The 72,089-nt window shown below is 39.2% G+C and overlaps 1 protein-coding gene and 2 long non-coding RNA genes across 3 annotated transcripts; 1 reads left to right on the top strand and 2 right to left on the bottom strand.

The window, feature by feature from the left end:
* The first annotated feature begins 13,074 nt into the window (after positions 1 to 13,074).
* pde6b (phosphodiesterase 6B) lies at positions 13,075 to 62,579 on the top strand. The gene is made up of 22 exons (XM_003223349.4): positions 13,075 to 13,542; positions 21,633 to 21,785; positions 23,327 to 23,416; positions 24,751 to 24,891; positions 26,809 to 26,883; positions 26,967 to 27,031; positions 29,996 to 30,062; positions 30,848 to 30,895; positions 31,147 to 31,296; positions 32,361 to 32,504; positions 33,647 to 33,712; positions 37,669 to 37,815; positions 39,104 to 39,211; positions 40,568 to 40,677; positions 40,942 to 41,029; positions 43,037 to 43,137; positions 43,630 to 43,737; positions 46,594 to 46,657; positions 47,990 to 48,064; positions 49,749 to 49,832; positions 60,203 to 60,359; positions 60,965 to 62,579. The coding sequence occupies exons 1-22, from the start codon at positions 13,075 to 13,077 to the stop codon at positions 61,024 to 61,026; spliced, it is 2,571 nt and encodes an 856-aa protein (XP_003223397.2). The 3' UTR covers positions 61,027 to 62,579.
* On the bottom strand, positions 55,486 to 57,674 carry LOC134296478 (uncharacterized). Its single transcript, XR_010003226.1, has 2 exons — positions 55,777 to 57,674; positions 55,486 to 55,666 (listed from the first exon to the last, which is right to left on the bottom strand). It is a non-coding gene; the product is annotated as an uncharacterized LOC134296478 (long non-coding RNA).
* A 2,191-nt stretch (positions 62,580 to 64,770) lies between the features above and the next one.
* LOC134296481 (uncharacterized) lies at positions 64,771 to 70,400 on the bottom strand. The gene is made up of 2 exons (XR_010003260.1): positions 70,132 to 70,400; positions 64,771 to 69,952 (listed from the first exon to the last, which is right to left on the bottom strand). It is a non-coding gene; the product is annotated as an uncharacterized LOC134296481 (long non-coding RNA).
* Between the last annotated feature and the right edge of the window lie 1,689 nt (positions 70,401 to 72,089).

The raw sequence follows: 72,089 nt of genomic DNA, 5'->3' as shown, positions 1-72,089 counted from the left end.
CAAGTGACATACTTGAGTAGCTGAGGAGCAATCCTATATAAGAAACACAGAAAATGTCCAGAAAAAAATCCCACCAGTTTTTCCACTATAAAGCATTTTACTCCAAAAGATGAATTACCACTTGTCTTGTTTTAAGAAATTAAATGTGCTACAATGTGTGTGCAGGCTTAGATCTCTCCCTTCAAATTGCTCTTCGTTATAATGGCTGTTCCTAAACTCTAGAACTTTATTCCTTTGCTGTCTTTCCTTCAGCAGACTTTTAAGAATCAACTGTTTTTAAGAAAGGGTTTTGCAAAACATGCTGTGCCACTTTTTAACAACTTCTCATTTATAATAATAATAATAATAATAACAACAACAACAACAACAACAACAACAACAACTTTTTAAAAAAGTTATATATACCAGGAATATGTTTCTTAAAAAAGATTGTCTTCAGTGAATTTCTTAGGGCGCTTCCAGACCAAATCGTGGGTTTTAGTCAGGGGTAAAAAATCCCGGGAAGTCCACATACAGACCTGTTGGTCCCGGGATTTCTGCCTCCGTCATCGACACTGCTTTGTCCTGGGATTTTGCATCTCCCAAGATGGCTGCTGTGGGATGTCTGCTGGAAATTTCAGCGATTTTATAAAAGAAACTTAAAATGCAAATATGCGAATCATTGTATAAGGTCTGTTCCTGGGTTATAGAGGCTGTATGGCCATCTGTGCAGACAAGTTTGGCCATGTACTGGTGCCTGGGAACTATGGGGTGCTGTTCCTGAGTTACGATGTCTGTTTCTCATTGCTTTTATCATAAAAACATGGGGAAAGTTGATTACATGGCAAAATCTTTGTGTGTCACAAATTTCATTAAACATGTGAAGGATGAAGTTTCTCTTGCCAGGATAAGGTTTTTTCCCTCTAGTCAATTGTTGCCATCTTTTTAGGATACAACCAATCAGGAACTGACATGTATAACTCGGGAACAAACCAACATAAAATTCTCGTATTTTCTGAGTGTAGGGACATACAGAGATTCGAATATCCACATTTTCCAGCCAGAACCGGGATATTCCCACACCTGAAAATCTCGTGTGTTTTGCCATTTGTTGTGATTCCTCCTATGTTTTCAGGGGATGGCATTTGGCCACCTTCCATGATGTGGGAGCTCCTGTGATAAAGGCACTATCTGGCACAGACCCTTAGTGTCTCAAAGCCACCTTTTATGAAAATTCGGGACTTTTTTTGTAATTCGGGACTTTTTTTAAACAGAAAAAGTATTTGTGCAGAAACAAAGATTTTTTTTGTCCCAAAACCAGATTGCCCCAGTATTAGAGCAGTGGTTCTCAACATGTGGATCCTCAGGTGTTTTGGCCTACAAATTCCAGAAATCCCAGCCAGATTACCAGCTGTTAGGATTTCTGTTGTCTGCCTTTGAGTAACTTCCAGTTTATGGTGACCTTAAAGCGAACTTATCAGGGAGTTCCCTTGTCAAGATTTATTCCAAGGAGATTTGCCATTGCTGTCCTCTGAGGATGAGTGAGTATGACTAACCCAAGGTCACCCAATGGTTTCCACAGCTGAGCAGGGATTTGCACCCTGGTCTCCTAGAAACCTAGTCCAGCAACACAGCACTGACATTATTACTTTCTAAAGGAACCATGGGCAATCTGTGCACAAGATCGTTGCCAGTCTGTGCGTTAGAGCTTCTCTTTCAGCCAAACACTGAAGAGCTGCAAATCCAAATTTAACTATCAAAAGGGAATGTGTGTGTCGTTGAGATAAAACATGAATTAATACTATTATTAACACATTATTAACACATTTACATATTCTGCACAAATAATTTAATATAGATCTAAAGTATTGTCAGTGTATTACAGAGCAATCATGCTTTCCAGTATCTTTTGCACCCAGGGATGGACAACTGGTGAGACAGAAGTAATGTTCTCTCACTTCTAGATAGCATTTTGGCCAGTTTTCAGTCGTCGTCGTAGTCGTCGTCATCAACCTCCTCCTCCTCCTCCTCCTCCTCCTCCTCCTCCTCCTCCTCCTCCTCCTCCTCCTCCTCCTCCTCCTCCTCCTCTTCTTCTTCTTCTTCTTCTTCTTCTTCTTCTTCTTCTTCTTCTTCTTCTTCTTCTTCTTCTTCTTGGTTTGCAAGATTTAAAGGGGTGGAAATAAAATACCACATTCACAGTCAATAGGTGAATGAATTTGGATGGTTTGAGGCAGGAATTATGCCTCGATTTTCTTTTTTAAATTCCAGATCCATTTCAATGAGTCTGAAAGCTATGGGGACATCGGAATTATGCTTTGGGGCCCAGGGTTTGTATGTGGCCAATAGGCATAGTTTGAACATGCCTGCTTTAAGTCAATACTCCCTTTGCTATAATTCAAAAAGGGAAAGCCTATGGTGTTTGAACAGAGACCCATGAGCCACTAAAGGTGTCTGAAGTATCGCTTTATAATCTCAAGATACCACAATGTATAGATCCACACATGTTCAGATACTACTGACCGCTTATGAAGTTTAGGGACTTTCAAAATAATGTTTCTGAACTATGTATAGAGGTTGTAAAAATATTATGGGTTCATTAACTGGAATAGTTGACATAAACCTCTATAATTACATTTGTATAATGCTGAGGAATAACCAGAAGATGCGGACAATTGAATGGTGCAATTGTATGGATTTTCCAACCTCGTTCATGGACATATCTCTGCAAAGAATGCCTTCTATATGCATTACAAGGGGATTTCCATCCCTACCGTGAACTTTGAATTGCAGCCATTGTGTCATGATGCCATCTAAAGGTTTGGTCAAGAATTGAAACACACAATAAAAAACAAATCCAGTGGTAGTTATGTTGGCCATATTGCACAATAGTAATAAATAAATTTTGGAAGTCATTGTGTTTGCATTTTAGAAATCATAGGAAGCTATGACTTCCCAACAATACATATTCCTAAGTGAAAAGGGTGGCTGGCAAGAAGGATCATGTTAAAGCTGACTGTACATTTCAGATCTTACAGTAAGAAACAGATGTGCAGACTGGATTTTAGTCTACATGGTTTATTAAATGACGAGGGCACATCTTAAAGTTGTGGAGCCTGAATTAAATTGTTAGTTCCAACTACAGCAGACCTATTGTGTAAATGTGAACTTGGTTAGGCTAACACTTTGATTTGCCAGCTTTATTCACAGGTTCTACTAGGTTTTAGGAAATTTTACAATTTTATAATTCTTACAATTTTATTAGTGGGATTTTATGTGCGTTGTTGTTATTACACTTATGTCATTGTGTATATAGCATATATATTCAAGTATAAGCCAAGTTTTTCAGCCTTTTTTTAGGGTCGGAAAAGTCCCCCTCGGCTTATACTCGGGTGAGGGTCCTGGTTGGCTTATATTTGGCTCAGCTTATACTCGAGTATATATGGTACATTATTATTTTTCTCTATTATTATTGGTATTATTACATTTATTATTTTATTCTATTTATTATTATGGATACATTTATTATTTTATGCTATTTTTATTGTTACCATTACATTTAACTATTTCTTATTATTAGTAATAACATTTATTATTTCACTCTGATATTATTACTGTTATTACATTTATTATTTTACAGTATTTATTATTATAATTATATTTATTATTTTACTCTATTATTATTAAAAGGCTACATAAGCCCATTTACATTGAAGAAGATGAGAAAAATCAGAGTTGGGCAGTCTTATCTTAAATTACAGTTTTATGTAAATATTCAAAAACATTTAACCTACTGATGAAATTTTATTGGTATCTATTTTTATTTCTGAAATTTATTACTCTCGGCTTATACTTGAGTCAATGTTTTCCCAGTTTTTTCATGGCAAAATTAGGTGCCTTGGCTTATATTCGGGTCAGCTTATACTCGAGTATATACGGTACTTATGTATAGTTGTTTATATGTATATTTTTCAGGAAGTGTAAGCCGCCCCGAGTCCCTGTTGGGGAGATGGTGGCGGGATATAAATAAAGTTTTATTATTATTATTATTATTATTATTTTTGTAAAAAAATTTCCTTATTTTTTTATTTTTTATTATTATTTTTTCCCCTGCCGCACTTTTCCCTTTTCATCACAAACTTATCTTTCTTTGTATCTATATCTTTTCTTGCCATACCCTTTTTATTCTATTTCCCCTTCCCCTCACAATTGAAATTAAGCAATTATGTTTTTGTTTATGTTTTTGTAAATCCTGCTGAAAATGAAGAAAAATTACTTATTAAAAAAACAATTTATTTTTATATCCCGCCATCTCCCCAAAGGGATTCAGGGCAGCTTATAAGTGGGATCAGGCCCAGCACAACAAAGTTTATGAACTAAAAACACATTTAAAAACATAATACACTCATACCAATCTGATTAAACACTCATACCAATCTGATTCCTGTAGGTTTATCCTACAGCCTCCTTATATAAATGTAAAAAAACAGAATATAAAAGCAACTATTAAAATGAATCAAAACAAATATCAATAACCAGATTAGGCAAGCTCAGAAATTGGAGAGAGCTGGGCATGGGCTGGTGCAAAGAGTCCTTCCTTTCATCTATCCATCCATCCTTCCTCTCTTCCTTCCCTCCCATTCTTGACTTCCTTCCTCTTTTTGTTTGTTCCTTCTTTCCTTCTTTGGGATCAGGGCCCCGGAAAAGGCTAGCTCTTTGGGAAGGGAGAAAGAGAGATGGCAACCTCTTCTCCCCGATTAAGTGTTGCTTTCTCTTCAGTTGGCTCTGGTCTTGAGCATCCCATCCCAGTGATGTCTTGTCTCTTTCTCTCTCTCGCCCCTCACAACTTTTTCTTTATTTCTTTGCAAATAAGTGACTATGAAACAATATGATTGACAAATGTAAAGGCCCTGTATTATGTGTTGTTTGGTTTTCATTGTAATTGTTATTTATATGGCATCAAATTGCTGCCTGTTGTAAGGCCACCTTGCAGAAAGTGGGATGTAAATATGGTAAATAAATCAACAAACAAATATGACTCCCCTTTGTCACAGTCAAAGCCCTCCCAAGAGGTGACCATGCTGCCTCTGCTGAGAAACTTCCAGAGAAGGAGACTCCACCAGACTCTGAGGCAGCATATACAGTAGAGTGTCCTGCTCACTTCAAAGGATCAGTCTGAACGCAGATTAGAGATAACTGCTCTCAAATCCAATCTTTATTGAAGAATACATGACTTTGGAAAAGTCAGGAATGACTCAATGTTTACATACAACTATTTTTATAACTTTTGATGCTACGTAACACCACACGTAAATATCATCATTAAGTCCCACCCCCAATATCACATTACTACCATTTTCACACACTAGACCAATTATAATTGTTTATACTTTCGGCCCCAAGTTCCCAGGCATATTCTATCTTCTTCTGCCAGGTGCTCCTGGGATTGTTTATGTTATGACTCCCAGTTACAGGGCTGAATTACCAAAGCCCTGTAACTGGGTTCCATGACATGGTGCCCTCCTTTTCTTTGTCCTCCTCTTCGGTTCTTCTTCCATCACAAGTCTGAAACAAAACAATAATTCTATGTGTCCATTTTGTCCAAAGTACCCATATATTTTTTCAGTAAGCTACGATGGAATACAGGGTGTATTTTCCCTAAACTTTTTGGCAATGCCAACTGGAAAGTCACCTCGTTGATAACACCCTGTATTCTAAATGGTCCAATATATTTAGGGCCCAATTTTTTCGAAGGTAGCCCCAGTTTGATGTTTTGGGTACTTAGCCACACTAAATCTCCTTTCTCCAATTTATCACCTTCCACCCTCTTTCTGTCTGCGAATACTTTATACTTTTTATGTGCTTCTTTTAAGGATGCAGTCACTTGACTCCAGCATTCCATCATTTGCGCTTTCCATTTCCCTGCCTCTGTTCCCTCATTCTCTGTCCATCTTGGCAGCTGGGGCAGAGGCTGTATTTCATACCCGTAAACTACTTCAAAGGGGGTTTTATTTGTTGCTGAATGTATAGTCGAATTAAAAGCTAGTTCTGCAAAAGCCAACCACCGAGACCAGTCATTTTGTCTCATGTTAGAGTACATTCGAAGGAACTGCCCAAGTGTCTGCTGAGTACGTTCTACCGCCCCATTTGTCATGGGGTGAAAAGCAGAACTTAAACTCCTTTCTGCTCCTAGCATTTCCAGGAATTTTTCCCAAAATTTTGCTGTGAATTGTACTCCTCTGTCACTGACCACTCTACTGGGACATCCATGCAGTTTGTAAATGTGGTTTATGTACAATTCAGCTAGTTTCTCGGCTGATGGTAGTTTCGTCAGTGCTATAAAGTGGGCCTGTTTAGAAAACAGGTCCAATACTGTCCAAATATAACGATGTCCTTTGCTAACCGGTAGTTCCCCCACAAAGTCCATAGCTACACATTCCCAAGGTCTGGTAGGTTCTGCTACTGTTTGTAATAATCCCATTGGCTTCCCTCCTCTCGATTTATTTCTGGCACAATCATCACATTGAACAACATGATTTTTTATGTCCTTCCTCATCCCTGGCCACCAGCAATGTTTTGCTATTGCTTTTGTTGTTTTTGTAATTCCTGTATGACCAGCGCTCTGGTTATTGTGAAAACGATGCAAAATCTTGATCCTTAATGTTGCTGGGATATACAGTTTCTTGTTCACAAACCAAAATCCCCCCTTCTGCTCCCCCTGTTCTGCATTGGATGCGATCCACTGGTCTCCTTCATAAGACTGTTTCAGCTCGTTTCCCCAATTATCTTTTCCGTCGAGTTCAACCATAGCAGTGTTCTCCTTTTGGGTTTGTGCTCTTGTTCTGACAGCTAAGCCCCATTGTTTATCAGAGAATATTGTTCCCTCTTTTGCTGTGGGTATTCCTTCGTGTTGAGGCATGCGTGAAAGAGCATCTGCCAAGACATTCTGCTTCCCTTGAAAAAACTTTAATTGGAAATCGAACCTGCTGAAGTATTGTGCCCATCTAATCTGTTTGGGGGACAATTTTCGAGGGGACTTTAAATACTGGAGGTTCTTATGGTCAGACCAAATTTCAAATGGGATTCCGCTTCCTTCGAGAAAGTGTCGCCAGCATTCTAAGGCTTTTAATATGGCTAGTGCCTCTTTTTCCCATATCGGCCAACATTTTTCAGTTTCGCTGAACTTCCGGGACAAATATCCACAGGGTTTTAAGTTCCCATTTTGATCCTTTTGCAATAGTACTGCCCCATACGCACAGTCTGAGGCATCGCAATGGATTATGAAAGGGCTCCTGATATCGGGGTGTTTTAGAATGGGTCCTTCTGTGAAGCATTCTTTTAGGGTTTCAAATGCCTTTTGGCATTCTGGCGTCCAACTTAGTTTGGCGCCAGGAGCTTTTACTTTTGCTGTCTCTCCTTTCCCTTTCGTTTTTAAAAGTTCAGTAAGGGGTGCGGTTATTTGCGCGAAGCCTTTTATGAAGGATCTATAAAAATTTGCAAACCCCAGAAACGATTGCAATTGCCTCCTTGTTTGAGGCACTCCCCATTCTTTTACATCTGATACTTTAGCTGGATCCATAGCTAACCCTTCTGGAGATATCCGATACCCCAGAAAGTCAATTTGAGTTTTATTAAATTCACATTTGGACAGTTTTGCGTACAGCTTTGCTTCCCTTAGTCTCTGCAAAACTTCCCGGACCAATTTCACGTGCTTTTCCTTATCGTCAGTCACAATCAAGATATCATCAAGAAATATGAATACCCCTCTGTACAACAATGGGTGCAGTATTTCATTTATAAGCTGCATAAAGCACCCGCCTCCATTTTTTAATCCGAAAGGTAAAATTTTATATTCAAAATGGCCGAATGCGCAGGAAAATGCAGTTTTCCAAGTATCCTCCGGTTTGATCCTTAATTTATGATATGCTTCAATTAAATCAAGTTTAGTAAATATGCTCCCTTTTTTCAATACGGTAATTAAATCCTTTACTAAGGGCATAGGGTATTTATTGTCCTTAGTAATTGCATTTAAATTTCGATAATCAATGCACAATCTTAGGGAGTTGTCTTTCTTTTTCCTGAATAACACTGGGGCCCCGAGAGGAGAATTGGATGGCTTAATGAAGCCCCGCGCCAGGTTTTTATCAATGTATTTCCTCAATTCCTCCTTCTCCTGCACAGACATGGGATACACTTTTGGTTTTGGTAAGTTTGCTCCGGGGGTTATTTCAATTTCTACTTCTATATTCCTTTTGGGAGGTAATTTACTTGCCTCTTTCTGATTGAACACATCCACAAAGTCTCTGTATTCAGGTGGCAATAGCTGTGGGTCTATTTCACCTTCTTCATCTCCCTCGTCCTCCTCTTCTGCAATCTTGCTTATCTCCCATTGCGTCTGCTGTTCTTTAAATGCTAGGCTCTTTCCTCTCCAATCTACTTCGGGATTTGCCTGTTCAAGCCATGGTATCCCTAGTATTACGTGGTATGTGGCAATAGGGGCTATCACAAAGGATATTCTTCCTTCCCATTTGCCTATTTTACATGGGACCTCCCGTATTTCCTTTGTAGATACTTCCCCAGTAGCAACTGATCCGTCTAGCTGCGAAAACGCAATTGGGGAGTCAAGCGCCATCTGCTGGCATTTCAACGCTCCTGCTAACTCTGGAGTTATAATATTCCTGGAACAACCACAATCCACAAATGCCTTGCAGGTGGCCCGATTCTCTAGCCCCGAGAGGCAGATTGGCACTACTATCATGCGTTTGTCCCGACTCACCAATTTTTCTGAAGATTCTGGGGCTTGCACCTCCTCCTCCGCACGCCTCCCGGTTGCTGGCTTGGGCTTTGGGGGTTTTGGCGGCTCCCCCTTCCGTGCCCAGCATTCTGCTGCTCGATGGCCCGTCTTCCCACATACAAAGCATCCCGGTTTAGGTTTGTTGTCGTCTCCTCTGGAGGGAATCCCCGGCCTCCCTCCGGGTCTTTCCTGCTTCCTCGTTTCTCCTCGACCTCTCGCCACCGGTCTTTGCTGGCCGCCGCTGCTCCTGAAGCGCTTTACTTGGGCCAGGGTGGATTCAACGCGCCCCGCTAGTTGAATCCATCCCTGGAGCGTTTCGGGGTCATCTCTGTGCGCTGCCCAGCTGAAAATCTCGGGGCGTAGTCCCTCTTTAAATAATTCCACTTTGGTCACTTCAGACCACTCTGGTACCCTTTCCGCGAGGTGGAGGAATTCCTCTGCGTACTCGGGCACCGTTTTGTCCCTCTGCTTTATTCCTTTCAGCTGGTCTCGAGCCCTCAATTGCTCTAGCCGGTCTCTGAACCGGTTTTCCAGTGCGGCGAGGAAGCGGGGCACTGACCTCAGGCATGGGTCGCGTCTGGCATGTAGTTGCACATACCAGCTGGCTGCTCCTCGCTTTAGTGTGTTGCCGATGGCTCGAACCTTGCTTGCTTCGGAGGGGAATGTGTGTGCATTGTCTTCCATGTATCCTCTGATGCTAATTAGAAAAAAGTTCAGCTCAGCTGATTCCCCTCCGTATTCTAGTTTGAGGTCTTCCCTCCTTGGCATCCATTCTGCGGCCCGTTGATGCTGTCTGGGAGGCATGGGGAAGGGTTGCATCGGGTTTCCTCGGACGGCCCCTTGGAACACGCCGCGCCCCACTCCGGTGGTCATTCTGCGCGGCTCTCGAAATTCTGCCGCCGCTGTCGGCCCTTCCACCCATCCGCATACTGGCCTCGCTGTAGCCCCCGCATCTCGCCTTTCCTCGTCGTACGGCACATCCTCCTCCTCTCGCTTATTCAACATAAACAGGCCGGCAGAACATTGGATAAGCGAAAATGTTGAATAATGAGAGATTATGGAGCACCGTTACCTTCCTGCCAGAGCAGTACCTATTGATCTACTCACATTTGCATATTTTCAAACTGCTGGGTTGTCAGAAGCTGGGGCTAACAGTGGGAGCTCACCCCACTCCCTGGATTTGAGCTGCTGACTTTTTGGTCAGGGCTTCAGGAAGAACATTAAGACATGGCTTTGTGCGCAAGCATTTAATGAATAAGTACTATATTGACATGGTCTGAACTTAGGTTTATGTGCAATGGTTTCTTGGAAGAATGGTAATAAGTAACTATATGTTTTAAGCTTGACTATTGTATTTTATGGATTAGTGTTAATGATTTTAGATGTGTTGCTGTTTTTATTGATTTGTTTGGCACTGAATTTTGCCAGTTGTTGTAAGCCGCCCTTGGGTGAGAAGGGCGGGGTAGAAATGTTGTAAATAGATAATAAAATAAATAAAGTTCAGTAGCTCAGTGGTTCAATCTGCTGCGCCATTGGAAGCTACATGATTACAAATGTATCTTCCAAGAATTAATACCAGGCACCTTCTAGGGTAGCTTAATGGTGGTATTCCTGTAGGTTTATCCTACAGCCTCCTTATATAAATGTAAATATGTATCATTGAAATAATTACACACATATTCCCTTTTGGTCGCATCCCCTTCCTTTCCCATTTATCCTGTATTCATTTTTCACTTAAGAACTGCAGTTAATTATGTTACTTGCGGCATGTTCTCTCCAATCACTCTTCTGTGCATTAATGCTTTTTAAACAATCTGATGTGGTGAATTGGAAAATAGAGGCTGGAACTACATTTGTAAACACTGAGTACAGTTAGTTCTTTCTTCCTAAAAATCCTTCAAGTACTAGAAACTAATGGCTTGGGGACCAGCAGAAGTCAAAAGACCATCACTTTGAGTAGTGCTACTCTACGTATAATTTTTTTAATCATGTCAGAAGTGACTTGAGAACAAGTTGTTTTGGTGTGAGAGAATTGGCTGTCTACAGAGATGTTGCCCAGGGAATGGCCGGATGTGTTAGCTGGGAGGCTACTCTAATGTTCCTGCAAGCTGGAACTGACAAACAGGAGCTCACCGTGTCTCGCGGATTTGAACCATCAACCTTCAGGTCAGCAACCCAACCTTCAGGTCAGCAGTTCAGCCCGCACATGGGTTTAACCCATTGCGCCACCACGGCTCCTTTACATATAATTGATACCAGTTCTTTCATGGCAAAAATGGAAAGTGTCTGAATCCCTGTTTAGCCGTGAAAATGCACTGGGTGACTCAAGGCAAATCACACACCTTCAGTGGAAGGCAGAAACAGAGCTTTCCAAAGAAGCCTTGTGACAGGTTTAGTGTAAATCAGAAATGATTTGAAGGCGCATAACAATGCATGGAAATCACAGCCACGTAAGTCCTAAGAAGGTGCATTTTGTTCTAGTGGGGCTCTGTAGCTACTTATCACAGTCCATCAAACGCCTAAGTCTGTGGTTCTCATCCTGGGGTCCCCAAATGTTTTTGGCTTTCAACTCCCAAAAATCCTAACAGCTGGCAAACTGGCTGGGATTTCTGGGAGTTGTAGACCAAAACATCTGAGGACTCTAGGTTGCAAACCACTGATCTAGGACAAATCTAATCCAGGATGCTTTAGGCAAAAAATCCAAATAGTATCTCCCAAGGTGAACTAAACTAAATAACAGATTATTAGCTTCCTTTATTTCATTCTTCCTGAAAACAAAATATATGAAAATGAGATGTCAACTTTAAAAGAGCAATACAAGAGGCTCGATCTATTTGGAGAGAGAGTGTTCAGCACCTTGAATTGATCTTCTATTTTTTTACTGTTTCCTATTATTGTTACTGTTTGAATTTTTCACATTCTATATCTCAGAGCAGGAATAAAGTGATATATAGTCAGTTAGCTAAGGATTAGAACTGAGCAGTATATGTTTAATTAGGCTTCAGGCAGCTTATGCCACTCTTAAAACCATTATCAAAAAGAAGGTTCAAACTCCGGCAGGCACCTACCGAAGTTTTTTTTTAATAGTTTTTATTGAATTTAAATTTTTTCATACAATAATTGCTTTTATCACATAGCAGATATTTAATTTATCATACAATACTTGCATCATTCTTTTATATCTACTGTTGATTTATATCTACTACATTGTTAACATTTGTCTATCTATATTTCTTCACCACTGTGTATCCCCCCCTCCCACACCGAGCCATTTCTTCCTGAGGCAGTAGCCCTCCATCCCTTTTTTTGGAGTCCTTTCTCAATAAATTTCCCCCATACATCCTCAAAATCATTTTTTTCCATATCCCTCTTTTAACTTTTAATTTGCATGTTAGCTTATCATTTATTGCCAATTTCCATACTTCCTTATACCATTCTTCAATTTGAACATCTATTACTTTTCTCCAGTTCCTTGCTATAAGCAGTCTTGCTATTGTCAATAAATTTGTTATTGCTTCTTTTTCTTTTTTATCCATCTTATTGTTATTATATATTGATAATAATGCAATACCAGGGTTTCTTTCCAATTTGATGTTCATTATATCCTCTATCTCTTTAAATATTTTGTACCAAAATTTCCTTACATATTTACAATGCCACCACATATGTATATATGTTCCCACTTCCTGACAGCCTCTCCAGCAATTTTTGGATGTTTTTTTATTAATATTTGACATTTTTAATGGCGTTAAATACCATTTCCAAATTATCTTATAATAATTTTCTTTAACTCTTATTGATAATTTTTTCAAGTGCCTTTGTTTCCACAATTGCATCCATTCCATTTCATTCATTTTCATCTCTAACTCCTCCTCCCATATTTCCTTAAGAGTGGTATTTTTTATCTCTCTTTCTTTTATTCCACCCAATATTCTATAGATTCTACCAGTTACACCTTTCATTTTTTTTATAATCATCTATATCCCTTAGCACCTACCGAAGTTTGAAAATCAACAATATTACAGAATCTGTGTATTGAAGCTAAAGGATGCTCCAAGATACAAAATTATAAGAGTGTGGCTTACATTAGAGAAGCAGGAGGTGGGAATTATTTACAGCTTTGGAACAGGTCATCTAATCTGTTTGCCTGAGAAGATTTGCCCGCCGCATATTCTGCCCGAACATTAGCTCCATGATGAGTCATTACTTCACGAATCCTTGTCTCTACACTCAGACAATCATATTGGGACCCAATTTTGTTCAAGCAAGTAACATTCAGCTTCCAAAAACCAAAGGCGATTGGCATGAGTGTTAACAAAGATGAAGTCGAAACATTCCTGGATAACAACCTGGATTTTGCCAAGCAGTATTTTGAGAGGAAACTGGGAGACAAAACCCTGTGTGCCACAGCAAGCTTCCATCAATGCTCAGAAGATGGTGTGGACTTTGGAGGGCTGGGCCAGAATGAGACCGAAACCCTATTTGAGCTGATACAAGACATGCAAGAAAGCATCAACATGGAGAAAGTGGTCTTCAAGACCCTGAAAAGGATCAGTGTTCTCATACAAGCGGATTGCTGCAGCCTCTTCATGTACAGGCAGCGTAATGGCACCCCTGAGCTGGCAACTCGGCTGTTCAATATCCGTAAGGACAGCACAATGGAAGAATCCCTGGTAGCCCCGGACTGTGAAATTGTTTTCCCTTTGGATATGGGGATAGTGGGTTATGTAGCCCAGAATAAGAAGACTGTGAACATCCAAAATGTTGACGAGGTAAGGTGATCTAATTTCTTGCCCTACTGCTGGTAAATGCTGAAAAATGAGATTGTAGTATTATGTATATTTCAAACAGGTAATACATTCATTTCACAGTGTTGAAAGTACCAATGTTCCCCTGCTATTAGCTGCTGCATTGCTGCAATGCAAATACAAAGAGGAAGTAGAGCGCCAACGTGGTGCAGTGGTTTGAGTGTTGGACTAAACTCTGGAGACCAGGATTGAAAAACCCGCTAAGCCATGGAAACCCATTGGATGACTCTATGGATCACACACACTCTGAATCCCAGAAACCCCTTATGATCACCATAGAAGGCACACAATAGCAGTCACAATGATCAGGATTTTTTGTGTGTGTCAGGAGCGACTTGAGAAACTTCAAGCCATTCTCGATGTGAGAGAATCGGCTGTCTGCAAGGACGTTGCCCAGGGGACGCCCAGATCTTTTACCATGCTGTGGGACGCTTCTCTCATATCCCCGCATGGGAAGTTGGAGCTGACAGACAGGAACTCACCTCACTCCCCAGATTCAAATCACCAACTGTTCAGTCAGCAGTCCTGCTGGCACAAGGGTTTAACCCATTGTGCCACTGGGGGCTCCATCAAGAAGATGGAAGATTAATTAAAACTGATTAGGACATGGAGGTAATATTGACATTTCTATTGTGAGCTATGGAGGCAATCCACTTCTTGATTTATGTTTTACAATTTGAATTGAGAAATAGTTTGCTTCTTCAACAGTGCATCTGCATTGTTAACTTCAAAAAGAACCCAGTCTATGTAGTTAAGTTAGTAAATTGTAGCAATTGAGGACAGATAGAGCAATCAAGTTCTATATCAGATGTGTTTGACCAGATGATAGTAAAAAGAAACTATGTGGAGGTCAGCAAAGAGCCAGAAAGCAAGAATATAAATTAACCAATTTCTTACTACAGTATAACCCTCGTATCCTCTGAACCAATATATGTGGAACCCCTGGTGACACAATGGGTTAAACTCTTGTGCCAGCAGGACTGCTGACTGAAAGGTTGGGGGTTTGAATTCAGGGAGTGGGGTGAGCTCCCTCTGTCAGCTCCAGCTCCCCATATGGGGACATGAGAGAAGCCTCCCACAGGATGGTAAAACATCAAACATCCGGGCGTCCCCTGGGCAATGTCCTTGCAGACGGCCAATTCTCTCACACCAGAAGTGATTTGCAGTTTCTCAAGTTGCTCCTAACACGAGAAAAATGTATCATATTGCAGAAGGACAGATAGGGTTCACAAGATAACTGCTGCACTCATATTTTGGGTTCTATGCCTTAAGGAGGCCAGTGCAAAATTTGCTTAGAATCTCCTATAAAAGCTGCACTCTCCGCTAAGTACAGCCATCATTTGTCTTATTGAAAATAATAGGGATCACTATTATCTGTGGTTTCATGTATCCATGTGAAGCCCGGAACCATATCTCCTGAAGATAATGTTTTTCTAGGGGGGCATTTTTACATATGTATAAATTGATGGAAGCTACTTGAAGCCTTGATCAATGGCAACATAAAGATACATCTTAAAAAGAATCTTCACTCCAAGAAACACCTCTCTGATCTGAAATGTGGTACAATAACACTAAGGTCCTTCTCGGGTTTTAAACTCCAGATTGCCTTTTAAAGCAAGTGCACTGCCATCAGAGTATTATTCTGAAATCCATACAATCCATGAATTCCATCTGGGATTACTTTAGTGTTAAGTACTCTTTCAATAACTAGGTCATATCTTCATCACAGGTTGATAAACAGGATAAACAAAGTTTATCCCATATATATGATAAGTAAATCCATTTTAAAAACTGTGGTAGTTTTGTCCCCTTTCTCCTAAGCAGCATAGTGTTCTGAATAGCTTTTGCTGTAAAAATTTTAAAGTGGATGAGAGATCAGTAAAGAGTTATTTGGTCTATAAGAGGGGTCTTTTTACAGGTATATTGACAGAGGTGTTATTAAAGAGGCACAGTCAGAAGTACCCAGGAAAGCACCCAGTGTGGGTCCCAGAAGCTTAATAATCATGATAGAAGAGAAAAAAAGTGTGTGTTAATAGTTAAAAATTGTACGGGGTCTTGAGAGATCAAGAGTCTGGTCTTCAATGAGCCTTGGAGCTGGGTTGCTGAGAGTTTTCCGGGCTGTATGCCCATGTTCCAGGAGCATTCTCTCCTGACATTTCACCCACATCTCTGGAAGGCATCCTCAGAGGTTGTGAGGTCTGTTGGAAACCAGGCAAATGGGGTGTATATATCAGTGGAATAATGTCCAGGGTGGGAGAAAGAACTCTTGTCTATTTGAGGCAAGTGTGAATGTTGCAACTGGCCAGCTTGATGAGCATTGAATGGCCTTGCAATTTCAAAGCCTGGCTGCTATCTGCCTGGGGGAATCCTTTGTTGGGAGGTGTTAGCTGGCCCTGATTCTTTCCTGTCTGGAATCCCCCTGTTTTCTGAGTGTTGTTCTTTATAGACTGGTAGCCAGATTGTGAACAAAATGAACAACCTGGCTACAAAATTTGGCTACAAAATGAAAATGAACAAAATCTGGCTACCAGTATTTTAAAAACTCTTTTAAAATTATTCTGATTTTAGAGTTTTTTTTAATACTGGTAGCCAGATTTTGTTCATTTTCATGGTTTTCTCCTTTCTGTTGAAATTGTCCACATGGTTGTGGATTTCAATGACTTCTCTGTGTAGTCTGACGTGGTGTACCTTCGTGACCGCATCTCCTACTATAAACCTGCCCGAGCCCTTCGTTCATCTGGGGAGGCCCTCCTGTCTCCACTGCCTTTATCACAGGCCCGCCTTGTGGGAACAAGGGAGAGGGCCTTTTCTGCTGTGGCCCCCCGTTTGTGGAACTCACTGCCCATTGAGATCAGGCTAGCCCCCACTCTTTTAGCCTTTAGGAAAGTTTTAAAAACATGGCTCTTCCGGTGTGCTTTCGGAGAGTAATTGTATATACCTCCTGTGTTTCTCTCCCCAACATGTATTCTGTAGACCCTGTTCCCCATGGTTTTATTCTTATCTCTTCTTACCCCGAGTTTTTAACCTTGTGTCCATGCGGCCCGCCCTTGTTATGTTATGCTACGTTCTGCTTTTTTGTTCTGTATTGTGTAGTGTTATTGTTGCATTGTTTAATTGCATTCTGATATGTTGTTTTTATATTTTGTCTATTGTATTGTCTTGGGCATGGCCCCATGTGAGCCGCCCCGAGTCCCCGTTGGGGAGATGGTGGCGGGGTATAAATAAAGTTTTATAAATAAAGTTTTATTATTGTTAGAGTGGTCCAGCATTTCTGTGCTCTCAAATCATATGCTGTGTCCAGATTGGTTCACCAAGTGCTCTGCTATGGCTGACTTCTCTGGTTGAATCAGTCTGCAGTGCCTTTCATGTTCCTTGATTCATGTTTGGGAAATGCTGTGTTTGGTGGTCCTTATGTAGACTTGTTCACAGCTGCATGGTATCCGGTAGACTCCTGCAGAGGTGAGAGGATCCCTCTTGTCCTTTGCTGAACGTAGCATTTGTTCGATTTTCTTATTGGGTCTCTAGATAGTTTGTAGGTTGAGTTTCTTCATCAGCTTCCCTATGAAGTTCCCTTAATATATGGTAAGAACACTTTTCCTCTGGGCGTATCTTTGTCTTTACTCTCATGGCTTGTTCTTGGCCTTGCAGTTCCTCTGATGTCTGTGGTGGAGTATCCATTGGCCTGTAGAACCCAGTTTAGGTGGTTCAGTTCACCTTGGAGGAGATGGGGGTTTGCAGATTCTTTTTGCATGGTCTTTCACTTTCTCTGTGAAGAACCTCACAGAGCTCTTGGGAGGATAAAATTTGGAGGAGGATTCACTTATGTACCAACCTGAGGTTATAGGCAGAAAACTTCAAATGTAATGTGACTCATAAATAAAAAAAATGAACAGAAGTGTAAACCTGAATTGCAAATGGGTCTAGTAAGCTTAGAAGCAGAGAGATAAAATTCAGATTATGATAAACACTCCAGTGTGTAATTAACAGGTTTAAAATAAAGCCAAGACAGTACTATATTTGTACCTACACAACGGATTACAGCAAGTCCATTATTAGTGGGCTTTACAATTGAAAGTGACTACTAGGCTTGTCCGATCGATGGAAAAAATGTTTCAATTCTCGTTTCTAAAGTAGGGGGTGCCGGCTCTTCGATATAGAAATTATTTCTGAATGTTTCACCCAAAATGTTTGGATATTTCCAAAAATTCGTAATGTTTCTAAAATGTTTCTAAAATGGCGGACGCGCATGCGCAATCGCCAAAAAACAGGAAACCGGGGGGGGGGGACTTTTCTGGGGGTCTCCCGCCCTCATTTCTTGAGCTATTCTCATCAAATTTGGTACAGTGGGAGAACACATTCCACACTTTTTGCTCAACAAATTGCAGAATGTTTCCTGTCTCCTATGATTTTTGGCAAATTTTCATAACTTTTTATAATACACTATTTTTCAATATTTGAAGAAACCTGTTCCTGGTTTGAAAGTCTTATTTCCTGTTCAATTGGGTTCTTATCACTGTGAAAGTCCCTCTTCTACTTGTGTAGACTTTGGATTAGAAATGCAGCACACGCCAAGCAATGCCTTGGCAGGAGTGTCACTGTCCTTTGGAAACTATAAATTGCTGTGGACCCTCTATTGCAGGGGTCCCCAAACTTTTTAAGTGGAGGGCCGATTCATGGTCCCTCAGATTGTTGAGGGGCTGAATTATCATTTGGGGAAAAAAATGAACAAATTCCTATGATCACTGCACATGTCTTATTTGTAGTGCAAAAAGAAAAAAACCCAGCAACAATTATTTATTTATGTATTACATTTATACCCCACCCTCTCTCACCCCAAAGGGGACTCAGAGTGGCTTACAAATTATATGTACATACAATATATTATATAATCAGCATAGCACAATATTAGCATTATATATTACTATATTGTACTATACCATTATACTGTAATATTATTAGTAATATTACATTTAATATATAACATACTAGCTGTGCCCAGCCACGCGTTGCTGTGGCGAAGTATGGTGGCATGGGAAATAAAGTATTGAGGAATTGGTGGTAGTTAAGGTAAAGGGTAAAGGTTTTACCTTACATTAAGTCCATTATAAATGGGTTATATAGCTGTGTGGAAGGGTCTTGAGTCTACACTGCCATATAATCCAGTTCAAATCAGATAATCTGTATTTTATAGGCAGTGTGGAAGAGGCCTAAGTGAGGCCTAACTCTGCCTGTCCCCTAGGCTGAGTGGGTTGCTAGGAGACCAAGTGGGCGGAGCTTAGCCTTCTAACTGGCAGCAATTGGATAAAAACAATTATTCCTCTCCCTCTAATTAGGACTTTGTTTTTCTTTTCTCTTTGTTGTATGAATGTAGAGGCATGGATGAGGGGTTTTGCTGCCAAGTTTAGTGTTTCTGGGATGTGTGGTTTTGTTGTTTTGTCCTAGGCCGAAATTTCATTACCCTTTTATATATATAGATAATAATTAATATTATTATATTATACAATATTATTATATTGTATTATTATAATTAGCCGCCCTGAGTCCCCTATTGGGTGAGAAGGGCGGGGTAGAAATACTGTAATAAATAAATAAATAAATAAATAAATAAATAAATATTGTATTGTATTACATTAAAATATTTATTATCAATATTATATGTATACACAATATTTATTTTTATTACATTATATTATATTATTACCATATTCATTTACAATATTTCATTTACAATATTGGTAAATGAAAAAACAATACAATATTTAAAAATAAAAATAATTTTAACCAACATACTGTAATGATTTCTGTCAGGATTTCAGTGGGAAGTGTGGGCCTGCTTCTGGCCAATGAGATCATCAAGTAGGATTGTTGTTGTGCCTTCAAGTCATTTCAGACTTTGGGTGAGCCTAAGTCTAAAACTGAGGGCGGGGGCCAGGTCAATGGCCTTGGAGGGCCGCATCCGGCCCCCGGGCCTTAGTTTGGGGACCCCTGCTCTATTGAATCAAATCAATGTCTGACTTTGTGATTGCAGAAATAAAACTCAGCCCAAGGCTTGGGAATAGAAATGGAGTGTGAGGGAAGCAATGCCTTGGCAGGAGTGCCCATGTCCTTTGGAAACTATAAATTGCTGTGGACCCTCTATTGAATCAAATCAATGTCTGACTTTGTGATTGCAGAAATAAAACTCAGCCCAAGGCTTGGGAATAGAAACGGAGCGGGAGGGAAGCAATGCACTTGCAGGAACGCAGACGTCCTTTGGAAACTATTATTTTCAAGTCCCCCCCCCTTTCAGGATTGCAAAGAAGGGCTGATGTGGTGATTACTAAATTCCAAAAAAGAAAACAGAAAGGCAAAAGGTCTCCCTCAGGAGTAGATGGAAAGCACCCCAAGCTCAGCACTAGCAGGGACGCAGACGTCCTTTGGGAAAAAAAAGTTCCCTAAAGCCAGCCACAGCAAGGACTCTGCCCCAAGCCCCCAGCCAATTTCCCCCCCAAAAAACACAATATTGAACCAGCAACAACAGAAACACTCTTCCCCCAGTCACTTAGCCCTCTCTTCCCCCAAGCAAGCAAGCAGCTTCCCAGCGCGCGCGAAACACCCTCTCTCCTCGGTATCCCAACCCAGAATGGCTTGGCTCAGTTGGGGAGGGGATTTTTATAGAGATCCTCCACGTGGACGCAGAGGACGCTAGCCCCCACCTTTTTCAGCCATCGTGGAAGTCTCTGATTGGCCAGGGAGCGGTAGCCATGTTAGGCTGCGCTAGGCTCCCATTCATGTTAGGTTGCAGAAACAAAAAAAAAATTAATTTTTTTTTTAAAAAAAAATTTAAAAAATTTTGGAAGGAAAAAATTTAACGAAAATTTTAAGAAACAATTAGAGAATGGGCCAACGATGGTTCGAATTACATTGCCAGTTGCGCCCAGGGAAAACATTTCAATACTCGTTTCAAAAAACGAGAACAATCCGAAATAATTACGAAACGAGAAACATAACGAATATTTGGACAACCCTAGTGACTACACAATCAGCCCTCCACATTTACTGGGGTGGGGCAGAGGATACCCACAAAAGCGAAAACACAGAATTTTTAAAATGGGTTTTTTTTTACCTAACAGAATACCTTCCTACAAATTCTAGTTCCCCCAGCACCACTTTATGGTTGACCGTGGATGGAAGTTGACCACATAGACACACTGGGGAAACTACTGAGACAATATTAATCATATTCATAAAAGTTAAGCATGTAAATGTGGAAGGCCAACTGTAATTATTCCCTTGCGGTCAAAGTCAGCCTTCACAATGAAATGTTCCACTACATATAACGGTTGTGTAACTAAGTAAACAACCATCCAGCCACCTTTGATCCGAGCCAGTATCTCTCAGCAGGAATAACTATCTATCTTGCCAGCCAGTATCACACTTTGCCAGTTCATTTTAACACTGCTCTCAAAACTTGGCCAAAAACTCCCACTATCCTGGTGACAGATGAGGGCATTGTGGACTTTGTTTCTCCTGATGAAGAACCACAGCATTGTCTCCCTGTGAAGAGAATGAAGTGGCATGATAGTATGGTTTATAATAATATTTTAAAAGCATATCTTTGAACATAGCACAGGTGAAAACCAGGACTAAGCAACATCAGTATGTGGTTGAGATGGCAAAAGTTATAAATGAGGAAGAACACACAAGCTAGGAAAAATCACAGCAATTTGCTTTTGACTGTGATTTCCCATCCCCTCTTTTCACTTAACTAATTGATTGTAAACTATTTTTGTAGTTTGCATTTACTTTAAATAACCTGAGAACAAAGGAGGAAAGTAAGAAGAATAGAGAGAAACTGGGACATTTTAAAAAACAGCCGAACAATTGGAATGACAGGCAATTCACTGGGACTATCCCCACCAAACTGGGACAGTCAGAGGATTATCAAGTTAAGCAATTTCTGTGTTGAGGGAAGAAAGAAAAAGGCTAGACTAATTGTTGCTATTTATTCAACAAGGAGATCTGGTTTAAAGTTGCAATCCAGTTAAATCTGAATGTGTCTCTTTTTATACCAGTGTGACTATTTTAGCACTTTTGTTGATGAACTCACTGGCTACACTACAAGGAACGTCCTTGCCACACCAATCATGAACGGCAAAGAGGTGGTTGCTGTAATCATGGCAGTGAATAAGAGTGGAGCTCAATTTTTCAGCAGTGCAGATGAAAATGTAAGTACAGGTGGGATCGTTGAAGGAAGAATTTCAGCAGTGGTGCTGGTGGATTACATATCAATGCGGAGGTGAATCCATGCCAGGATTTAATCTAGTCTTTAAAGAAACTCTCCAAGGTGCTGAATCCTATTCCTAAATGGAAGTTCCTTGAAGATTTGGCAAAACCTTTGGATTCACTGTCATTTTGACATGGGCCACCAGCTGCCATTGGACCTCAGGCCACATCCACACAGCCACATAATTTTTTATCATGTCAGAATCGAATTGGGTCACTTCTGGTGTGAGAGAATTGGCCATCTACAAAGATATTGCCCAGGGGAAGCCCGGATGTGCTACCATCCTGCTGAGAGGTTTCTCTCATGTCCCTGCATGGGAAGCTAGGGCTGACAAATGGCAGCTCACTCCATCTTGCAGATTCGAACTGCCAACCTTCAGGTCAGCAGCTCAGCCAGCACAAGGATTTAACTTATTGCTCCACCGCAGCCCTAGCCACATAATATGGCACAGGAAACTACACTCCAAACTGATTCATTTTAACATGATTGTGCAGATTTATTCTAGGTTTAAAACTACTTGTAAAGGCCTGTATTTTCCTGGACGATCTGCACCTTTGGAGGTATGGAAGCTCTAGTGACTGCCTCCTGGGATCACCATTTCCAGTCCCAGGAAGCATCCCCACAGCCATCCTGCATTATCTGGGCTCAGCCAGCTTCCCTCCCGGCCCCCCTCCATAAAACTGCAGAAATTGCTAGGAAATGAAGCAACAGAATTGGAGAGAGAGAATATCTCCCTCTGCTCTGCAAAGTTCCATCACATCATTTCCCAGAAACAAGAGCTCAGTAAGGCTTTAGCATTGGTAAGAAGACTGTTTCTGTTATTTGGGAGCAAAATGGAGGGTATTTTGAATTGGCACAGGTACCCTGTTTCCCCTAAAATAAGACATCCCCAAAAAATAAGACCTAGTAGAGGTTTTGCTGAATTGCAAAATATAAGGCCTCCCCCGAAAGTAAGACCTAGCAAAGTTTTTGTTTGGAAGCATGCCCAGCGCCCGCCAAACAAAACACCATAGCATGCAGGATTGGTAAATGTACATACCAATTGTACATGGAAATAATGGTAGTAACAAGAAATTCTTGACAGAAGTCACAATTTGTCTGGTTTGGTTATGTTGGTTTGTGATGACAACTACTGTACAGTATAGAATAAATGCCCATTTTTTGTCCAACAATAAATGTGAATTCTTCTTCATGGAAAAATAAGACATCCCCTGAAAATAAGACCTAGTGCATCTTTGGGAGTAAAAAAATAATATAACACTGTCTTATTTTTGGGGAAATACGGTAGGTATCTGGCTATCCCCAACCATGAAGGAATGATTTCCCCTAACAGTCTGACCACAAAATACAAAGGGAATTGGTGTTTTAAATGCAAATTCCTGTCGCATTTGGGGCAGTGTAGAAGAACTCTCAGTTTGTATACTCTGCCTCTTATGTTATGTGAATATTGTTGAACTGAACAGAGCTTTCTTATATCCTCAGCTTTTCCTGAAGTATCTTAATTTTGCTGCTTTGAATCTGAAAATTTATCATCTGAGCTACCTTCACAATTGTGAAACGCGAAGAGGTCAGGTGAGGAAACTGTTTCTGGAAACAAATTGTTTTCTTTCTGGTTTTGTTCTTGTTCAGTGCCGGCATCTAATTGGATATATAGTCACCTATTTTGGTAGTAGCTTTTCAAAATTATAATGAAGATAGACGTCACGAGTGATGGATAACTCAAATAGTTTGAAAGCAACTTCACTGCTTATAGAACAGATGCAGTGGCTTTTGTCATGAAGTAAGCTACAAAAACCTTCAGGTTTTCAGCAGAATCATTCTGGATAAGGACCAATGATGGGCATCTCCTGGCTAATACCATTGTCACATCTTTCCCCAATGAGGATAATAAAAAAACACATATATTGTGCTCACAGAGAGAGAGAAGGAGGTTTACAGTGTTGACATGCATGAACAAGAGGAAAGTGATACATCTCTATCTATCTATCTACTAGCTGTGCCCGTCCACGCGTTGCTGTGGCATAGTCTGCTGGTTTTGGGGAAAAAAAGGAATGAGGAAGTGGTGGTATTTAATATATGTTATATGCTTGTATATATGTACAGTATGCATAAGATTGTGTGTGAACTGCAACTCACATCATGCCTAGTTAACACCTGCAAACTCCATCAGTACTTAAAGTCTGTTTAGTTGAGCAAGTCTGGTCTAGATGCAGCACTGCTGGGGTTGATATATCTATATCTATATCTAAATATCTCATTCACATGGAGAATCTGCTGTGATCATTGAACAGATGCAAGAACATTACATCTCTTCTCTCATTCTTAATTCAAAATCCACTTTAGATAAGAAACACTGTGTCTCTTGTGTCTGTCAAGCTGTCTCACACATATACACCCATATATCCACACCACAATACTATGTTCTAACACAGTATCTATCAGCATCAGAAAAGTCAGTAAGGGTCAAAATGGATCACACTTTACCCAGAATCTTCCAGATGGCACACACGTACATAGATATGTCACCCGCTTCTACTCTAATCCCTTTCTTTTCATTTGTCCACTGCATCCTGCCATCCTCTGTCATTAATGCATTGCACAGATTATTCAAGTTTCATCATAGGAACACCATGTTCTAGATTACCTTTTACCTACCTATTTTTCCGCAGCTCCATTTTTTGTTCTTTTCCCCATTGACTTATTTTGTTCAAGTCAAAAGGTGGCAAGTATATCCCCATCCCCACTCTCTCTTGAAGCTTGATCTACACTGTCATATAATTCGGTTTCAGAATGCAGTTAAACTGCATTGAACTGGATTATATGAGTTTCTGACAGTGACAGTGGAGATCCATCCTGAATCTGCTAGAGTGCCTGGGCAATTTACATTTTGCTTTTCTATCCTACAGGTTTTGCTGTGGTCAGCGAATAAAGTATTTGAAGAATTAACTGATATTGAGAGGCAATTCCACAAAGCATTTTACACAGTCAGAGCATATTTGAACTGTGACAGGTATTCTGTAGGCCTTCTGGATATGAGCAAACAAAAGGTGAGTTCCTACTTATATTAAGCCTTTCAATGGCTTCAAAGGAAAACTTGTGAAAGGAAATGTTTTGCATGCAAATAGTCCCAGGTTCAATCCTGACCATCTCTTTAGCTGAGAACAATTTCTGCCTGACATCCTAGATGTAATTCATAGCCTGCCTTTATCCCAACTGGAGCTCAAGACAGCTCACATGTCAGTTCACTTGTGAAATAATAATAATAATAATAATAATAATAATAATAATAATAATAATACTGCATGTCGTGGATCCGACGTGTGATCCAATACAACAAACATAGTGATCTTGTTTGCTGTGTACTAATTTTGTTGTGTATCAAATAATAATAATAATAATAATAATAATAATAATAATAATAATAAGGGGCCCCTGGTGGTGGCGCAGTGTGTTAAAGCACTGAGCTGCTGAACTTGCAGACCGAAAGTTCCCAGGTTCAAATCCGGGGAGTGGAATGAGCATCCACTGTTAGCCTCAGCTCCTGCCAACCTAGCAGTTCGAAAACATGTAAACGTGAGTAGATCAATAGGTACCGCTCCGGCGGGAAGGTAATGGCGCTCCATGCAGTCATGCCGGCCACATGACCTTGGAGGTGTCTACGGACAACACCGGCTCTTCAGCTTAGAAATGGAGATGAGCACCAACCCCCAGAGTCGGTCACGACTGGACTTAACGTCAGAGGAAAACCTTTACCTTTTTAAAAATCAAATAATAATCATACACTTTATTTATATTCCGCTCTATCTCCCTGGAGGGACACAGAGCAGATTACAGAAGACACATGAGGCAAATATTCAGTGCTTTTACACAAAGACATACAATACACAGACAGAGGTAAATGTCTTCCCCTTTTTCATCTCCTGTGTCTGGAGGCAATGCTCAACTTCCAGCCATGGGGAGGTTCTCTTGTTCCATTTTTCCATGCCTCGGAGCTTTTTATCTGTAGATATCTCCAATCTGTTGCTGGCACATTTTCCATATCTGCATGGAGCATCCTTTTACCTTCCTGCCGAGACAGTACCCATTGATCTACTCGCATTGCTAGCTTTCAAACTGCTAGGTTGCCAAAAGCTAGGGCTGACAGTCGGGAGCTTACCCCAACTCACGGCTTTGAACTGACAACCCTCTGGTCAACAGATTTTCTGCAGCTAGCAGTTTAACCTTCTGCGCTACTGCAGCCCCTATACAGAATCCATGAACACGAGTATCAAACTTTCTCAAAGATCTTAGACATAGATGTGGAACAAGACCCAAGATCCACTTAGTAATGCAGCATTGCCTGATCTGTCCCTCAAGTAAAAAAAATCCCTTAATTTAAGAACCGCACAAAGCCAGGAAGTCATGGCTTTGACATCTTCTCTGTTTTTTACTCTGTTGTTTCTCACAAATTCTCTGTGATCACTGTAATGTGGATCCCTCCTCCCTGACTCCAAGTCTCCAACTTCTGCTAACTTCAATTGTGTTCCCAGGGGAAAGATCTCTCCCTTCCAGCTCCTTATCTGGTGTTGCTAAGGAACGATGAGGGAAAGGTCCTCCCTATCATCTGATGCCACAGGACCTTCCTGTCTGTTCTACTCTGTAGTTGTTTCACTTCACCTAGCACAGACCCATTCTCCCAAGCAGAATCCTGATCTAAAATCCCCTCATTTCCCTCACTAGAAAACCCATCAGTCATCACAACCTCTGATAACACAACCCCCTCGTCTTCATCCTCTGGCTGAACTACAACACTGTGATCTCTTCCATTGAGCAATGGCTCCTCGCCTGCTAAATGTTACAGTTCCAATTATATCTTTCTTTTATTAACAAACTTAAATACCTGTGTGATGAGAGTTACATCCCACAAGACTCACGCCTTGCATAGCTCTATTGGTTCATGTTATGAAATCTCCTTTCCTTTCCAGGAGTTTTTTGACTTGTGGCCAGTACTCATGGGTGAAGTTCCACCATATTCCGGTCCTCGAACTCCAGATGGAAGAGTAAGTCATTAGATAGACAAGAAAAATGCACTTTCCTCAATTATTCACTTATCATTAATGCTCTGTTTCTGGTCTTTTCATAGGAGATTGCATTTTATAAAGTCATTGATTATATCTTACATGGAAAGGAAGACATTAAAGTTATCCCGTAAGTGGTAATCGCATGTCTAATATTTTTGTACACAGAAATCAGCTATAGCAGAATCCTGTCTTCTAACATACAGTACTAAAAAGATAGGATTTCATCAGACAGTTGGGGAGAAAGCAAGGGGAGGTGGAGGAAATCCTCTTACCTCATTCCCTCCCATCTCTCAACGTTTTTTGGGATGGCCATCCATTCTATGTCATTTCACCATCTTACCCTATCTTTCCTCTACTTTACCTCATCTTTCTCTATTAGGAGTCAATTGACACCTGACTCCTGATAGATGTCTTTGGGCTCCATTTCCATACGCCTGGGAAACGGAGCACATGGAGTCCCACAGAAATTGTCCTTATGGCATTGTCAAAGGACCGGGCTATGGCGCAGGCTGGAAAGCAAGCCAGCTGCAACAAATCAACAAATCAATCTGACCAAGAGGTCATGAGTTCGAGGCCAGCCCGGTGCCTGAGTCTTGTCTCTGTCTCTGTTCTATGTCATGGCATTGAATGTTTGTCTTTATGTGTGCAATGTGATCCGCCCTGAGTCCCCTTCGAGGTGAGAAGGGCAGAATATAAATGCTGTAAATAATAAATAAATAAATAAATAAATAAATAAAGGCTTTCACGGCTGGAATCACTGAAGTGTAGTATGGTTTCCAGGCTGTATGGCCATGTCCTAGCAGCATTTTCTCCTGACATTTCACCTGCATCAGATCCTTTGAAGATGCCAGCTACAGATGCAGGCAAAACATTAGGGAAACAATGCTGCTAGAACACGGCTATACAACCCGGAAACCCTGCAACACCCCTGTTCTTACATTGTCTCATGGCCTCCGTGAGACTCCGAGGTGCTATGTTTTCACAGTGCATTGAAGCAGAGCTGAAGACCGTCTGATGAATAGTGTTTTAAGTACTGGGCTGAATTATTATTTCTGTTCCAGTCATTTACTATCCCTCAGTCTTATCTATCTCACAAAGTTGGTGCAAGGGCAACCATGTATAATGCTTGGTACTCTTGGAAGAAAAGCAGAATAAACAAGTACAAAAAGAATAGGAAAGATGGGCAACTAGTACCTAATTTTGAAGGTACAGTAGAGTCTCACTTATCCAACATTCGCTTATCCAACGTTCTGGATTATCCAACGCATTTTTGTAGTCAATGTTTTCTATATATTGTGATATTTTGGTGCTAAATTCATAAATACAGAAATTACTATATAGCATTACTGTGGATTGAACTACTTTTTCTGTCAAATGTGTTGTATAACATAATGTTTTGATGCTTAATTTGTAAAATCATAACCTAATTTGATGTTTAATAGGCTTTTCCTTAATCTCTCCTTATTATCCAACATATTCGCTTATCCAACGTTCTGCCGGCCCATTTACTGTACAATCTTGCCTCTTTCAAAAATCCATCATCAGATTATAGAAGTGGTTGTCAACCTGTGGGTGCTAGGTGTTTTGGCCTCCAACTCTCAGAAATCCCAGCCAGTTTACCAGCTGTTAGGAGTTCTTTGAGTTGAAGGCCAAAACATCTGTGGACCTACAGGTTGAGAACCACTGGGTTATAGCATGGTTTCCTTAAATTGGGTCCATAATGAACTTGTTCTTAAATCATAAAACTCCAATAAAAATAAGACAAACAACAACAACAACAAAAACAACAACAACAACAACAACACTTTATTTGTATTCTGCCCTTCTTCCAAAGGGGACTCAGAATGGATTACAACATATACACAGACACAGGCAAACATTCAATGCCTAATTACAAAGACACACAATGAGACACAAATACACATCCAAAGGCAAAGGCTTGTCCTTTCATTTCCAGCTCTGGATACATATATAATGTTATTGTATATTTATCTGTATCTGGCTTTGTCCCCCAATTTAGGCTTACAATTTAAAAGATCAATAGACAATAAATACAGCATGTACATTTTTTGAAACAATAGGAAAAGAAAAACTGTATTAAAAAAGAGCCATCATGGTGTGCGGCCTGAGTGCTTATTTGAGCTCCTCCACATCTCTTAGGGGATATTGGCAGAATTGAGGGACGATGAGGGAATATTGGAGGAATTGAGAGTCAAAAAAGCATTTTTCAAGGGTAGAAAACCCACAAAGGGCAAATGAAGTCCTCTAATGAGCTTTTCAAAAAATTAAAGGGTCTTCCTTTGTGCCCTATTGAATTTTTCGCCTTACCAAAAGAAATACGTAAAATGATTACAGAAACGCTGAAAATGCAACCATTGCTACACTTCCCTAGAAAGCCATCTCTTTCTTTTACTCATTGTTCAGATTAATAGCATTTGTATGTATACAGTAGAGACTCGCTAATCCAACTTTCGCTTATCCAACGTTCTGGATTATCCAACACCATTTGCCCTCCTGCCTGGATCCACAGCTGTTTCTCTAGGCAGCAAGGACTGAATTTTTTATGGATTTAACTTCCGACAATGTTGTTACTGCAAGTTCATTTTATGCAATTCTATCTTTATTTGTAGTCAATTTGTTAGTAACCAAAGTTTGTATAGTCAATGTTTTCAATACATTGCAATGTTTTGGTGCTAAATTCATAAATACAGTAATTACTACATAATGTTACCATGTATTCAACTGTTTTTTTCCTGACAATTTGTTGTAAAAAATGATGTTTTAGTGCTTAATTTGTAAAATCATAATGTAATTTGACATTTAATAGGCTTTTCCTTAATCCCGCCTTATTATCCAACTTATTCGCTTATCTAATGTTCTGCCAGCCCGTTTATGTTGGATAAGTGAGATTCTACTGTATATGTGTGTGTGTGTGTGTGTGTGTGTGTGTATGAAATAAAATAATTCAGAATTCAGCATTTATTAGTTTCATTACTAATTTAAGTACAATAAAGTAATTTAATTTAATAATTTAATTTAATTTAGTTTATTGGTTGACAAATCTAATCTGGTCATTTTCCTTTCCATTTAGTAATCCTAAACCAGAACACTGGGCCCTGGTTAGTGGACTCCCAACCTATGTAGCAGAAACTGGTTTTGTAAGTATTTATGTTTGTATATGTTCATAATAAACCGAGACAACATTAGCCAAGAGTTTATTTATTTCATGTGAAAAGCATTGCATAAATAAATGAGTTTAAAACTGATAAAATAAAGGGATCACAAGCTGCTAAATAGTTTTAGACCAAAAACGGGCAACAGCGACTGCATTGTCTGTAGCTTTAAACAGTTCTTCCTCTGTGCATGAGGCAGGGCATTGTGGGCAAGCATTCAGATGCCGAGTTATTTGTTCTGCTTCACAGTCATACAGGGTAGAGGATTATTTTAGGTAGTGCCATTTTGCCAGATTGCTTTTTAATCTGCCAACTTCGCTTCTGAGTCTATTCGGGGACTTCAAAGTTGCTCATTCTTCCTCTGGAGGAAGACCCTCATGGGGGAGGGGGCATCCAGCTGAAATTGCTGTTGATGGAGGAACATTTAGAGGAGTGGAAGTTCTCATGAAACCTTTCCTTGATTTAAGTCTACTGGGAGGAGACTGGTAGCCATACAGTGGGTTGCTTTACAGTGTTCACAGTCAAGAGTTAAAGATCCATATGGCATATTGCACATGTGCCTTAGGGAGCTTCTAGACAAGAATCTCCCCATGAAAGTTGGAGACATTTTAAAAGCATATTGTGATATGGCATGGGTATGAATGATTGGTTGTTCAAAGAGGGAGGTTTTCAAATGTACACAAAAACAAACAGCTACAATACTTTAGCTATATTGCTAACTGCCAATAACCTGTGCATGTAAACAAAACATCTCTATAATTTTTTTCCAGATTTGCAACATTATGAATGCAGCGTCAGATGAAATGTTTGCATTTCAGGTACTGTAATAGTGTGATCACAACTATTTATTAGATTCCCCTATTTGTATTCCCTGGGAAAAGGAAATTAACTCTTATGTGTTTGCATTTGTTTTGCAGACAATATCCTAAGCTATAGTGTAAATATGGTACTGAGCATACAATATCTTAATTGCAGATTTGCAACATGCAAATATAGTTAACTATTTCTATTGAAAGATCATCCATTTTCGCCTTTGATGTGTTTCAAGTCTTAATCCTGCTTCTTTAAGGAAGGTCCTGTTGATGAATCAGGTTGGGTCATCAAAAATGTTCTCTCCATGCCAATAGTCAACAAAAAAGAAGAAATTGTTGGAGTTGCTACCTTTTACAATAGGAAAGATGGGAAACCCTTTGATGAACAGGATGAAATATTAATGGAGGTAGGCATCTTTAGTGGAGCAGAGAACATAATACATGTTTCCCAAAAAATAGTTGGTTGCTAAATGCTCACAATATGCAATATGCTTATAATATGTTCACTAGTACAGCAAAGACTAATCCAACCAGTTCAACTCAAGCTCGATCTACACTGACATATAATGCAATTTCAGAATGCAGATTAACTGCATTGAACTGGATTATATGGCAGTGTAGATTTACATAATCCAGTTTGATGAAGTTAATCTGCATTCTGAAACTGCATTATATGACAGTGTAAATCCAGCCATAGTTTTTTTACTCTTAATTGCTAACAGTAAGCACAGAAATAAGTACCTCATATACTCAAATATAAGGCAAGTTTTTCAGCCCTTTTTAGGGCTGAAAAAGCCCCCCTCAGTTTATACTATAAATATATCTATATATTTGCTGCAAAATCTTTTGTAGGGTGTTTTAAACTGTAACATTTAATTATGAAGCCAAAAATTGAAATATGATAAAGAATAACAACAACAACAACAACATACTTTATTTATATTCTGTTTTATCTCAGAGCGAATTACAGTTTACTTATATAAGGCAAACATTCAATGCCTTTTTACACAGTGAACAACGACATACAATACATGGACAGAGCTAAAGGTCTTCCCCTTTCAATTTCTGGTTCTGGAGACAATGCTCAACTCCAGCCATAGGGGGGTGCTCTTGTTCCATTTTTTCCATGCCAAGGAGCCTCTAGTCCATAGACTTTCTCAGATCATTGCCAGCATGTCTGCATGGGGCACTCTTTTACTTCCCTACTAAGGTGGTACCTATTGATCTACTTGCATTACATGCTTTCAAACGGCTAGGTAGGCAGAAGCTAGAGCTGACAGCCAGGAGCTCATCCCTACTTGCAGCTTTGAATTCCTAACCCTCCGGTCAGCAGATTTCCTGCAGCTAGCAGTTTAACCATTGTGCTACCATGGGCCCTTGTCTACACTTGCATTGTCATGATTGTTCAAGATTAATAATAATATTTATCTGTTGTTTAGCTATACTAACAACTTTTGTTTTATTTCCCAAGTCTCTGACGCAGTTTCTTGGGTGGTCTGTGCTCAATACCGATACTTACGATAAGATGAACAAACTGGAATATCGAAAAGACATTGCACAGGATATGGTACTGTACCATATAAAATGTGACAAGAATGAAATTCAAGCAATCCTGGTATGGCATTCAAAGTTTTCGCTTATGTTCTTTGATTCCTTTTGTTTTTCTTGGGTGATTGAATTGCAAACATCTCATCTGTAAATGAATTAGAAAGCTTTCAACAACAGCGTGTTACTAGGGTAGATTTGGCCATTGAAAGGGGAGAAATTTGACAAAAATTGTTTGTTATAATACTGGGTGGGAATAGACTGTTATGTTTAATTTCTGTCTTGTTTCATCTGAATGCTGCAACTCAGATCATAACTTTAAAAAAAATTAATTAAAGTTTATTATTTTAAAAAAATGTAACATGAGTGAAGGACATACAAACATACCACTGAGCAAGAAAGTAACGAACAATAACATAAAAATACATATGCAAATATGTGTGCGTGTGTATTTGTGTGTATGTCTGAAGAAGAAATAAAGAAAAGAAAAAAAAAGGGGGGGGAGAATAAAAAGAATAAAAATTGAGACCTAAATTATCCCAACAAACACAACATCAATGCACAAACAATACAATCACATTAAAATTGACTTCCTTCTCTTGTGTGGTGGTTTGAAAACTAATCTTTTTATACACATTGTACCCTTGTTTACCTTATTTGCTTACTTTCTCATTTACATAGTCTGGGGCGGTCCATTATTCATTCATTCTTCTCTAAACCATTTTCATATTATTATCTTGCATTTTTCATTTTTTAAAATAATTTTAATTGATTCCCAATTTGTTTGTTTTCTTGATTTTCCTTGAGTGTTTGATAATAAATATGTTAATTTGTCCATGTTCATTATTTCAAAAATTTTATTATACCATAATTTGATGTCCGGCCTATTTTTTTCCCCTCCATTTTTTGGCATAAGTCAGTCTCGCAGCTGTTATTAAGTAATTGTACAGGATTTATTTTATTTTATCTTTTTCTATGTCCTACATCCCTAGAAGAAGAAATTTGGAAACTTTCAACAACAGCGTGTTACTAGGGTAGATTTGGCCATTAGATAAGTGAAACATTTTGGAGCAACATGAAAGGGGAGAAATTTGACAAAATTTGTTTGTTATAATACTGGGTGGGAGTAGACTGTTATGTTTAATTTCTGTCTTGTTTCATCTGAATGCTGCAACTCAGATCATAACTTTTGACTTGCACTTGTCTTCACAGCCCACACGAGAAAAACTTGGAAAAGAAGTGTCTGAATGTGATGAGGAAGAGTTGGCGGCAATTCTGGTGAGTCTCCATAAGGCTTAGCATGGAATAAGGATATAAAGAATATTTGTAAATGTCCTCATCTTCTATGACACAGCACAGCTTTACATGTCTAGTCTGAAGAAAATTGTAATAGAACCATACAGCTGGAAGGGATCCCATGGCCCATCTACTCCAATCCCCTGCCGTACAGCTAAGGGTGCATCTACACTGTAAAATGAGTGCAGTTTGACACCATTTTAACTGTCATGGCTCAATGCTATGTAATCAAAGGAACTGTAGTTTTAAAAGGTCTTCAGCCATCTGCCAAGCAGTACTTCACTAAACTACAACTCCCTGGATTCCATAGCATTGAGCCAAAGCAATTAAAGTGGTGTTAAACAGTGTAGATGCATCCGAAATCAATCCTGAGAGATATCAATCTAATTTCTGTTCTAGGACTTCCAAAGAAGAGGAATTTCCCAACCTTTGGGACTATTATGAATAACTTTTCAATAACTTTAAAGCATAGGTTCTTTTTATTGCAATTTTCCAGTAAAAGAATATCAGAACTTTTACAATTTTACACAAAGAACAACATTAGACATACAGACATACAGATTCTATGTAACGACATTGAATCCACAAACAACCTAAAGTTACATTGGCTAACAAACAAAGGGGAATTACATTTTTACTCAACATTCACACACATATACACATTGATTCATCCTCATTCAGCCAAATATTACCAATCCTTTCTCCCTCCTTGGAAAAGCACCTGCTTAGGCCAGACCCTGCTTCAGCCTGCCAATGCACAGTTCCAAAACTTCCAAAATGCATCCTCTTTCCTTAAGAACAATGCCAAGGATCAGATCTCTGTTTTCCTTACAGCAGAAACTGACTCCCTGCAAACGTATCATGACTCCAAAATTGCACTCCTTTGTCTTCCCTTGAGAAAAGGAGCAAGCGACCAGATTGCATTCCATTGTAGATCTGCCATTCCCAAATGTACACCGTCTCTCTCCTTCCCAAGGAGCAGAGTGGCGGGTGAGCCAGACTGGAATATTAGAAGGTCTCTTATATAGCAATATTTCTATATTTATGATGTTGTTCCAAAGTTGTAAATAAATGATAGATGTTTTTGCAGACTGAAATATCCTGGCTTCATCTCAGTTCCTGGCAGATGTTGACTCTCCTTAATTTGTGTTGTAAACATAAGGAGCCTTGTGTTGACTTCCTTCTTAACATGAGGAACCTTGTAAACATTTCCTTAACTTAAAGAGCCATTGTCTCTGATAAACACATTGTTTTCCCTCAAAGGTTCAACAGATAATAATTATCACAGTTGTCATCAACAACTTTCAATAATAGTCCATGAATTATTCACCTCCTTCTTGTAGTTTTCCAGGCCTCATTCCTTAGGATAGTATCTCTAGACTATATAGACCCCAACTATACATCTTTCATGCAATTCCATTCAAATCATACATCATATTTCATGACAGGACAGACTACTCAACTGTCAAACAGAGTAAAACATTTCACCTAATATCTAAGTGGAATATTTGTCTTGGAATTTGAAGTCCTTTGTCCTATTTTTGGAGAAGCAGAAAGCAAACTCCATCTTCTACATACCATCCCTTCAGATATTTTAATCTTGCTGCCATGTTACATCAGTCTTCTTACTGCCAACAGATGTGAAATTCCCAAATGATCAACAGTTTTTTTTCATCATCAGCAGCAATAGAAAGAAATGTGTGCAAAACTATTCTATTTAATATAAACCCATTGTATTTTATGCATCACAGAGAAACAGACCAAAACCAGGTGCTCAGTAATATTTTTGCGAAAAGTCCTTAAATGTGAAAAATCTTCAGAAGTTTGTAAACAGTATCATAATCTCAGCCTGGAATTTGAAATTCCTTTGAACTTTTTCACTTTTATGTGTGTGAAAATGAAATATATAGGGATATATTACCTGTTCTAGGGTCATACCTTTATTATAAATTGTTACAGGGCTCGACTGCAAAGTATATTACTCTATCATGCTTTACAGCAGAGATTATAATACAGTCAGAGTGAGCATCTTCCCAAACACAGATCTATTCAAAGACATGCACTATTTTTCAGCTTAATGCAACTGTTGTCATCAACAGCTCTAGTTAGGTTCTGCAAATTCAGGGATGTGACTCCTATATCAAACATATCCTCCTTTCGTACTGCCTTCCCCTTTAGCAAGCTTTATCATCATTTCTAATAAGTCACATCATCTCACAATATGGTCAAAGTACGTTAGTTTCATTTGAATCATTTTGGCAAGTATCTGTGAGCTTTCTGAGTGCTCAGAGGATGAGGAAAGGGATGATGGGTTGATACCTGTAATGTCTGAGGAGTCTGTGGAAGATAACAGGGGTCTGGAGAGAGATGTTTTGGAATCTCCAAGCAGTTCCCAGGCAATGGGAGAAAGTGATATTAGTTCCCATGAAAATAGGCTAGAGTGCCCTTCGGAGGAGAATCTGAGAGACAAAGGTTTTTCCAGATCAAGTTGTGTTGAAATTAGGAGGCAGAAAGTAAAACAAAGAAAAACTCATTTTTCTCAGTGGCTTAGAGAAAAGGAGAGAAAAAGCAAGTGTGTGCAAAGTGATGTCATGGGATGGATTGAGTCCTTTTAAGTGGTTTCTGGGCTCTCAGATCTTTAGTGGGAACAATGTTGTAAACAGGGGAAACAGTTCCCGGTTTCTAGTCCTAAATTCCTGGTTCCTGTAATTCAAGATTCTTGTTTTGATTTCTGTTTATAACTTCATGTTCTTGGAGGTTTTGCCTTTCTTATGTTTCCGTTTTCATGTTTATGGATATAACTTTTGAACAATATCCTAAAAAGGAGGCTTTTGCTTTGTGTTTATTCAAGATTCTGTGGATTGCTTTTTGGTGACTTGGTTCAAAAGCTGGTGAACTCTTGATCTCATTGGGAATTATCTTTTGTACTTTTGCTGCTTCTTTTTTGACTTGCAATTTTCCCTTTTATACCTATTCATTAATAAAATTTTACTTATTGGATTTTCTGAACATTGTGTGGTGTTGAGTGAAAGGGTATCCCAGGGCTACAGTGCAACAGTTTTTAGGAAGAATTCAGCCCTGATTTGCTCTAGTACCAAATTGTCTTTCGGCAGTCTTCCAACTTTCACAACCACACACAGATGTGGGACTATGGTGGCATTGACAATCGTGACTTTGGCACTCAATTATTCATCTTTACACATGAGGATGTTATTTAGTCCCTTCATAGGACATAGCACTAGGTCCCAGTTTAATGTATGTCTTCACAAAAGAATGAACTCAGCAAACCCTCAATCTCCAAAATGTTCCTCTCTTCTTTCCATATGCCCAGGATTACTTTGTCAGCCTTTAGATTCCCAATCTCTTAATCTTATTTTGTCCTTATGTACAAACCAAGATTTATAGAAATCTGTTCAATTTCAAAATAAGCCATCATCAAACAAACAAACCATGATGATGGTCTGTTTAACCAACATGAATTTGTTAAGAAATTACAGCTCTTATTTGTACACTATGACAAATAAAATTTAAGCGAAAGTGAAACTAAGGACCTCATCAGATGGCTGCTAGACTTTATTTCTATGTGCTTAGAAAATGGAGCCCCATGGGACTCTCACAGAGGCCATCACATGATGCATCACATCCCCCCACCTTTCACCACTTTCCCCCACTCTTGCCCAGTCCATCTGATGACGTCCTGTATGCCCACAAAGTCCTTCTCTTGGCTACACAAGAGAAAAGGGTTTGGGAGACTTGGGCTTGTTGCAGCTCATACACCTAACACTAAACCATAGTTTAGCATGACACATGAAGAAAATGAATTACCATATGGACCCATTGACATAAATAACATTGCAGGCACAGATCTTGAAACATGCTTGTTGATATGACGATGAATCATCTACCATATGAACATTTTGTGCCATTCTTTCCTGAAGAAGGAACAGCTCCCAGATCCTGAAGAATATGAAATCTATCACTTTCACTTTTCTGACTTGGAATGGACTGAATTTGACCTTGTGAAATGTGGCATCCAAATGTACTATGAACTTGGAGTGGTGAAAAAATTTCAGATTCCACAGGAAGTAAGTGACAACTTTAATTTGGAGGGTAATTCCTACAGTCATAAATATTGAGAAGTGCATTCCTGGAAGAGTGTGCCTTCTGTGAATGTATACAAAAATATTTTTCTACACAATCTTCTAATTTTTTCAAACTCAAAAGCAACACATCCTTTTTTTCCAAATGGTACAATGGTATTCTAGAGTGCTAACTGGATGAATTTATTATGTTTATGACAAATTGACATTTAAGGTAAAAGTTTGTTGGATAGAATGAAATGTTGTTTCACTACATTTGCCCGTTCTTGTTTTTCCCTGACTTTGAACAAAAAAGGAAACAGTTGCTTGATGTTTTGAAAACTGACAAAGTGCTTTGAATCTCGTGTCATCAACAATGTAATTCAGAATCCTGAGGAGCAACCAAAAAGTAGGAAGCAGTTCTTCCAAAAAGACAAACAAAAAACAAAAACAAAACCCCAAATGATTTGAATAAAGAACAGTTGAAAATGTGAAATTTGTTGGCTGTTCAGTACGGCTTCTCATTGACTAATTGACACTTCAACAATTAACAACTTAATTGTGGAATTAAGATCAATGTTGAAATAAATTGCCCCTTTATCTTAAAAATCATTTGAAAATCATAACCTTTTGTTAAAGTATGATCTTCCAGAGAAGAGTCAAAAACCCATTTGAGTAAAATCTTCTCTTCAGTGGTGTATATCCACATGTACTTATGCAAAGCAATTTGGTTTTTCAATTGTCAGACTGATAACCTAGTTGTCTCTGATATGTTAGGCACAGAGATTATGCTAATGCACAAAATATAGCAATTCTTCAGAGTTATTTTCAGTGCCCAAAAACATCTACTCTCCCATAGAATATCTTATTTCTATATCATGCTCTCAAGAGACAAAAATAAAGTAGACTTTTGTAAAAAATAACATATCTGGTTTACTCACAGCCTTCATGTATTCAGCATACAGGTACATAACTTGTCAATCCAGCTACAGATAGTTTGAAGTAGTTTCTCTGTGAAGATAACACAGAGCATCTTTCTTATGATCTTAACCGTCCAAAGTCTAAAGCATCTCTCTGTGTTCTTAAATGGAGTCTGAGCAGTCCCAGATCTAATCATGTGGTCTGCAGCCCCTTCCACAACCTCAAGAAACATAGCGTGAAGGGAAAGCTGCATACCAAAACATACATATACAATACAGTAAGCAAACAGAATAATATATAAAACAAATTATTAATGAAGTTTTGAAGAAGGTTGCTATTTTCAACAATGCTCACTTCTATTCTGTTTTCACAGGTGCTGGTGAGATTCATTTTTTCAGTCAGCAAGGGGTATAGAAAAATCACTTATCACAACTGGCGCCATGGCTTCAACGTTGCACAGACCATGTTCACACTTCTTATGGTACGTCTTTACCAATAAAAAAAATAAATGTTTCCCAATAAGTGTCCCTCGGATGAAAGTAAATGTTCCTTGCAATCCATCTGCCTTCCCTCCTCCATTACGATTACTTCAGGCCCCTTCTACACTGCCATATAAAATCAAGATTATTTGCTTTAAACTGGATTACATTATATGGCAGTTTTCTTACCCAGATCTCACCCTTCCATGCATTTAACTGTTTTCATTAATGACCAGAGTACATTATCTGGAAGAAGAAAAAATCATTTTACTTTGGCTTACAAAAGGGATCTTTTATTTTAGTTTACAAATGGGACATATGTCTCTGTATTATAAAAACTTTTATTCACTGTTCCACTGCTTAAGTGTTTAGGATTTTCGACTTCTGTCACCAAACTGCAAGAAACTCTCTGTTTATATGTAATCTGCTCCAGATGCATCCTCCAACTCTGGAACATTTCCCCAGCTTTGCCTGAAGTGAGGCAAAATCAGCTCACCCAGAAAAGTCTGTGATATTTACTGGAAGTAGTATTTTTGCTATTCATTTCACCTTATTTTTAATATTCACTGTAACACATCATGGAATATGAACAGTATTGCAAACACAGAGCACGAATGTGTTGTTTTAAAACATCGTAGCATTATCTAGTACTTGTAAAATATTATCTAGTATTTGTATAAAAATAGTAACAATTAGCTAACACTGAGGTTACCACTGGAAACCCTAGCTGGGTTCAAATTTGATTACTTGGAATTGTATTGCTCCTTGTTTACTATTCTGCTCTATCACCACGAGGGGACTCAGAGAGGATTACAGATACAAATATGGCAAATATTCAATGCCGTTATACAATCAACAAAGACAGACAGTACATAAACAGAGGCAAGGCTTCACTCTTTTCATCTCTGGCATCTGGAAGCTGTGCTCGACTCAGCCATGGGGAAGTGCTGTTGTTTCATTTTTTCCATGCCGAGGAGTTTGTCGTCCATGGGCGCCTTCCTGGTCCAATTACCGGCATGTTTTTCAGGGGCACCATTTACCTCCCTGCCAAAGCAGTACAAAATTATCTACTCACTTTGTTGTTTTAGAACTCCTAGGTAGGCAGAAGCTGGGCTGATAATGGGAGCTCACCCCAACCCGTGGCTTAAACTGCCAACCTTCTTAAGATAAAATGTAATCTGTGACTCTAATAATCACTTTTTATCTCCTGTTCTTTTCTTTTTTTAGTTGGTCTAATAAAAGCATTTGCTGCTTTTGTGAATTTTGGATTTTTGTTATATTTTGCTGCATGGACAAAACCATGCTAGTCCTGAGTAAGTTTACTAACTGGGGTGTGTGGTTCTGGCTTTGTTGTATAGACAGGCAAACTGAAACAATACTACACAGATCTTGAAGCACTGGCTATGGTTACTGCAGCTCTGTGTCATGATATTGATCATCGAGGAACCAACAATCTTTATCAGATGAAGTAAGTACATCTCTATTCATAGTTATGCGGTTTTTATGTGATATGGTGAACAGGAGTGTTGCTGCTTCTTTCCTTCCAGGTGGCATTTCCTCTCTCCCACCAGCTGGTATATTGGACTCAATTGTTTATAACTTCTTTAAACAAGGGTTTCTTGATTTTTTTTCCTACTTGTGACCCTTTTTTGCATGTTTTACATACATATAATTTTTTAAAACTTGATCTTCTTCTAACTATTCCTTATTTTATTCTCCTATTTGCTAATAGATCTCAACATCCCTTAGCAAAACTTCACGGCTCATCAATTTTAGAGAGACATCACTTGGAATTTGGCAAATTCCTGCTTTCAGAAGAGGTTTGTGAATAGATGTACACTTTTATAGTCATTGGCTGTGTTTATTTTATGACAAATTATTTTTGCAATACAAGGCACTCCACTATTCATAGTTATCCATTTCAACTCATTTTATGGTGTGATCTGGAATTTCCGATGTGGTTTATTTTTAACCCATGGTGTCCCGTTGAATGCAGTTGGAGGTTGTACTAGGGGTGGAAACCCCGACTTCAAGCCGACTTTCAGACGGATTTTAGTGTCACATTGATGGGGTCTGAGTTTATTGGGAAGGGCAATGTTCTGCCCCTTTCTGTCTGCCTACTTCACTGCATGCACAATACCTTCGGATTTCGAGTATGTTGATGACACAGAGAGAAAGTGGATGGAGAAAAGAAAAACTGGGATATTTCAAAGAGAAAATATGGGCTGACAGAGGATTCATCAGGATAGCTGGAGGGTATGAAATCATGCTCTTATGGAACACATCCTGCTTTACATACAGGTAAATGTACACACTCTTGATTTCAGTCAAGACCATCACGCATTGGTGCAGGAGACTTTGGCCCCCTCTACACTGTGCTATAATCCAGATTATCAAAGCAGATAATCCAGATTATCTGCTTTGAACTGAATTATTTTAGTCTACACTGCCATATAATCCAGTTCAAAGCAGATAATCTGGATTTTATATGGTCGTGTAAAAGGCGCCTTGACTTTTTCTACATTTCAGAATTCTGTCATGTGGAGACCAAAAGCAGTACCTATTTATCTACTCACATTGCTGTTTTCGAACTGCTAGGTAAGCAGAAGCTAGGGCTAATGGTGATAGCTCACCCCGGCCCACGGCTTGAACTGCCAACCTTCCAGTCGGCAAGATCTTCTGTAGCTGGCAGTTTAACCCGCTGTGCTAGCTGCAGCCATGTATGGCAATGTCGAAACATATTCATTGGAGGGTTCAACCCTATCTCACTACAACCTTGAAAAACTTGAGTGAGTTAGTTGTAAGTTATAAATCACAGAGTCATGGGACCTGTTTCTTTGGGAAACAGGATGCTACATTAGATATGTATTTGGTCTCCTCCAGCAAGACCCTTCATGTGTTCCTAAGAACAAAATGTTGATGCTTCTTGAACATGCATTTGGTTTCAAGTCTTTGGCTTTGAACAGAAGCTTTCCCCATTCTGTATTATTTGAGAGAAAATACCTTTCTGTTATATAGTTTTTATAAGAATTCAAGCTCTTAAGAATTGCAGCTGTTCTTCATAATAACTCATTTCTTTTTAAGTCTATGAGTTAGGGTAGAATAACCTGAATGCCTTGAATGTAGTAGTTTATATTGTTACGGATTGATGATGATAAATGGAAGCTCATACTTGTGCCTGCAATCCAGAGTCACCCGCAGAACAATAAAATGCCAGTCAGGTTGGCAGAACAAGAAATACAGGAACTATACTGATTCAAAGAGATTAAAAACAGTAGCATTTACAATGGTCCCTCTGATCACTTACAGAAGTCCACAGTCATAAATGGTCCTTTCTCAGTCCACAAATCTGCTTCAGAGAAGAATACAATCCTGGTTCTTCTCCCTCTTTTCTCAGCAGCAAACAGACCTCAAAATAGCAAGGCCTCTCTGAGTACACTGCTCTCTTACCAACAGTATTCAGTCAGCACTGAAAACTTGTCCAAACTGGTTCTGCAGCAGCAGAACAGAAACAGTGTCAAATCAATCCTCAGGTCTTTGCAGACTTAGCGAATTGGCTCCATGCACTTCATTTTCCAGTTAAGACATACAGCACAGTGCCTTTACAAGCCATGGCATATATAACAAATTCTGACTCAAGGTTTTCCTAGATGAGCATTAAAATATTTTAAAAAATAGATACTTTAAGCTGTATACATATCAAGGAGCTTTAATAGGTTGAATCCCCAACTTGTTCCTTTTTTATGTAATACAAAGCATTGAGAGAATAAGGTCAAGATATCCAAGATACCAGCTTCCACTCTCATATGTGCTTTTTCTCATTTTAGTCCTTGAACATTTATCAGAATCTCAACAGGAGGCAATTTGAGCACGTGAATAATTTGATGGATATTGCCATTATAGCTACTGACTTAGCACTGTACTTCAAGTAAGTGGGAAGTGTTCAGTACATTCAGAATTATGATTTCTCTCCTTAAACTGTTCTTAGGTGTTCATGGGCAGAATGAAGCAGAACAAACCAAAAGGAAGCTGTAGCATCTGTCTCATCATTTTTTTCTCAAGGGAGTTGAGGACAAGGTTTTGCCCCTCTTCTCTTCTCCCCAAGGTTGAGTTAATGGGGTACAAACTACAAGCAGTCCATGGGTTGCAAACATCCACCTTACAAACGACTCATAAGAACGTGGGTGAGACAAAAGGAAGCAAGAGAATTTTATCACTAAGAAAGGAAATTTATTCCTGAAAGAGTTATCATGGGGAAAAGGTGTCTCCACTGAAGCTTTAGCACCAATCCTTGTTCCCAAATTTTTCAGAATCCCAGGGACAGAAAGTGTGGTGTGGAAAAAACTTTATTGCTTTGGTACAGATACACACTATGGGGTTTTAAACTCTTTCCTTTGATGTTATTCATATTTTTCCGCAGAAAAAGAACCATGTTTCAGAAAATCGTTGATGAATCCAAAACCTATGACAATGAGAAAGAGTGGGCTGAATATTTGTCTCTGGAAGCAACAAAGAAAGAGATTATCATGTAAGTGAAGTTTTAAAAACACATTTGTTTAATGAACAAATGCATGGTGATGATGGATGAACCAAAACAGAATTGTACTTGCATACTTCATGCAAATATTTATCTTGAGACAAACTGTTTGGTAATGTTTGCGGGAGAAGGAGGGGAACTAATGTAATCTTTGTAACCTACCACTACGTGCTTGCTGCCAGAGCACACTCTTAACACAACAGGGCTCAGTGGCCTGAGTTGTTTTGTCCCACCTAGGACAGAACCATTATCTCAAGTCTCATCTACACTACCAACTGCAGTTTCAGAATGCAGTTTAACTGCATTGAATTGGATGATATAACTCTACATTGCCATATAATGCAGTTCAATGCAGTTAAACCGCATTCTAAAATTGCATTATATGGCAGTCTTAATGGGGCCATGATAGTTGGGAATCAATGCAAAGGTAAACTCTATTAATTCACTGGGTCTACTATAGTTTGGACTAATCAGATTCACGACTAAAAATATTTAATTGGTTATGTTTTCGAAGGGTTTCATGGTAGGAATCACAGGGTTGTTGTATGTTTTCCGGGCTGTATGGCCATGTTCCAGAAGTATTCTCTCCTGATGTTTCACCCACATCTATGGCAGGCATCCTCAGACGTTGTGAGGATGCCTGACATAGGCAGCCTCTGAGGATGCCTGCCATAGATGTGGGCGAAACGTCAGGGGAGAGTACTTCTGGAACATGGCCATATAGCCCGAAAAACATACAACAACCCTTTAATTGGTTGTTCTCAGGAGGGACCATATTCAGAGGAGACTTTATCCAAACCATTTTTTGTTGATTGAGGACCATCAAGAACTTGAGTAGTGCAGCTAAGACCAATATGAGAATTGTGCGAGGCTCCAGATGTTGATACACTACAGTTTCCAGCATTCTTTATGTGAGCTGCGGTAGCACAATTAGTTAAACCCTTGTGCCAGCTGAACTGCTAACCTGAAGGTTGGGTTGCTGACCTGAAGGTTGTCAGTTCGAATCTGTGAGACAGGGTGAGCTCCCGTCTGTCAGCTCTAGCTTGCGAAGACATGAGAGAAGCATCCCAGCTAACACATCGGACATCAGACACCGCCTGGGCAATGCCTCTTAGATGGCCAATTCTTTCACACCAGAAGCGACTTGCAGTATGTTCTCAAGTCACTTCTGATACAATTAAAAAAGCATTCTTTATTGTTGGCTATGTTGACTTGGGCTTCTTGAAGTTGCGATTCAGCAACCTCTGGAAAACTACCCAGTCCCCTGACTGCTGGGTTAAGACCTATATTGGCAAGTACAGGGGTCCCCAAACTAAGGCCCGGGGGCCAGATGTGGCCCTCCAAGGTCATTTACCTGGCCCCCGCCCTCAGTTTTATAATATAATATATTGTATATACATATAATATTGATAATAATATTATAATGTAATACAATATAACACTAATAATAATAATACCATACAATATTATTAATTATATATTACTAATAATATTACTAATAATATTACAGTATAGTGGTATAGTTCAATATAGTAATATATAATGCTAATAGTGTGCTATGCTAATAATATAACATATTGTATGTACATATAATTTGTAAGCCACTCTGAGTCCCCTTTGGGGTGAGAAGGGTGTGATACAAATGTAGTAAATAAATATAGTAAAGAAATAAATAAATTTTAGACTTAGGCTCACCCAAAGTCTGAAATGACTTGAAAGCACACAACAACAACAACAACAACAACAACAACAACAACAACCCTAATTAACTTGACTATCTCATTGGCCATAAGCAGGCCCACACTTCCCATTGAAATCCTGATAAATGTATGTTGGTTAAAATTGTTTTTATTTTTAAATATTGTATTGCTCTTTCATTGTTATTTTGTTGTTGTTGTTGTTGTTGTTGTTGTTTTTGCACTACAAATAAGACATGTGTAGTGTACATCGGAATTTGTTTGTATTTTTTTTCAAATGATAATTTGGCCCCTCAACAGTTTGAAGGATTGTGGACTGGCCCTCTGCATAAAAAGTTTGGGGACCCCTGGGCAAGTACATGCATAGCAGTAGTGCATTTGAAGAATTCCAGTCATTTTGGATTTGTGTCTTGAAAAATAAAAGTAGCCTTTTAGAATCACTTAGCTAGTTCTGTATTGGAGCCCCTGGTGGCACAGTGTGTTAAAGTGCTGAGCTGCTGAATTTGCAGACCGAAAAGTCACAGGTTCGAATCCAGGGCGCAGAGTGAGCGCCCACTGCTAGCTCCAGCTTTTGCTAACCTAGCAGTTCGAAAACATGCAAATGTGAGTAGATCAATAGGTACCGCTCCGGCAGGAAGGTAATGGCACTCCATGCAGTCATGCTGGCCACATGACCTTAGAGGTGTCTATGGACAACGCCGGCTCTTCGGCTTAGAAATGGAGATGAGCACCAACCCCCAGAGTCAAACATGACTGGACTTAACGTCAGGGGAAACCTTTACCTTTACTTAATTCTGTACTGCACCTTATGCATGTACTTTTGGGCATGAAAGATATGCTGCTGCTATGTCTTTTCTAAAAAGTATCAATCCAGGTTTACAGAGATTTATGCATAAGATCAAATGGGATGGTTGCATTACTCGGCTACATTACAGAATGACATATGCAGTTCTGACTAATTCACATTTACTTCAGAAATAAATATTTGAGGGATTGATTCCAAATTCCAAATTTGGACATACAACTAATGGATTGAGGTCTCCAAACTTCCTATAGACAAGTGACTCACCTTGAACATCTGCATTACATTGTTTCCCCGCTTCTCTGAACATTTCAATCCATTTATTTTCTTCTGACTTCTTTTCAATAGGGCTATGATGATGACTGCTTGTGACTTATCTGGTATCGCAAAACCATGGGAAGTGCAGAGTAAGGTCAGGTGCCAAATATACAGTGTCTATTCTTTGGTAGCAAATTTTACTAACCTATATTATTTAAAAATTTAGTGTTGAATGGTTTTCATTGTACCAGCCATGATTTCAAATATGCGGTTAAAAAACCTGAACACAGGAGCCGGCCTAATAATCTTATAAGATAGATTTCAAATGGAGATTTAGGAGTTGTTGTTTTGTAGGGGTTTCTTAAAACTTCCCATGGACCTACTCTCTCCTCTTCACTTGTAATCTCCTATAAGATGGATCCTTTCTCAGTTACGTAAATCAATAACATTAAAAAAAAAACTTAGATGAAAATATTGTTCAATATACCCATTATAGGAAGAAAGTGTTTGTGTCATAATGTGTGGCTTTTCATGAAGCAAATCATACGAGGGTTGAATGAAAAGTAATGCCTCCACCTTCATTACTTCGGTTTGAATGGGAATATTTTAATAAATCAAATGCAGAAATAATCCTTAGAATGTGCTCTTTAACTACCACTAAACACTTTTCCACATACTCACCAGACAATGGATACATTTCTGCCAACGATGAAACCGTCACGGAAGAAGTCGACACTGTTTCTGCAACCAGCGTCTCACAGTACCCATCGTGCACAGATCTTCCGATAGCCAAGCAAAGCAATAATGTGGCCCACACGTTCTTGTGAAATGCCGATTATGCTTGAAATTTCTCTTTGCGTGATGCGACAATCACCCTGAATCAATCTGTCAACTTTTTGCTTGTGAAACTCGGTGGTTGCTGTCACAGGACGTCCAACTCTTTGTTTGTCACACAAGTCAGATGTTCCCACTTCAACATCTTTAAACTTACTCGCCTAACAATGCACAGTACTCACATCAACACAATCACCATAGACAGCTTGCATTCTCTGATGAATCTCCTTTGGGGTGACAACTTCTGCTGTCAAGAATTCAATGACTGCACATTGCTTAAGTCGCATTGACTGACTGTCTGTGCAGGGTTCCATACTTCGCACTTTAACAACACAACCGTTCAATGCTAAGGCTTCCCACCAAATGGAACTGTAAAGGAGAGTCTACTGAACAAGCCAGTACCTGCTGCATACCAGTACTGCCATCTGTTGAAGAGTTACGAAGGTGGAGGCATTACTTTTCATTCAACCCTCGTACCCTCCTTTCCATTATGTTTTAATGATTTTTTAAAAATCAGCTATGTTGGGGTTTATATTGGTGTGCAGAAAGTGCAGCCCTCTACATGTTGCAACTATCAACATTTCTCAGTCCTGGCTAGAGGACCATAAATGAAAAAAATTAAGTGTTATTGTTTTTTCTCCCTTGGCCACAGGTGGCATTGCTTGTAGCAGCTGAGTTCTGGGAACAGGGAGACTTGGAGATATCTGTACTTCAGCAACAACCTATTGTAAGTGGTCTTCAAAGAGGAATATGTTCATTTACTTGTTTTATACTTCCCAATTCCTCATCCCCTCCCCCCTTTTCTGGAATTTCTTTGAATCTTAGAAACTACAGGCTTAGATTATGGCCCATTTCCCCTTCCCAAATTGCTCACTGCAGTAGGAAAAGCGAGTTTATGCAAAATTGCTCTTAGGCCGTGGTGCAACAATGTGGGAAGCTTTCATACTAGAACAGGGCAGGACAAGTCTAGAATTTTGAATTTCCCTTCTGCTGCTCTGGAAACTAGGATATGGAGCAATGGATTTAAATCTCCAGAAAAAAGATTCCACCTAGATATTTGAAAGACATTCCTGGTGGTAAGAGCTGTTCAGTGCAGTGCTGAGTTTGAGTGTGGTGGAGTCTCCTTCTCTCAAGGTTTTTAAGCAGAGGCTGGATGGCCATCTGTTGGGGGTGATTTGATTCCATGTTCCTGCCTAACTGGACTGAATGGCCCTTGTGGTCTATTCCAACTCTATGATTTTTTGTGGGAAATAACAGTTTTTCTTTCTCCAGTAAGATGAGGAAAGAATCATCTCACTGTGAAGGTCAGAATAGAAGGGTGAGAAGTACAAAGACATTTTTTAAAACTCTAAAATCAGGACAGTAAATAAAGAACAACATTCAGAAAACGGGAACTCCAGGCAGACATGAAACAATCAGGGTCACCTAACACCTCCCAACAAAAGATTCCCCCAAGCAGGAATCAGCAAGGCTTTGAAGCTGGAAGGCCATTCAATGCTAATCAAGCTGGCCAATTGCAACATTCATGCTTGCCTCCAACAGACAAGAGTTCTCTCTCTCACCCCGGACTTTCCACAGATATATCAGCTTCACTTGCCTAGTTTCCAACAGATCTCACAACCTCTGAGGATGCTTGCCATAGATGTGGGCAAAACGTCAGGAGAAAAACATCAGCCCGGAAAACTCACAGAAACCCAATGTCAGTTTTGACCCTTTCCCACAGTCTTCTTCATCGAACATAATGAAATGAGCATGTCGAGAGTAAGCAGTTTATCACGCAAGGAAGAAAAATTGCAAATACAACAGGACAGTGGTGTCTCTGACTGGGACTTATTATATGACATTGTTTCTTTCCCTTCTGGTATTTTGCCTGGAAAGTATTTATTTTACAAACACAAATAACATAACAACATTTGGGAAAAAATCTGTTCTTGGTTTGAAAGTGTTATTTCCTGTTTAATTGTGTAGTGCTTACTTTGAAAGTAGTCATACTCCAGAAACTTCGTTTTTGTGGCTGTCACAAACTATGTTGAATTGGTTGAGACTCTGAGATATACATTGAAAAACTATAGCAAAATGTGCTGCAGGATATCCCACAAAAACAACTTTTTTGCAGTTTAACAAACTTTTTCCATGTTTTTATGATAGAACCAATTAGAAATGACATTTATAACCCAAGAACAAAAAATGTGTTACATAGTGTAATCTATTAATGACTGTCTTTCACCCTCCTCCATGCTTTCTGGAGGATAACAGAAGAGAATTGACTCCACATGATAAGCCCTGCTGTTATCCTGCTGTAATTGTGATCCACCTGCTTTGTGTGATAAGGCCTGAAATGTGTTCTTGTAACAAAAAGACAGAACTTGTGAAATATGCTACTTCAAAATTGTTCTATTGTTTTCTTCTAGCCAATGATGGACAGAAGAAAAGCTGCTGAACTTCCAAAACTTCAAGTTGGGTTCATTGACTTTGTGTGCACATTTGTATACAAGGTAAGCAATTAACCTTTAATATGTGTTAGATTCGAATCCGGGGAGAGGAGTGAGCGCCCGCTGTTAGTCCCAGCTTCTGCTGACCTAGCAGTTTGAAAACATGCAAATGTGAGTAGATCAATAGGTATTGCTCCGGCAGGAAAGTAACGGCACTCCATGCAGTCATGCCAGCCACATGACCTTGGAGGTATCTACGGACAACGCCGGCTCTTCGGCTTAGAAATGGAGATGGGCACCAACCCCCAGAGTCGGACACGACTGGGCTTAATGTCAGGGGAAAACCTTTACCTTTACCTTTACTTTTACCTTTACCTTTACCTTTACCTTTACCTTTATCTTTACCTTATGTGTTTGGTCCATGAACCCTACCTAATACTTCAAAAGGTTTTGGCCAAGAATCTTTAATCCCAGGCAGCATTTTCTACCTCCATCATTTCTATGTAGTTAGAGATTGTTATTAGGCAGAATTTTAATATCATGACATAATTTAGAAGACAAAGATTGCTTCTATGTAGCCATTTTTTCAGCTATTTCCACCTATTGCTCACTCCATTTTTTTTGGATAATCTAGATACCAATGTGTATCCATTCAAGTGTTTTCTGTATTATTAGTATTTTTAGGATTCATATGTGGCTATTTTTTCATCTATCGTATCTACCTATCTATCTCCCATCTATTAGCAATGCAATTCAGTTGCAGAAGTGCAGACAGGCAAAGAGTTCTAGATTTCTAGTAGTTTGGTAATTAAAAGTGACCTCCTTGCAGTTTCTGCTCATTATTACTGCTTACAGCCAAGCACAGCTGTGCCCCAGATCAATAAAAAGATGGGGCATGTTCAAACGTACTTTTTAATTTATCCAGTGATTCATTGATCCATTTGTCTATTGTGCCTAACAAATAAGCTTGCCATATTTTCATCTCGCAGCATGAAAACTTGGAAAATATCTTGTAAACTGGATCCCAGTTATGCTATACAAACATGTTAATGGCTGCATTTTCTACTTGTTCTTCTATAAAGTCTTAGACTGGATTTCTTTTGAAAGATTGGTGGAGCAGAAAGCCTCACTGGTGTAGTAGTAATGCAGGACTGCCATGGCCTCCATTGCCCATGTAGTGATTTCCATTTGGATGACCTCCATAATGATTATGATAATAATAATAACAACAACACTTTATTTCTATTCCATCCTTTTCCCCGAGGGGACTCAGAGCGGATTACAGTATATAAACAGACACAGGCAAACATTCAATGTCTTGTTACAATGCCATACAATGAGACATAAATACACAGACAAAGGCTGTGGAGGCGGTGCTCATCTCCAGCTCTGGGAGAGGTGCTCTTTTTCCATTTCCAAGCTGAGGAACTTGTGCCCATAGACACCTCTTGGTTGTGTGACTGGCATGACTGCTTGGAGCGTCTTTTTACCTTTTCCTGCTGAAGCGGTACCTATTTATCTACTCACATTTGCATGTTTTCAAACTGCTAGGTTGGAAGGAACTAGGTCACACAGTGGGAGCTCACCCTGCCCTGCAGGCTCGAACTGCCAACCTTTGGGTCAGCAGTTCAGCAGCACAAGTGTTTGACCCATTGTGCCACCACAGCCCAAGTTAGCCCTCTCCTCCCCTTTTGCCACCAGTTCTTGGATAATGGGTTGCACAAGTGCGAAAGAGGTCAGATTCTAAGAGAAAAGTCTATAGGGCAAATGATTGGACAATTTAGGATCTAGACTTCAATCTCCAGTACCAAATGTGTGTGTGTGTGTGTGTGTGTGTATAGATAAAAATATTTGAAAAAAATCTAGATTCTCCTAATACGTTTGAGAAAATTAAGTTTATTGATTAGAAAACAAAAATAGTCTTAATAAGCTAAAACAAGACATAGAGTGATGTCCTTCTGTACACACTGAACTAGAAAAAAAAATCTCAATGATTTCAGTAAACTTTCATTGGTTTTCTCAATATGGACAGGACAGCATTATAGCCATAGCAATCCTACCGGTATGACTTTCCTTCTAAAGTACGAGGGCTATCCAGAAAGTACATGACGTTTTGGAATTAAAAAAGAACAAAGTATAGGATAAACCACTTACGATATGCAGTTGAAAGCTACACTGAAATAGTACATTTCAACATAGTCCTCATTCAGATTTAGGCACTTATCACAGTGAGGAATGACTTTGGAAAGTTCATATCCTCAACACTTTCCCGCCGCTGAGATCCACGTTATTGCAACGCTGAAACTCAGCCAGGCTGAACAATGAATGCAAAGGGAAGCAAGGAAAAACTCAGCTCTCGCTTCTTTAGCAAAGGGATCTTTGCATTGAGGCTTCCTTTCCCTTCCTGCCAGCCGATCCCGGTTGCTTGCAAAACCAGGCCGATCCTGCCTGCTTCTCCTCGGGAGCTGCTCTCCTCCAGGTCGCTTTCCAGAGCTTGCTTGCTTCTCTTTGCATTCATTGTTCAGCCTGGCTGAGTTTGAGCTGTTGTAATAACGCGGATCGCAGCGGCGGCGGGAAAGTGTTGAGGGTATGAACTTTGCAAAGTCATTCCTCACTGTGATAAGTGCCTAAATCTGAATGAGGACTATGTTGAAATGTACTATTTCAGCGTGGCTTTCAACTGCATATCGTAAGTGGTTTATCCTATACTTTGTTCTTTTTTAATTCCAAAACGTCATGTACTTTCTGGATAGCCCTCGTATATTCTATTTATGAGACGGTAGCTGTAGGTAAAGGTAAAGGTTTCCCCTGACGTTAAGTCCAGTCATGTCTGACTCTGGGGGTTGGTGCTCATCTCTAGTTCTAAGCCGAAGAGCCGGTGTTGTCCATAGACACCTCCAAGGTCATGTGGCCGGCATGACTGCATGGAACGCTGTTACCTTCCTGCCGGAGCGGTACCTATTGATCTACTCACATTTGCATGTTTTCAATCTGCTAGGTTGGCAGAAGCTGGAGCTAACAGCGGGCGCTCACTCAGCTCCCCGGATTTGAACATGGGACCTTTCGGTCTGCAAGTTCAGCAGCTCAGTGCTTTAACACACTGAGCCACTGGAGGCTCCGACTGTAGCTGTAAACACCCATAATCTCACTCCCATTTTGATGGAATAAGAATTGATTTTATCAACAGTTAGGCCCTAGACATAAAACCCAAAACTGCAATGTTGACAGGATTGAGACATTTAATGTATAAGCCCATATCCCTGGTTAACTGGTGGGACAGTAAACTATGTTGATGCAGAATCCTATCAATGGCACTGAAAAAAGGCAAAGGAAACAATTATTGGTTTTAATTAATACATTTATTTTAAGATGATTTTTAGTTGACTTTAATGTGCCACCTGACATGGCAGGTGACTCCTGCTCAATGCCCAGGGGAAGGCGAAAAACCTCCAGGGTCTTTGGCCAATCTGCCCTGGAGGAAAATTCCTTCCCGACCCCATAAGTGGCAGTCAGCACCACTAGCCCTGGGCATCCCACGAGCAAGAGCCATACGCAAGCGCCCCATTCCCACCATCCCTTTCTAACTGTTGTTGTGTGGGAGTCCAAAGGCCACCCTGCAAGCGCCGTGGTTCTCATCCACAGGAAAAAACACCCACTACCTGAGTGGTGAAAGAGCATTCCTATATTCATGCATTTCCTAACTAAATTGATGGGTACAGCTTAAGTATTCCTGATCCAAAATGCATTGGCCCAGACATGGTTTGGATATCACATACCTATATTGCTGCTGCTTCTGCGTCTGCTTCTTCTTCTTATAATTATCCCACCTTTTCTCTCTTACGTGAGACTCAACGCAATCTGTATGGGACACAACTCTATGCGTGAAATTAAAACTGGTCTGATTTCTCTGGATTCTTTTCAAGATATCAAACATTAGTATTTTTCTCTCAGACATTTTCCGGATACAGAATAACTAATATTGAATGTGATGCTATCATAAGAGAATGGATGGGTTACAGTTCGATTCAGTTTCCAAAATCCCCTTAATATTTGTAAAGGATAGCAGACATGAAAATAAACACATTAAAACATAATTGGTGTTTTCAGTGATTAGTCTGAACAGCAAGGAAAAAAAGTTCAAGAATCTCTATCCATCTCCATAAAGGACCTACCTCTTATGTATCTATTTCCATCCCTGTGTTGTTGTTGCACATTTCCCTAGAAGCATATTATTTTGACTTGCCCTTAATTATATTTTTTCTTACGTGTTGTTGACGTTCTCTCTCAGTAAATAAAAAAATTGAAGATATTCTAGCCAAAAGCAAAGGTTAAACATATCTCTAAAACATCACTTTGGGCCTGTTAAAAGGAAAAGGAATACTCTAGAAACACTATAAAATAGTTGGTCTTTGGGAATCAACACAGATTGGTGATGTTTTGCATTTTGTTCTCCCTGAAGATGACACAATATAAAAATAATGTTTCTTACCTAACTAGAGGAGTTGCTATGCCTTGCTTTCTTACCAGACTATTAATGTAATTATCTCTGCCACCTGTCATCAAATAATGAACCATTGAGAGATTTTTTTGCATTGAACAATTCCATCCAAATCTGCAAGGAAGTAACGAAATCATCAAATAACTGTCAAAGCATCACAGGGACAATTTTCAAAATTCATTTTCAACCTGCTAAAAGGAAAATAAATCAACCAGTATCTAAAAACTTACAAAACGTTATTGATTTGAAAAGACCAGAGAGAGAAAAAATCCAGAAAAGTGATGATCAATAAAAATTTGCAATGTTTTGTACTTTGCTCTCTTTGAAGAAGCACCAGTACAAGAAGTATTGTTTCTTACCTCGACGTTTTGTTATGCTTTGATTCTTGAGCTTGTCAAACTATATTCATATAATTATCTCTGTGAAATATCATCAGATCATTGGTTATCAGCCAATCTTTTTGTACTTGACAATCACTTCCAAAACTTCAAAGAAGTCACTAAGCCTTCAAATACTCGTTGAACCATCACCGTGGCATCTCCAGTGAGTCAGCAAGTTAAAATGAAGCACTTCTCTCTCTTTTGTAATTTAAGCTACTGAAATCACACAGTTTAATAATAATAATAATAATAATAATAATAGTAACAACAACAACAACAACAACACAGAGGGTACTCAGGACGGATTACAGAACACACATACAGCAAACATTCAATGTTGTTATACAATTGACAAGGACAGACAATACAGACAGAGGTAAAGACATTTCCCATCTTTCCATTTCCAGAATCTTGGAGGCTGTGCTCAACTCTGGCCACTGGGCATGCTGTTGCCAAGGAGCTTTGTCATCCTTAGATGTCCTCCTAATCGATGTCCTTAAGGGCACCTTTATTACCTCTCTGCTAAAAGCGGTACCTGATGGCGGGTGCTCACCCCGACCCGGGTTCGAACTGCTGACCTTTCGATTGGCAGGTTTTTCTGTAGCAAGTGGTTTAGTCCACTGTGCTAACCCCGACCCTGTTTAAAAAAATAGATGTTTTCATTTCTGTGTCTCTGTTAAAAGACACAGATGTCTTCATTCCTTTCAGCTCACTCGACCTTTAAAGACTTTGACTTGCAGATCTCTTAGGAATCTGGAAAGAAGGCCATATATGATCAAACAAATGCTAAACATCAGAGTTGCTTTTGGAGCTTTCTTTGAAGAGGGCAGCTAGCAGGAATGGAACAATGACCTTTATCTGCTTTCCCCGCTAATAAATTGTTACCGGTAATTGTATAGATGATAAAATTTTCATTACATTCTAATCTTTAATTCTTCCAGCCAATGCTTGAAGTCAAAATTGACATTTTGCTTCCGTTCGTCTCTAGTTCTTCTTTTCTGTTCAAGCATGTTTCCATTCTGAATAGAGAAATAATACTTAGGTACAGCAATCAGCCCTGATAAAATATTGTGCCAGGCAAAGAAATAAACTGTCAATCTTTAGGTATTAGAAATAATAAAGTGCTTACCTCAGCTCCTCGATCACTTTCTTACAGTCTCCTTCATAATGTACAACTGCTATAGTTAGAAAACTAGGCAAAGTAAAGTATAGACTTTGGTCACTGTGAAATATTGAAATATTTCAACCACTGTATTTTTCCCAACCACTTTTAGAATACACTTGTTTACAAAACGCATTGATTTGTAGTTATTTCAACTCATTTTAAATTCCTAAAAAAGACATTATATACAAGTACAAGTTGAACAAATAAAGCCTTTTACAAGCCTAAGTATTTTCCAGGCTATGAATTCTTCCAGTTAAGCAACTTACTTCATAGATTTACCAACATGTTTGTTAAGTTCACTGGAGAGACTTTTTACTGTCCCGACACTCGTCTTATTCTTTACATTATGTCATTTTTGTTACACATTCCTTGCTTTTTGAAAGTTTTCAGATGCTAGAAATTTCATGTTTCCAGCAAAAAAAAAAACTAGACAAAATTAAGGACATACTTTGGCAACTGGAAATAGTAACATAACTACCTCATCTGCCGAATTCCTTTCTTCTAGTCTCTTTCAGACAATAAAACATTCTGTTAAAGAAATGAAGTCTGTTTCTTATTTTTAATACTTTTTTTCCTTTTAGAAAAAATATTATTTTTTATTTTATCATTATTCAATACATTTGTTATATATTGTTTGTTCTACAGCAGACACATAATATTCAATACAATGTACCATACGTTAACTTTTGGCATCTACTGTTATTTTTATGCTTATACATATTTTCTATCCCTCCCCACCATGTTTAAGACTTGCATGTAACCACTTTGTAGTTAACTGTTAACTGTTACACATCCTATGAATTCTTTCCATTAAGAAACCTACCGCATGGAGACCTACCCATATATTGGTGAAGTTGACTGGAGAGGCATTTTCCCTTTTCAGAAAGCAGTCGTGTCTTTATCCTATATAGGATTTTGTGAAACATTTGTTGCTCATTTAAGCTGGTATGAAACATAAAATCTCATATTTTTCCAGCTAAAAATCTAAGCAGAATGAGGGATAGGCTCTGGCAAATGGAAATATTGACATACTCACCTCATCTACCAGTTCCTTTTCTTTCAGTCTCTTTCAGACAGTAAAACTCTCTGTTCTGGAACTGGCAGCATTTACCTCCCAACTGCCAGCCTTACCATGTTCTTTGGGCACTGAGTGCAAAATTCAAATCCTAGAACTGAAGGTTGTTTCTTACCTTTCATCTGCCATTGAGTGTACCTCCGTTTCTTAAAATCTCATATACTCTTCACATAATTTATCCCAATTCTTTGACTATCATGAATAGCAGGAGGATTCAAACTTTGACCATACAGTTCTCTCAGTTTCCCTAATAAGAGATCAACGAACGAGAAACACGGAAGCTTACCTGGAAACCTCATGTTCTGAAACCTTTACAGGAAAATAAGTACTTTGTTTGCTATGTACTTTTATATTACACTTTTTATAGAGCATATATTATTGATCCTGTCTTTCCCCCATTTTCTTCATCCAGTCAAAGGAACCTAGATGTTTCCATGGGAATCCTTTGCCTTTCTCTCCTTGGCTTAACTATCACCAAAGAACCATGAATGCATCATAATGGAAGCATCACAGATGGCATCATAATCATTACTGTGGGGGCAGGATCATATCATTAGGAGAGGCAGTTGGCCAGAACTAAATTTATTTCATTTTTTAATTTAATTCATATGCCAGCTTTCTACCAAAGTGGGACCCAGGGATGTTTCCAGAAATCGCTATTTAAAAATATTTACAATAAAAATTACAAGCTGTTAAAATCGCTATGTAAACTCTTTAAAGTAGTGGTTCCCAACCTTTCTTTTGACCAGGGACCACTTGACCAGGGACTAATCTCCAACATACCAAAAGGATTACGAATCAGTTTTTGGTCAACTTTAGATTCAGTTCGGGTTTTTTGGGGTGCTTATTCAGAAAATTGCATTGGATAGACCCCATCAGCTCTTATTTCTGATGTAGAATATATGCCATCCAGTAGTCGCCATCTGTTCACCCACAGAAAACCATATTTAAGAATCTAGAGCTGATGTGGCCTATCAAATGCAATTTTCTGAATCAGCACCCCAAATAACCCCAGGAACAGGCCTAAAATCAAAGACACCAAGGCGCTCTCACTTCCAGGTGCCACATGGAACAGCTCTGCTCAAGGGGAGGGAGGAGAAGAAACAGCAGTCAGGAGGCTTGTTGTCGTGCCTTTCGTGGGTAGTCAGCCTCGCCTTTCCTGTCATACCCATTACCTTGGCACTATAAGAGGGTTTTGTGAGACCAGTTGCTCTCATTGCAACGGTGTACTTACGATGAGGCCTTGGACCATATTTTAGTTCATGGGGACCACTGGTGGTCTATGGACCACAGGTTGGGATCCGCTGCTTTAGCAATAGGTTAGTTTTACACTGATCCAGTTTTGGGAGTGTTGTGTTGTTATGTGAGTTGAGTGATTGCTGTAGTGTACGTTCATGTTCAGGCTTTCTTTTGTGAGAGTAGATTTTGCTTTGGAAGTGCACTGACTCTCCAGCACTTAAACCAGATCAAAGTGCTGTGTGTGTGTGTTTGTGTGTGTGTACACAAACACACACTAAGAGAAATGCTCAGAGGAGCCTACGCAAATCCCTTCCTGTCTCGTTCCAATGCAATGCTGTTTTAATCTGGTTTCTGCAATTCAGGTCAGATAGTGAAGTGAGTCAACAAAGAGTATAAAGAAAGGAAGAGCATCAGGATACAGCAATGGAGGATACAGCTTTAACTCAGTACCAGATGCTAACATTAGTTTTCCCGATACAGAAAGAGTAAGGGTCTAAATAGATATACTTTTGGTATGTAGGGCCAACCCAAGTCCCTTTTTGCATTATGATGAAATTGCCTACTCATTCCAGATACAATGATCAACTAGATAGGGAGCTAAGTCTTTCCCTCTCATTGGTGATGAGATAATTGGAAGAAAATAGTCTAGTTCACAGGGACCTCACCACACTAGAGTAATTATCCTGTGTTTTCCTCCTGCAGAATTCTGGGGCTTATAGTTTAGGGAGGGGCCTTAAAACTGCTTATCCAGAGAGGTCCTGGGCCAAACTCAACTACAAATCCCAGAATTCTGTAGGGGACAGCCATAGGATTTAAAGTGGATAATTGCTGTAATGGTGCTCCATGCAGTCATGCTGGCCACATGACCTAGGAGATGTCTATGGACAATGTCGGCTCTTTGGCTTAGAAATGGAGTTGAGCTTAGAAATGGGTTTGTAGTTTAGGGAGGGGCCTTTAAACTGCTTATTCAAAGAGGTCCTGGGCCCCACTCAACTACAAATCCCAGAATTCTGCAGGGGACAGACAAAGGATTTAAAGTGGACAATTGCTATAACAGTGCTCCATGTAGTCATGCTGGCCACATGACCTAGGAGATGTCTATGGACAACGCCGACTCTTTGGCTTAGAAATGGAGATGAACACCAACCCCCAGAGTCGGACACAACTAGACTTGATGTCAAGGGAAACCTTCACCTTTATTAATTGCTGTAATATGATGAGGTCCACACTGCACTCACTCTGCACAGCTCTCCTCCAATGCCGTTTTGCCTTCCTCCCAGCATCTGCCACCTGAAGCAACCACTTCTACCTAAGAGTGGTCAGAGGGATACCCCAGCTATTTTGCCCTTAAAAGTCCATCTGTATTTGTCTGCAAAAGAAGCCAAACCATAGGTATAGCCTACTGTAGCACTCTAGTAGTATGAAAGCACTAAACTTCTCATGGCATCATCCTTCAGCATCCTGAGACCTCTTTACTCTTTACTCTTTACTGAACTTCCAAGGGAGTTCTAAGTCCCTCCTCAAATTATAGGTCCTAGGATTATACAGAGTGGAACCTAGTTCTTTGTTGTACAAATTTGCTATGACTATATAGATAAGATACACACTAGGGACCTCTTCACACCGCAATTGCTGGCAAAAGTGAATGATGGATCTTTATTATGAGATGAACAATGCTTGAAAAGAAATCAGTGCTTGATAAATATGAGACTGTTGTTGAAATTCTGCTTCTAGTTTATCAGAGCCATTTATTTGGAAACCATGCAAGAAAAATAAACTGTAGACTAATGGTTCTCAACCTGGGGTCCCCAGATGTTTTGACCTTCAGCTCCCAGAAATCCTAACAGCTGGTAAACTGGTTGGGATTTCTGGGAGTTGTAAGCCAAAACACCTGGGAACCCACAGGTTGAGAACCACTGTTGTAGATCTCTAGATAATGTTGCACTGCAACTTTGATGTTTCCTTCTATTGACTTTGGGAGCTTGCTAGGCTTTACTAGGAAGCTGATCTCGTTTTTGGGGTGTTTTTTTGTTTTGTTTTTTTGCATTTCCATTACCATTATTTTGTTTCCTTCAGGAATTTTCACGTTTCCATCCACAAATTCAGCCAATGTACGAGCGACTGTTGAACAACAGAAAAGAGTGGAAGGCCCTGGCTGATGATTACGATGCAAACATGAAAGCTTTAGAAGAAAAACGAAAGGAAGAAGAGGCGAAAACAGTTAATAGTAAAGGTTAGAAAAGAAATACCAGTAAGGCTACATCGTAGAATATTTTCTCCACCTTGAGGCTGCTGGTTTATAATCATCAATATTTTTATTGTGTTAGCCAAAAGTCACGAGAAAAAGGTAAAGAATAGGATACTAGGGTTAAAAAATGACAGAAGACATCAAACAAAGTGTTAAATGGCTTTAAGTAAGGATCTCATCACATTACCTTTGGGCTCCATCCTGGGACGCTTCCAGGACGGAGCCCACCAGAGCCCACCACATGATGCAGGGCTACCTCCGGTAGAGCTCCATCCTGGAAGCATCATAGGACAGAGTCCTGAGAATCTGGGAAGCTTCCCATGTTTTCATTAAGTAAGTTAGGGAATGTGTGGGGAGAAGTTCAGCAGCGATAGATTCCCCCATGGGATGAGGAAGGGGTGATGCAGGGTGTGGGACAACTTTTTCCCCTCGCTGCCTGTCAGATTTGCTCTGTTGTTCCCCAGTTTGAGGACCAAAATGTGATGAGGTTCTTAGGTCTACCTGATAATAAGATGTACCTGGATAAAAGTACAATCTGGAATATCAAGTTTTTGTTTTAATGGTAATTATGTATGTTCTTTCTCCCATAGGTGCCATACTAACTTGCAATGGAGAAAGTGTTCCCCCATCTTCAACATGTTGCATAATTTAAGCCCAAACTCAGCTATTTCAGACATGATGTATCACAGAACCTAGATTTCCTTGAAGAGCATTTTTAGACTTAGTTGTCAAACAGCAGAAGTAAATGCTGTAGCCAGAAGATGGTTATGAGAAGCCCTCCTTAAGCAAGAACTCTGTTGCCCCACGAGGAAGGAAACCTGTACAGTCTCAGAGGTCTGGCAGCTGCCTGATATATTATTTACAACAATTCCATAGAAAATGTTTGTTTTGGGATCCAAAGCAACTGGTTCTTGCATGAAATAAAGAAAAACAGTCCCACTTACCATCATCATAATGATGTTTGTTTATACCCTGCTTTTTCTCTCCACAAAGGAAATTCAAGGCGGCACCTATCCAAAGCATTGAAGCAGATTCTGCCCCATGTGCTTGCTTTTCTGCCCTATATAGTTTTCTCTTAGAATTGTAGAATCATAGAGTTGGAAGAGACCTTGTGGGCCATCCAGTCCAGCCCCATTTTGCCAAGAAGCAGGAAAATCATATTCAAAGTGCCCCTGATAGATGGCCATCCAGCCTCTGCTTTAAAGCGTCCAAAGAAGGAGCTTCCACCACACTCGGGAGCAGAGAGTTCCACTGCTGAACAGCTCTCAGTTAGGAAGTTCTTCCTAATGTTCAGGTGGAATCTCTTGTAGTTTGAAGCCATTATTCCACGTCTTAGTCTCCAAGTATCTTACATTTCTCCCTGTTGCACTTCATTTTGTTAGTTTTGGCCCATCTCTCCAATCTGTTAAGATCATTTTGAATTCTGCTCCTGTCTTCTGGAGTGTTAGTTATCCCTCCCAGTTTGGTGTTGTCTGCAAACTTGATGATCTTGCCTTCTAACCCTTCTAACCCTTCATCTAAGCCATTAGTAAAGATGTTGAACAGAACTGGGCCCAGGACCAAACCCTGTAGCACTCTTTCTACACAACAGAGGATTAGGAACTGTTTGGAAGGAAGAACTAGTACTTATTCATTGACAGAGTTTATTTTCATGCGATGAAATATGCAGACACAGACATATTAGACAGACTAAACAGATGGTAACATTTTAAATTTGGGGTTCAAGTAAATTGTAATTCACTGCAATCAGGTATTCACTATGGGTTTAAGCTGAGTATTAATACATTTCTAGTTCTGCAGTGCCCACATTAAAAAATTTTTAAAAGGTAAAGGTTTCCCCTGATGTTAAGTCCAGTCCAGTCGTGTCCGACTCTGGGGGTTGGTGCTCATTTCCATTTCTAAGCCGAAGAGCCAGCGTTGTCCGTAGACACCTCCAAGGTCATGTGGCTGGCATGACTGCATGGAATGCCGTTACCTTCCCGCCGGAGTGGTACCTATTGATCTACTCACATTGGCATGTTTTCGAACTGCTAGGTTGGCAGAAGCTGGAGCTAACAGTGGGCGCTCACTCCGCTCCCCGGATTTGAACCTGGGACCTTTCAGTCTGCAAGTTCAGCAGCTCAGTGCTTTAACACACTGCGCCATCTGTGTGATAAGTTAAATGTTCTATTTGTATGCTATTCAGAATGAGAAATAAAAAATAAAAAACTAGCTCAGTCGTTCTTCATTTACATAGCAGAACTATCTGGAATTGGTCCAACTGAAATTGAAAGAAGTAATCGCATCACAACTAACATTATCTGCATCAGAGGGAATTTCAAAACAGGTCTAATGCTATAACAGCAATTTGTTCATGTTTATTTTAATTTAATTTTTTAATCAAAAAGTTTACTGATCTCAGTGTGCCAACAAACGGGTTGGTCTCTCTTACTCAATTCCTAACAGAAAGGGAAAAAAAACCTCCAGGATCTCAGGCCAATTCCTCTCTCTCAAGATGGGCTGAATAAAGTCATGACTTGAATACGTATAATCTTAATACTTCTGGAGAGATCTTTAACATTTAATTTCCTGCAAAAGCTGGATGAATTATAGAATCATGGAGTTGGAAGAGACCTCCTGTGCCCTCTAGTCCAACCAACTGCCAAGAAGCAGGAAAATTGCATTCCCTACAGATGGCCATCCGGCCTCTGCTTAAAAGCCTCCAAAGAGGGAGTCTCCACCACACTCCGCGGCAGAGAGTTCCACTGCCAAACAGCTCTCACAATGAGGAAGTTTTTCCTGACGTTCAGGTGGCATTTCCTTTCCTGTAGTTTGAAACCGATGTTCTGCGTCCTAGTCTCCAGGGCAGCCAAAAAGAAGCTTGCACCCCCTTCCCTTTGACTTCCCCTCACATATTTATACATGGCCATTCATCTTGTTGCATAAGACTCATTTTCAGAGACTAGCTAACAAATGTCCTGACAGACTAGGTTTGAATCTGCTTCGACAACAAGATTCCACTGATTTTTTAAAAAAGATTCTGCAAATGTTTTTGCAATTTATGGCATTTTCTTGCACTTTGTTTTCTACTCTGCCCCTTATTGCTTATGGCTAAACACAGTTGAGTCCCATATCAGGAAAAAGACCCAAATTGTATTTATTTAGTGATCAACTGCTTCACTATTTTTAACTGTTATACCTGACAAATAAGCTTGTCATATTCCCCCACCCTGTCTGCTAGGCACACTAATGCAGGCATCGTGCAAATTGGATCTCAGTTATGCCAAACAAATATATTAATAGCTGCAATAGTATCATTGTTCTTCTTTAAAGTCTTGAATCAAACTCCTGTTTGCAGTGTTGGTGGAGTGGAAAGTCCCACTGGGCTGACATGGCTCCAATTGCCCCTGCAGTGATTTCCATTCAAAGACCTGTCCTCTCTCCTTTCACCACCGATTCTTGGGTAATTAATTGCAGAAGTGGGGAAAATGTCATATTGTTAGAGCAAGGGTCTAGATTCCCATGAGACCTTCTTGGAGTCTGGTTTAGTGCAGTAGTTCCTAACCTGTGGTCCGTGGACCACCAGTGGTCCGTAAAAACTAAAATATGGTCAGCAGCCTCACCGTTACTAATACACAACCCAACCAAAACATTTCTTTTCTTGGTGTCTTCATGTTTAGGCCTGTTACTGGGGTTATTTGGGGTGCTGATTCTGAAAATTGCATTGCATAGCCACATCAGTCTAGATTATTAAATATGCTTTTCTATGTGTGAGCAGATGGCGACTACTGGATGGCATATGATCTGCATCAGAAACTAGAGCTGTTATGTTCTATCTATTGCAATTTTCTGAATCAGCATCCCAAAAAACTGAACCGAATCTAAAGTTGATCAAAAACTGATTCGTACTAATGTTTTGATCTGGTCAAAGTGGTCCCTGGTCAAAAAAAGTTTGGGAGCCACTGGTTTAGTGAGAGGGAAATGCAAATTTCACCCAATTATCTGAAATAAAATATGTATTGATGTTCTTCTGCACAAACTTGACTTCAAAAAATATAGCAGTAATTCTAGTCAAGCTTCTTTGGCTTTCAAAAGACTTAATCTCAATGTCAACAGCATTATAGCCCTTCCATTCCTCCCATTTTCCTTCAGAGATATATCCCATTTATTTTAATGGGACTGCCTCCAAAAAAGGAAAGATGCATAGTAGTGCAACTATCACTCTCAACAACATAGACTTAGAATTGATTTCATCAAAACCAAGGTCCTAGACATAAAGCTTAAAACTGCAGTGATGACAGAATAAAGACACTTAAAGTGTAAGTCCATATCCCTGGGTAGCTGGTGGCACAGCATCCATGTTGACACAGAATCGATGCAATGGCAATGGGAAAAAGGCAAAGAAAACAACAATTCATTTTCATTAATATATTTATTTTAAGATGCTTTTTTAATTGGCCAGAATGTACCATCTGACATGGCTGGTGACTCCTGCTCAATGCCCAGGGGAAGGCGAAAAACCTCCAGGGTCTCCGGCCAATCTGCCCTGGAGGAAAATTCCTTCCCGACCCCAAAACGGCGATCAGCACCACTAGCCCTGGGCATCCCACGAGCAAGAGCCATACGCAAGCGCCCCATCCCCACCATCCCTCTCTCCCCGTTGTTGTGCGGTAGTCCAAAGGCCACCCTGCAAGCGCCGTGGCTCTCCTCTACAAGAAAAAACATTGGCCACCTGAATGGCAAATATACATTCCCTATTAATGCAGCTCTTCCATGCTCATGTCATTTTCCACATCCATCTAGATGCATACTAGGTTTCCTTGTTTCCAATTATACTTTTTTTTATAAGTTGGAGACTGCCTTTCTCTATCCATAAATTAGAATTCTGAAGATTTTCTAGGCGATGCCAAAAGGAAAGGTCACACATCTCTCTTTTAACTCTGAAAAACCACCTTGAATCTGCTTAAAAGAAAATAAATTAATGTCCCAATAACATTCCTTTGAAAAGACTTCCAGAAAAATGATATAATAATTGGCCTTTGGGAATCAACACAAATTGGTGATGTTTTTCACCTTGTTCTCCTTGAAGAAGGAAAGATACAAACAGCAACACTTCTTACCTGACTAATATCTTTGTTATGTGTCTTGCTTTCTTGGCAAAGTATTAGTGCAATTCTTTTTGTCACCTATTTTCAAATAATGGGTCAAATGCTGATCCTTTTGCATTAGGCAATCCCTTCCAAATCTGCAAAGAAGTAACTAAATATGAAATAATTGTCAAACTGGGTTGCTATGAGTTTTCTGGGCTGTATGGCCATATTCCAGAGCATAGTCTCCTGATGCTTCATGGCCTGGAAAACTCACAGCAACCCAGTGATTCTGGCCATGAGAGCCTTCTACAACAAATTGTCAAACCATCATCATGACGTTTTTAGTGAGCCAGCAAGGGAAAAAACGATTACGAACCTTTCGCTCCAGTAAATGATAACAACAGTTTGGTATCTGCAAAGAAATAACTAAATATGAATTCATTGTCAAACCATCAAAGGAAACAGCAAGGGAAAAAAAACAACTACCAAGGAAGCCAGTAAAGGATACCAACAGTCTGATTCACAAGAGGTATTGCTTTCTTACCCATCATATGATCCCAGTGTCTCCCTGTCAGCAAATAGGATTTTTGAAGATATTCTAGACAGTTCCTAAAGTGAAGTTCACACACAGTTTTTTTCATTTTCAACATTCCTTTTCAGCCCGCTCAATGGAAAATAAATTAATCAATATCTAAATGGACAGAATAAAGACACTTAAAGTATAAGTCCATATCCCCTGCTAGACCAAAAGAAGGATGGAGAAAAGGTGATAAAATTGTTGGTCTTTGGCAATCAACACAAATATGTTTGAAAAAACAGCATTTATAAGAGAAATGTTTCTCACCTCACTGGAGTTTGTGTTACGCCTTGCTTTTTTGATCTTGCCAAACTATCAATGTTATGATCTTTGTTACCTATCTTACAACAATGAATGATCTACAGAGCTTTTTGCATTGGACAATCCCTTCCAAAACTGCAAAACAAAAAGTCACCAAAGCATCAAGGAACCGTCACACTCACCCATCCAGTGAGCCAGCAAGGAAAAATATCACAGATCGTTCCCTACAGTAAAGGATAACATTTCAGGACTTACCATCACATTGGTGATGTCTGTCTTCTTGAATTAATTTGGTAACTAAAATAACATTTAAGAATTTCTAAAATCTCTTGCATACCTGGAAGGAAGTCAGTAACATAGCAAACAAATGTTAAACAACATAGTTGCTTCTGAACCTTTCTAGAAAAATAGGAACAATTGCCATTTTTTTCTTTTCAGTAAACGAATTATTGCATGTATGCTAAAAATGTCTGTATAGAATACAACCTTGTCCAGCCAACTCCCAAAGTATACCTCCACATCTACTCTCTCAACATCCTCCTTTTCCCAGTTTGTTTGCACTCTGGATGGAGAAATCATTTTAACCACCGCAATCAAAGATGAAAAAAAATATTAAGGAGGGAGCCAGACAATAAAATAAATGGCAACCTTTAGGTAGTGGGGATAATGAATTTCTTACCTAAGTTCTTTGATTCCTTTCTCCATAGAAAGCTGAGGAATGTAAGGCAGAGACTTTAGTCACTGTAAATTTTGGCAATATTTCATCTTTTTTCCAGATGCTTTTATTAGACACAACAGGATTGATTTGCAGTTCTTTCAAAATAGGAAAGCTCACTTTCATGTCTACAAAGAGGTTATATCCAAGTACAAAGTGGTAAAATAAATCTTTAGCCACTTGAGTATTTTCTTGGGTGTGAATTCTTTCAATTGAGAAACTTACCTCATGGAGACTTACCAATATGTTTGTTAAGTTCCCCAAAGGAGCTTAATACCTTCCTGAAGCAAGTCTTGTTCTTTCCCTTAGACTTGTGTTACGTTTGCTGCTTCTTGAAGGTTGTCAGATGCCTGAAATCTCATATTTTCCCAGTGAAATATCTAGACAAAGTTAGGAAAAGACTTGGGCAACCGAATATCCTGAAATACTGTTCAATGGACTAAAGGAAAGCATTTTCCAAGATGTGCATTTCTCTCTCTAAGAAACATACCTCATAAAGACTTACCAACAAGTTTGTAAGGTCACTGGAAAGATTCTTATCTTCCTGAAGTTGTTCTTTTGTTGCATGTTTGATCATGGTTTGCTTCATGCTTCATCATGGTCAAAACCATGGAATCTCATACTTTTCCAGGACAAAAATCTAGACAAAGTTAGGATAGACTTTGGTAGCCTAAAATCTTGACATTCTTACCTTATCTGCTGGATTCCTTTCTTCTGGACACAAATCTGTTAAAAACTAAAGGTTGTTTCTTACCTCTGAATTGCCATCTTGACCATATCTTTTGTTTGTAAAGTGCACATATTTCAATTGCAATTTTTTCTTCAATTGCAGTAAAGGATACCACTGAGGACATACCTTCATGTTTATCATATTTGCCTGTGACATTTGTTCCATTTCTCTCTTTTTGATTAATTTCAGAACTATCATCCCCTAAATCACGAGGGTTTTTAAAGAACAAGGTGAAATTCATATTGGGAGGAGCAAAAAGGAATAGGACCATGGCTGCATTTTATAAAAAGATGGGCTCTATAGAAGTCTATGAAAGAAAAGAAATTGCGACTGGTGCTAAAATGTATAGCCCTCTCGTGAGGAAGACAAATGGAGAGGAGTCTTTAGCAATTGGAATTAACAAAGTGCTTACTTCAACTCTTGGATTGATTTCTTCTAATCTCCTTCAAAATGTAGAAATGCACTAATGAGAAAGTCAGACAAAGACTGGTCACCATAAAATACTGAAATACTTCATCTAAAAATACCCACGCATCCAGAGGCATGACAGATAGATCACTTTTGAAGACATTTGACACACTTTTCTTTTTGATGACAACTACAGTAAGAATTGTGTGTGTACAGATGTGGAAACTATAATTAACACCAAAAATGGAAGAATGGATAGTAAAAGTAGGTGAAATAGAGCAAATTAATATTTTGACAAGATATTTTTAGATGAAAGACCCTTCAGTATTCAAGAAAACTGGGAACCCTTCACAATTTTCCTGCAAGAAAAGAAAATTCCAAGATGGGGATTTCATATTTAAAGTGTCAACCTGTTACATTATATTTTACACAATGAACTAGATAATATGGAAACAACAAAAATTCTAATGCATATGACAGAAAGATATGTAAAACTTTGACAATATATTTCAATTTTGGAAAAGGAGCCTTCTTTTAAACAAAAACAGCTGGAAGATTATATAGTTTCTTTAAAGTCTAGATAAAAGTCTCCTTCAGAATGGTCAACTGCTGTAGTTAGTAATCCAGGAAAAGAAAAACATAGACTTTGGTCACCATGAAATATTGAAATATTTCAAATATTTCAAATGCAAGATTGTTTTGTTTCAATTCAGATTATACTTGTTTAGATATTTCCTACGCAACACGGGTAGATTTGCAGTTCTTTTAAAATAGGATAACTGTCATTTAGGTTAAAAAAAGAAGAAGTTATATACAAGTACAAAGTGATAAAAACAAACCTTTAACCACTGAGAATTTGTTGAGATGATTTTTTCCCAATTTAGAAAGTTACTTCATGGGGACTTACCAACATATTAGTGAAGTTTGCTGGAGAGGTTTTTATTTTTCCTAAAGCAAGTCTTATATCAGATTTTTGTCACATATTTCCTGCTTTTTGAAGATTGTTTAGATATTCCCTATGCAAAACAGGTGGATTTGCAGTTCTTTTAAAATAGGAAAACTCTCATTTAGGTAAAAAAAAAGTTATATACAAGTACAGAATTAAAAAAATAAATCTTTAGCCACTGAGCATTTATTGAGATATGAACTTTCCATTTAAGAAACTTACTTCATGGAGACTTACCATGGTAAAGTTTGCTGAAGAGATTTTTATTTTTCCTGAAGCAAGATTTTTGTCACATATTTCCTGCTTTTTGAAGATTGTCAGCAGCCTGAAATCAATCATCTCTATCTATCTATCTATCTATCTATCTATCTATCTATCTATCTATCTATCTATCTATCTATCTATCTATCTATCTCAGTCTCTCTTATTATTTTTTGTGTCATAAGTACAGTTAGTTAATAAAATTTTAAACATCCATTTAAAAACGTACCCCATAGAAACCTACCGACATGTTGGCAAAGATCACTGGAGAGGTACTTTACTTTCCCAAAGCCAACCTTAGATCAGATTTTTTTTTCATATTTGTCGTTTCTTGAAACTTGTGAGAAGCTGGAAATCTTATATGTTTTCAGCCAAAAAGTAAGCCAAGTTAGGGAAATATGTTGGCAACTGGAAATGCTGACATACCCACCTCATCTTCTGGATTCCCATCTTCCAGTAAATTTCAAACTGTGCAACTTTGTTCTTGAACTCATCTCAACTGCCAGCCTTACCATAATCTCTTTTTTTGCAATTTTCTTTTATCCCATATACTATTTATATAATTCTTTGACTGCTGTGAGTAGGAGGACTATTTTGTTGCCTCAGTTTCCCTGATAAGAGATAAATGAATGAGAAATAGAGCAAGCTTACCTGGAAAGGTGATGTTTTGACACCTTGGCAGGAAAATAAGCACTTTGCTTTTCCGTGTACTTTTATATAACATGTTTTTATACAGCATATATTATCTATCATTGCTTACTCCCCATTTTGTTAATTTAGTCTTTCCTACCATCAGAGGGACTTAGCTGTTTCCATGGGACTCCTCTGCCTGCCTCTCTCTCCTTGGCTTGACTCATCTCCACGGGAACCACGAAGGCATCAGAGAAGGAGCAGCATCACTGTTGCATCACAATCACCAGCAGCAGGGCCAGGGTCAGATATCATTGGCCTCTTTTACACTACCATATAACATCCAGATTATCTGCTTTGAACTGCATTATATGGCAGTGTAGACTCATATAATCCAGTTCAAAGCAGATAATGTGGATTATCTGCTTTGATCATCTGAATTATAGGGCGGTGTAGAAGGAGCCATTGGGAGAAGTAGTTTGACAATGCTTAGGTTATTTCTTTTATTGTAAACTGTAAACTTTTATTATTACGGTCAATGACCAGCTCATATCAAGGGCACCCAGTCCCATACATCCATATGAAATCCGAGAGGTTATATACTTCAGAATTAATAAAACTCCTATAAAACTAAATCATTGACAAAATTTAAAATTTAGGCTAAAAACTTCAATATTAATATAAACCCTTATAAAATTGAATCATTGACAAAATTCAAAATCTAGGCTAAAAAGAACATGGACTTTACATGACCTGTACGAAGACTTGAGGATTCTGGATGAATGGTTTTTAATCTTGGACATTCTTAAAATTTTATATAATGTGTTTTTATTTTGTAATGGTATCTGTTTTATATGAACTGTTGCTTTGTAGATTGTTTTATATGAATTGCTGTTTTTACATTGTTTTAGGCATTGAATTTTTGCCTATTTACTGTAAGCCGCTTTGAGTCTCCTAGGAGAGAAAGGCGGGGTAAAAGTAATGTAAATAAATAAATTAAAAAAAAACTTCAACATTAATAAAAACCCTTATAAAATTGAATCATTGACAAAATTTAAAATCTAGGCTGAAGATCATATACCAGTACCATTAAGATCCAACTCAACTCACAGGATCATCCAGGGGGAGTCTAAAGGAAGGGAGTGGGAGGGGAATACCCCTAACTGTAAATAACAACCTATAACTATAAATAGTGGTCTATATCTGCTTTCCCAACTCTAGTCTATAGATGATACTTAGTTCTTTTGGCTCTCAATCATCATCTGCCGGATTTTAATTGCAGCTGTACAGAACTTGGTGACATTATATGTCACAGCTGAGATGGTATCTGAGAGCAATAAGGTTACGTAAAATTGTCCAGAATGTCCTGGGTATTTAGTTGTCCATGGCATGATGAGACGTGTTCGAATGTCTCTATAAAACAGGCACTGCAGAAGTACATGCTCCGTTGTTTCTATCTGACCTGAGTCACATGGACATAGCCTCTCAGAGTATGGAATCTTCTGGTAACGACCTTCCAGTACTGCGGATGGGAGCGCATGACATCGTGCCAAAGTCAAGGCTCTCTGATGGTTGGCTACCTCCAACATAGTAAGATATTCCATAGGGGAGGTATGGCTCCTACTGTCTCCATTGGTGATGAAGGATGGGGCACTGGACAGATCTAATTGGTGTTCAATGTCTGTTATACGTTGCTTGACCAGGGATTTGGCCTGGTCATATCCCATGCTGGTTAGTAGTTCTGGGAATAGACCAAGAGATGCAATTTTGTGCACTATCTTCTTTTGCCAGCGGGATTGGAAGTTGTCCTTCATAGTGAGTGGGGCAAGGCCCAGAGGTGCGAGGGATAGTCTCAGCCAGTAATTCAATATTACCATCCACACCCTGGCCTCCACTCTCAAGAAGCCAGTCTCCAGGTGTAGGATAGCATTACAGACACACTTTGGAACCTGTAGGTCTGATCTTAAAAATTTGGATTGGACAGTCTCCAGTGGGGCAAAATCAGAAAAAGGTCCTATCTGGGCACCATAAAGGAGTTGGGCCATTGACTTGGCTTCAAAAAGTTTGAGAGCTGCAGGTATAAATTGCCCCCCCCCCCTTTGACCTCAGGTATTTTAA

The sequence above is a fragment of the Anolis carolinensis genome, chromosome 2, assembly GCF_035594765.1.
Source record: "Anolis carolinensis isolate JA03-04 chromosome 2, rAnoCar3.1.pri, whole genome shotgun sequence".
In the NCBI taxonomy this organism is placed as follows: Eukaryota; Metazoa; Chordata; class Lepidosauria; order Squamata; family Dactyloidae; genus Anolis; species Anolis carolinensis.
This window is presented reverse-complemented; position numbering and strand designations above follow the sequence as displayed.

Excerpts from the sequence above, each read along its gene's own strand:
- pde6b (XM_003223349.4), top strand. The coding sequence starts at position 13,075 with ATGAGTGTTAACAAAGATGAAGTCGAAACATTCCTGGATAACAACCTG. Across the intron at positions 24,892-26,808 it reads TGGATATGAGCAAACAAAAG|GAGTTTTTTGACTTGTGGCC; the intron begins GTGAGTTCCTAC and ends TTTCCTTTCCAG. Across the intron at positions 31,297-32,360 it reads AGGATGAAATATTAATGGAG|TCTCTGACGCAGTTTCTTGG; the intron begins GTAGGCATCTTT and ends TTATTTCCCAAG.